The sequence below is a fragment of the Anopheles funestus genome, chromosome X (genome assembly GCF_943734845.2).
Source record: "Anopheles funestus chromosome X, idAnoFuneDA-416_04, whole genome shotgun sequence".
In the NCBI taxonomy this organism is placed as follows: domain Eukaryota; kingdom Metazoa; phylum Arthropoda; class Insecta; order Diptera; family Culicidae; genus Anopheles; species Anopheles funestus.
Window position 1 is genome coordinate 6,982,453 of NC_064597.1, and position 57,816 is coordinate 7,040,268.

A 57,816-nucleotide genomic window follows, 5' to 3' on the forward strand; every position below is an offset into this window, starting at 1 on the left:
TTGATAACATCTCAAACGAACCATATAAAAAACTATTTCTTGTTAAATTTGCTTTTTATTAGTAAGATATATTTTCCTGAAAGCAGAAAACATTTTTTTTTGTTGAGGAAATTATTTTTACAAGAAGGCAATGGTTGCTAAACCTAAGGAGCTTTTGCTTAAACGCAAATGAAACAGCCCGAAATCCTAAAAATCTTCTTATCTATTGTTTTCTCTTCTTTTTCCCCTCATTTAGAGCATTGTTATGAGCGTCAAACATTTAGCATAACGTATGTTCTCCTCCCATTAGTGAAACTATGCTCCAAGGAATTTTTATGCGTTACAAATTATGCTCGTGCTTTCCTACGCTCGTAGTTTTGGTCTTATGTCGAAGAAGTTGCCCAAGAAGTGGAGGAGAGAGTGGAGGGGCATCCTCTCCCAAGCACAAAAAAATGGAAATGAAGAAAAACATCTTCTGTGCACCCAATATCTTGCTTCCAAGTACGAAAAGGGCGCTAAAAAAAGGGAGCCAAAAAGAGACACACAACAAGCGTTTTTTTGGTGTGTTCCATTGGGTCGTAAAAATCGTTACACGAAAACATAACGCAGATCTGTGGACGAAAGTTGGAAAAAAAAATCAAAAACCCTGGACATTTTTGGGTGGCCCAAAAAACCCTTGCCCTAAAGTTAAATGACACGACAGCAACGGCATCTTTGTTTCTTCTACTCTTTGGGGGTATTTTCTTTTTGCTTTTTTAAAGTAGAACGTAGAACCAGAATAATAAGTGTCAAGAAGCTGTTAAAGTTTAACCTAAAAGATAATACTCCTCACTTATCCGTCGGTTTTGTGTTCTAGCTGCAGGGTTTTTAGCAGTAAACTGAAGTTTCGTTGCCGACTGGACTATGTCACCCAAATTAGGTGTAGCTAAGGAATTCCAATCAATGTTGGACATCTTTTGCTTGCAAGAATAAATTCAAATTATTCCCTTAAGGTGTAAAATAAATTCTTAATATGATCATTGAACGTTGTTCGAACAGTTTCTGTGGCAAATGAAAATATACGGCGTGACTTTCTATTCCACCAGACAGACATCTTCAAACAGACAAAAAAAAATATCGTCGCTTTCTAAAAGATGTCATTCTAAGGTTAGTGCGGCTGTTGACCTTAAGGATATACATATCCTTTTACAGTCTTTCTCAAAAGATGATGCGGTTAAACGCTTTGAAGTAAGACAAGACAGTACTGTTGCTAACCACAAAACTGAGAACGCCATAAGAAAGCAAGAAATGCATGGAGACGCATAGAAAACCAGTTCCTTGATGCATGCATTTGCCTTGGCCGCTTTTGCTTTCTTTTTTTCTTTTCTACAGCTTCTCAAAAGGAAGAATGGCCAACATGCGTTTGCGTACGTTATGCGTCTACACATTGGCAGGTGAAAATAGCTAGACGTATCCAACCGCATCTTACCGGGAGATATGGAGCATCAGGTATGTTTCAGTTGAGTTTTTTTTTGGTAGAATTCCTAAGACCTCCCTCGAAGTTTAACTGCGTGTGGGGTTTCTTAGACACCCAGTATGATGCGTTTTTTTTTGGTGAAAAGTACCACCAAAGTAGGTTGCTTACAAGGCTTGCTAAAACGCAGTGGAAAAAAGAAAACTTTTTGTCTGTCTTCATGTGTGGCATTGTTTCATAGAATTTTCCAGAACCAGTTCATGTTTAAAAATAACACAATATGCAAACAAAAATAAAAAACTTTCCATCCAGACAGGATATGGAAAAGCATCGTTCCAAGGCAGATGTTTGCTTGCAGCCGTTCAATTGTGCGTTATAGAAATAATGGTTATAACGAAGGCGAGTTGGCTGGTTACGTGGATAAAGTAAATATAATGAAAAATTTGTTCTAGTACTTTTGTTATCGAAAAATTACACAATTACCCTGTGGAGTGATAATCCATGCGATTAGCACATCGTAACGCTTAACGCATCCACAGCTTTTATAAAATTTTGCTAAATTTCACAAAAAAACGTAAGGCTATAGCCTTTTGAAATTTTCTCGTTTTTAGATTTTTTTTATTTTGTATTCTTTTTATATTGAAAGCATTATTTGAGTGAACAGAAACTCATTTCAACCAATTGGCTTTAAAAAAAATCAATTTAATTTTTTTAGCAAAATTACTCAAACAAACGTAAGGGGTAAGCCTTATGAAATTTTCGAGTTGAACATTTTTTTAAAATTTTTTTCTGATTTTTTATTCTTTTTTTAATTTAAAGCACTATTTAAGTGAAAAGAAACTTATTGCAACAAATTCCCATCAAAATATATCACATTTAAAATTTTTGCTACATTGCTCAAAAATGAGGAAAATTTTACATTTTCTCAAACAGGGTAAGGAACTTGGTTCCTCGAATAACTTCTGGCACAGACATCTGAGGGCATGGCTGTCCAAGAAGAAAATGTAGCCATTGGTGCCATCTATCGACCACAGGTTAAAGTTTGGCGATCCGTTGGATACCGACCGAGTTATAGGCAAAAGTTGATGCAAAAATGAGGAAAATTTTACACTTTCTCAAACAGGGTAAGGAACTTGGTTCCTCGAATAACTTCTGGCACAGACATCTGAGGTCATGGCCGTCCAAGAAGAAAATGTACCCATTCTTGTCATCTATCGACCACAGGTTAAAGATATCGGTTAAAGATTATCGGTTATCGGTTAAAGATTGGCGATTCGTTGGATACAGACCGAGTTATAGGCAAAAGTTGATGCAAAAATGAGCCTTATGAAATTTTCAAATTTTTCGATTTTGTTTATTTTTTGTAAATTTTTTAATTTTTTTTTATTTAAAACGTTATTTGAGTGAAAAGACACTTATTTGAACCAATTGGCATTAAAATAAATCAATTTAATTTTTTTTTTGCAAAATTTCTCAAAAAAACGTAAGGGCTAAGCCTTATGAAATTTTCGAGTTGAAATTTTTAATTTTTATTAATTTTATATACTTTGTTTTATTTCAAGCATTATTTGAGTAAAAAGATACTCATTTCAATCAATCCGCATTGAAAAAAATCAATTTATGAAATTTTGCAAAATTTCTCAAAAAAAAGGTAAGGCTATAGCCTTATGTAATTTTCAATATTTTTTTAATTTCCTTTTTGTTTTCTATTCTTTTTTAATTTAAAACATAATTTACTTATCACGCATGTACTCGAAACATGCTCAGTAAGTATTATTTGATTAATCAAGCAGAATTTATTTTATTTGTTCCTTAAATATCAGTTTTTTTTAGTTCGTTCTTTCTCGCTTTTGCTACGGCATTATTTAATTAACATGAATTAGCATAAGTTCCCCTATCGATTTTTTATCCTAAATACTATTGCTGTAACGAATAAATCAAAGTACACATGAACATTCCAAGGTGTTCTTTGGTACAATCATTGATATATCGTTGGGTAAAATACCTTCTTTTCCAGTTTTTTAGTTTTTGGGTATTTATCGGGTATTTACCTACTTTGTTTTTAACCTGGTAAATATGGGATATTTTTGAGCGCCTTTAGATCGACCTCATTAAGGTATTCAACAAACATCAGAACAAAAAATAGAGGCCAGTGAATTCATTCATGACACAGCCGAAAAAATGGAAATTCACGCACGTATGGTTTTATTACATTTAGCCATTTATATAAAACACGAGGATATGTACAATAGTTCTTTCACTTGGAAAGCTTTGATACGGTGGAAAATATATGCTCCCCAATTCGAAGCACCATTTTGAAAAAAAAAACAATTTACCCGGGTAAAAATCATTTTTTGTTGGGTTATTTTCTGCTAGATGTTGTTTCCCAAAATTGAAAATAACCTATTTAGTACATGTACTATTTAGTAAAGAATGAAAGCGTTACGAGACGTTACATCATCAGATCATTCTTCACAGCTACCTAAGACAACCAGTGTTTTTAGTTTTCTAAGTTTTATGGTTTCAAACATGCGCGAATGTGCTAATTTCGTGTATTTGTAGCTATAAATTTAAGATCATCTCAATATCGCGCGTTAGTACGTGGTAAGTTTCTCCAATCATTTTTTTGTAACCGTAAAAAAACTTTCCACAATTTACTCTTTGCTGATGTTGATGGATGTGCTGCAATCAAATCTCTGCTATCAAAACTATTCTATTAACCGTGGCAGTGGAAACCCTGCCAAATGGATGTTGATCATTAAACCTTTCCTTTATCCAGTACACCCATTTAAGCGCTGATGCTACTCGGCATCATTCATTCCCTTTCGCTATTTCGTTAGCTGCGGAAATTTGCATTTGCTGCATTTTCGACTCAACACGTGTCTTGCTTTGGTTTTATTGGCTTTGTTGTTTATACTGGAGCGATTACACTAATCTTCAAACCATGATTACATTTGCCCTTCGATCGAGAGATGTTCGAAATGAGAGAGAAAGGGAGAGAGAGAGAAAGAATTTTCAAAAATAGTTTAATTGTCCCCATTCGCCCTTCCATCATATGGCGTATGATTTGTGTGGCAGTAAAACGTCCCGCAGCCCAGAACGGTTCGAACAAGCACGATCGACACTTGAAAGGAATTCCGTATCCAGCTCAGGTTTTATAACACAATAATTAAAACCTGACACATAAATAAAACAACCTCCACCAGCCGACACCTTCGTGAAAGGGCCCGATACGAATGTGTTTGTGTGGGTTGGATAAACAATCTTTGCCGTACACAAAATTTCTAAAAGTGCAATGAAAGCAATCAACAGTTTAGCAAAAGTAACGTACAAGATTTAACTACATCTTTGCTAACGTAAACTCCATTACAAATATGGAAAATATGACGCACTATTGTACGATATTTCATTCAACATTTATTGCTGAACCATCAGACTATCAATCGACGCTCTAATATTTTGAGATCAATATTTGTATGTGTATTTTTGTGACTATATTTATAATTTTGGACGATGTCTTACAAAACGGAAAATTTGGTTTTCGGAACAAATTTTAAAAAACGAATTCTTGCTGTGGCGGAAAAAACTTCAAAACTTCGGTTGAAGATATCGAATACCCGCCAGCTGAGCTAAACGACGACACAAAAGTCCTACCGGGCCCCCAATGTATCAGGTAGCTAGGAACTCTATCAGAGGTTGAGAAAAAAAGAATGACATTTATGGTTGATTTGAAGATTTTGGGACCAGAAAACATTGACCTCGGGACTGAGTTCCAGCTCTTTGACCAAGCCGCCCAATCGCGGTTTTGAAAGAAAAAAAAGCCATAACCACGAATTCAATGCCAAGGTTTAAACATCTCGCTTGGCGCCTTCTGTGAATTAGCATAGCAATAAAATTATGTTTTGAAATCCTACTTTTGCACGGAACCGTTTGAGTGATTTATGGACCTCATGTAAATTATTATGTAAGTTTAGTTTTGATGACAAATATTTAGCTCAAGCATTTTATCTGACCTCATTTGGGTTAATTCTTTGTTGAGAACGAGATGAGATAAACCTTAATAATGGATCACATCATGATCATGTCCCCATTAGTGTTTGGAAGTTTGGAGTAGAATCATGAAATCACTCTAATTCCCGGGGACGAAGATTGGAGTTCCGAATCGAGTTGAATATCCCCAAGTTGGAGTTATTCTGACTTCGTTTTTTTTAACCTCAACAAAACCTTTCTCTCTTGTGTTTCTCTCTTATCTCTACTTGGACGTAACTTATCCAGTTTTGTGATATATAATGTGGGTGAAAATCCACATATCCCCATTAGTGTTTGGAACTTTGGAGTAGATCCCCGCTGAGTTGGAGTAGTCACATTCGAATTCCGAATTGAGTCGAATATCTCGGAGTCGGAGTTATTCTGACATAGTTTTTTCTTCTTCAACAAAAATTTTTACTCTTGTGGGTACTTAGACGTCTCTCTCTTTTTCTCTCTATCTATATATCTCTTTCTCTCTCTCTCTTTCTTGATGGCTTTAACGACCTCTAAGTTCACGCCGACCTTCGGGGGAAGAATCGGATGGGATTTGATCCTCGGTCCTGCCGTGTGGGACCCGCGCCTTAATCACATAAACCACCGCGCCGCCCCAAGTACTTGGACGTATTTTATCCAGTTTTGTCCGGGATTTAATGTGGGCGAATATTCGATACCTTCTCCAGCAATCTTAATGTCGCATATTGTCAAGATCTTCTTCAGTTCTCAAGCATTCAAAGCGCATGAGAGACTCGATTTTTTTTAGACAAACTCGACCCAAACACGACGAGACAGAGAGAGAGACACCGTTACCATTATGTGGTGTTATTGTTTAAAAAAAAAGGCGACGACATTTTGGACAAACTACTTTACGGCCAAAGCTGTTTGTAAACGATGTTTATGTTGTTTGTTATTTATTTTTCCGGGTTAGTAAACATTTGCTAAATCGCAAAAGTTGACCAACAACAAAAGCTATCGCCCCAGTAACTGCACTGTTCCAGCGTGAAAAGGTAACTGCTCCATACTGCTAACCCTTCTACATCATCCTACGGCAGATGATGATGGACGGTACACCGGGAGCTGAAAAACGTTTGATGTTTACGATCAGCTCGCGCTGCACTGCACTTTATGCCCCTCGCTTCTCTCCTCCTCTTCCCTCCCTTCGCTGACTTGTAGTTTTGACCATTGCAATATATAAATCAGACTGGACTGGGTTAAAACGGCCACTTAAAATTCTCCTCAAAATGTTTTGCTGTGCACATTCGCACACTATCCTTCCTGTGCTGCCAGAACCTTTCTCGCTCGGTTTTTAACGATCATTCATTTAGCGCGCGGAAGATATAAACAAACCTTCCTACCAAAGGGAGAAGAAAAGAATTGGGTTTTTGGGGGAGGATGGTTCAAGAAGAATGATAGTTTCGCACGGACACTACAGTAAAACCGTTGTTGGTAGATGTGGCAGTTCTGCTCTGGAAACTGGTTGCATGCATGCGTTAGATGGATGCACCACTGGATGCGTTGGCATTCCTGCATAAAAGATGATGTCCTGCCGGTGGTGTTACAGTTCGGTTTGTTAGTTCGTACCGTAAACAACAATTTCAAGTGGAAGAAAGGTCTTACCCTTGACCCGAGGGTGGTAAATCGATCCATATCCCGATCGCTGCGTTCCAATCAAGTGTAATTTCTAACGTTACGAAACGGTGCAGTGATAGATGTGCTCTAGTTAGTGGGGTTGTGCTGCTATTCTACTATCCAAGGTAAAGTATCCAAGCAGTCTTGCCTACCTTAACTTCAAGCAGATCGTTCAAGAGAAGCGAACTTTACTACGGGACACAAAATATTGAAGATGAGCGCGAAGGAAATATTTTGCCAAGATACAAACGTCCACTTTTAACAGGAGAAATTTATTATTTATTGTACTTTTTTGCAAAATCTTGGGTTTTTTTTCCACACATTCCTCGTCTAAGGTCGCAGCTTTTAAGTGCCTCAAATTTTGTGATTCCATGAAAGGGCTTTAAAACTTAGACCATAAAATTGTTTCTGCCAGATTGGATTTGTTTTGCTATCGTTTTTTACCATTCGTCTAACTTCTTCCGTTTTAAGGTGTGCGGTGTTGAAAAAGAGAGGGTCAGTTTCGCGCGAAAAGCACGGACCTTGGAGAAGTTTTAACTGCCCGTTCCATTATTATCTGCCGGGCCTAATTAAGCTTTATGTTTTTAAAGATTTTTTGTTTTGCTTCCCGCCATTTTACTATTCCTGGAACCTACGAAGGAACCATTTTTATAGCAATTTTTGTGGAATTTTGAAAAATAGATTAAAACATTTGTGGAGCTTCTCTTGAATATCGTTTTTATCATTTTACACCCTTCTTCTTTTTTTATTGTGGGAGCACTGCCCAACAACTTCTTTTTTAATCTCCTAATAGCTGTAAATTAAATCTATTATCTGTATCAAGCCTGTGTAGAAAATAGGAGAATGTCTATGTTTCGAAAGTACCGGCCATTCTCCTCATCCCGTATATTGCTGTGATTGTATATTAACTTCAAATCCAATCACCGTCCGCCTTTCTCTTGATAGGCCATTTTTTAGAAGCAAAACAGAAACCTCTTTTCGCCTTTCACTTTGAAGAAGGGCGGAAATTGTCAAACCCCCGGCGAAAAGCGCATCCATTTTCTTTGATCCACAGGCACAAGGCATCCTAGAAAGGATGCCATAAAAACAGCCATAATGAAATGCGCCATTCCAATCTAACGGGTTTAAACATACCCTTTCAGAAGTTCATCTCGGTGAGGGATAATTCAATTAAACTCCCCTTTTTGTTGAGACTTCTGGTACTTTCTAAGCAATAAAAAACACACATACATAAATATGATTGAAATGTGTTGCCTTTCACCGACCAAAAACAGTGGGCGTACTTTAAAACTTCGATGAACGTTTATAAACGAATAAAAGCTTCTACAGAGATTTGCAAGTTTCTTATCTTATTGGAACCATTTCTGTCACGTTTAATGAGTAACTGACGTTTACTGATGAAGGTTCGAAAGATCTGTCAGTAATGCAGGACTTGAATATTTAGCAAGAACTGGACTTATTTGGGGAAAGTAACTTTAGTGCATCTTTAGTGGAAATACAGTATTTTTAATGGTTGTTGAGATAATCCAAGCAGCGTTCAATTCTCAGAAATTCCTTTTTCCTTTAACTTAATTGATGTAAAATGTGTTTATGTGGTATTAATTAAATGATGGTCTAAATTAACGGCAATAAGAGTGTGATTTAAATTGTGTGAATATAGTTCCGCCGCGAGCAACATCAATCAAGATAAAGGTTATATTGTGCGGTGTTATTGCAGCTATTCGATGAAGGTAAAAGGTGACATAAGTGTTTGAAAAACAAAACAAAAATTGAAACAGAAAACCAAAACTCCCCCAGTCATGCGACTGCCATCGGGAAAATGGCCCGTCGAGTGAAACAATTCCTAACCGGTGACGGGTGTACGAATTGGACTGCGTGGACTTGGCACTCCCTTGTGATTGCGTACACTGCTTCTTCTACCGCAGATACTATTACCGTGGGCGCTTGTTTGGTGCCTGCTCCGGCCAAAGCACAGCGTGGTTCCGTCCGGGCAGCCGTCTGCCCGCGTTCGTTCTAGTCCACGGACAACGTGTTAAAATCGTCCGCCTAAGCCCCCCTTAATCTGGTAGGCGCTTCGTATCCTGTACGACACGAGTTGTGTACATCCCCACAGTACAAGCGGCAATCGTGTGCGACGATTTGTAGGGAAAATGATCTTCACTGGTGCTCATGGACGACGGCGCGCTGGTAATGGGCAGAGCAACAGTCAGCGGAATGTGCGTGGCTCACGCAGCAATGCGCAGGAGGTAATCGAAGAAATTGGATCGGTGTTCCAAATTTCATCAGCTAACTTTTTTTTTGCTCCTTTCCTGCTCCTTTCAATTACACAAGGCACGCGGTAGAAATCAATCTCAGCGGCCACATCTATCGCGTGATCAACAGCAGCTCTCGCTCCAGTCCGTCGTATCGTCATCCTCCTCCTCCACAAATTCGAGCTACTATTCGGCCTACAGCGAACATCAACCGCTGGTACGCACATCTTCCTCCTCGTCGGTAGCGACCGTAGCACCACTACTTCCGCTCGGTGCTAACTCTGGCTGCCATACAACACAGCAACAGCAGCAACAGCAGCAGCAACAACAGCAGCAGCAGCAGTCGCAGCAACAGTCACAGTCCGCACAGCAACAGCATCAACAGCAGTCCGCACTGCAACAGGCCCAGTTTGTACAGAAGACAAAAGCGCGTGACATTACCAAGCGTCGCGGTGCCATCAAACATCAAAGGTACGTTTTTTCTTGCGCGGCGGTGCATCTAACACGCACAGCTTTCTTTTATGTATATACACCTTCTTATCGTACCGTGCTCGCTCTAGCGCCAATGGCGGTTTTTAGCAATTGATCATTCTGTTGTTGTTTTGGTGTCGTTTCTTTTCATTAGAACAAGATATTTCTCTTGCAGAACGCACGAGATCAATGGACACAAGTTTGTCGCCAAATTTTTCCGCCAGCCAACCTTCTGTGCCTTCTGCAAGGAGTTCCTGTGGGGTTTCGGCAAACAGGGCTACCAGTGCAAGAGTAAGTATTGCTTCTATTTTGGTTGGTTTTTGCTTTGCATTATTTTTGAGCTAGAAAGAGAGGAAGAATGAGAGGATCAAAACACTTAGTAACGTGTGCATTAAAAAAAATGGATTGATTTTGAAGAGTCGATGAAGAAACAAGGCATCAACTCCAGTGATTTCTTGAAATGATAACAGCAACAATTTGTGGAAGCCATTTTGTGACCATAACTCAAATCACCACAATTTCTGAAGGACTTTTTCCATTTTACTGATAGTTAGACACAGAAGGACCTTCTTCGGGAACATGATGTTGGAGTCGTCAAACTTCTTGGAAAAGTACGTAAAGTACATGGAGCACCCACGTACTCATTGCTGCCATTTAGTAGATTTTTCTTCGGAATTTCTTCGGAAAGATGTTCTTTTCTTTGCCAGTACCTTTAGCTGTTACTTCTGTGCGATGACCCTTGCTGGTCAGATTCGCTAATGACGTCCACTGGCACTTTTACATAACAATGTCCATCTTGTCCAGGCACTTCTACACAATTTGACTAATTACTTCAAACTCCAGATGGAATGTTGAAATCACTTTGCGGTCTTCAACTTTATTTTTTTATGGCAGGAACTAGCGAGACTTGGTTTATGATGGGAACTAGCAATGTCAGTCACAAAAATCAGTCCATTTTTTAAAGTACAGATAGAAACAACTGACCACACTAACACCTTTTCTATGTTCACTTTCTCTTTTTGCAATACAATTCGTTCCAAACGTAGCGTGCCAAACCGCGGTACACAAGAAGTGTCACGATAAGCTGCTTGGAACCTGCTCTGAATCTAGTTTTAATTCCGAAAGTACAATTGTAAGTGTTGGGCAAGTCTGTACACGCGGAAACACGGCAAAAACCTTAACATCCCCCAACATTCGGTTTCATTTGTTTACTTCCACAGTATTTAAGAGAAAGATTCAAAATAGACTTACCACATCGCTTTAGAGTTTACACTTTTATGTCGCCGACCTTTTGCGACCATTGCGGTTCGCTGCTGTACGGATTCTTCCGCCAAGGATTGAAATGCGAAGGTAAGTGCTATTCCGACCGTTCCCGTCAGTTGCAGGCAGGCAACGAGCCTATCCAACTCCAGACCACCAGGCTCCCCATCGTTCGCTCCGTCTAGAGCCGTGTTCCGATCGCTCTGTACCAAATGTTCCAAACGCCGGTTTTTATTTTAAACTTTACTACCGTTTGCCACTAGATGGCACTTTCGCTTTTAATTTAAACTGTCTCTCTCTTAACGTTTTGGTCGTTTTGTTTACCGCTGGTTTGGTTGATTTCGCCGCAAACTGATCGAAGGAGAAGAGCTGATGTAGTATTCTCAATCGAATGCACCACACTCTCGTAAGGTGAGAGAAAATGTCTTGTTTCGATTCTAAAAACAAACGATCAACATATATATCGTTCCATCATGTTGCATAAGATCAATATTGGATCAACAGGGAAGGTGATTGGGGGAAAATCGAGCATATTTGCGTATTTTCCACAGTTTGACCAACAGAAAAAAAACATTGAGAATTTTTCTCATTTCCTTCAAAAAAACACACACACATTCTCTCGATTATTCTCTTTTATCTCTCGCTTTCTCTCTTACTCTCTACATCTCTCCCTCTCTTATATGTTACTTATTTACTCAGTGTTGATCACTTCCTCGATCGGCCTCAGTGCGCACTAGCGGCTGGTTAACTCGGTTGACCGCTTGGGGCGCTGACCATCATCTAGCGAGTGGACGTAAATAACTGTGGGCATATTTTTAAACACACTCTCCTGGGTAGGGGCAGCAACCACTACCCAACTTGGGAATTCTAGCACCATCATCCCATCCCCCCCCCGCTTACCCCCCCGCTCAGCCACGACTTGTGACAATTGTGACCATCCCGCTCGCTAGGTGGTCCACGTACCGTTCCCGTGCGTTTGGTGGAAAACCCATTTTGCACAATCGTAAATTTGGTGCTTGATTTATATCCTTCCGCTTTCGGTCGGAAGTGTGAGGGGGGTAGGGTGGTTAAATGTTTTGACGGCGGACCGAGGTTTTTGCGGGTTGTAGAGTGCACTAAGTGAAGAAATGCACACCGAGCGATGGTTAGCCATACATACTAATCTGGTCCTGTAGCAGACCGCAGAGTTGTCATACCAGCGCGTAAATGCGTAAACCCATCATCGAGACGCGCTATAGCACCTACGCACCCTTTGATGGGCCAATGATCTTGACATGGAAGCAGAAAACGGCACTCGTTACACGAATAAACAAACATGAGACCAAACAAAGCGACGCAGACGTGTTTCCGCCGGATATAAATATTGGCAAACTTGCACGCATCCGACGCTCTGACGGAAGCAGCGCGTGCCGCATGTGACGACGCACGAAAAGTTCGTAACCGAGTTCAATGATTACGTTACGCAGCTTACCAACCCCTTGTTGTTAATAGCGGCTGCCAAAAACACAGTGTTACAGGAAATAGCAGCTCAGTGTTTTATCTAAACCTCCTTGTCCCAGTCTCCCCGTCCCTCCGAGGGGGGGGGGGGGGAGGTTGGTCACGGCTGGAGTTGGTCGAACTCCCGACTCGCAGTATACAGCCAGGGGTGGGCTTTCCGTTTGTAACCATTATCCAAACGATTTTCCCACAACCAACCGACCCGTACCAACCGGTGTATTACAGTATTTCTATTTTGGTCCCGAATGAAATAAGACATAGATGGAAGATGTCACAGCAAATCTTGAACGAAAGCACCGGCAAAAACCGACGGTTTGTCGGCCGACTGCCTTAAATCATCTGCCAAATGTCAGCGGCTGGTGGTGACTGTGCTGCGTCTTTTGGGGGGGGGGGGGGGGGGGGGGGGCAAGGTAGACAGCAAGGGAAACGTGTGGCGATTGTACACGAGTTCGTGTCAATAGTTCATTTACATTGGGTTTTAGAGTAGGTTAAACACCAACACGAGCCCGATCGAGCAGCCCGATGGAAGTTGCAACTACAACACTCTGTCGTATGCAATACCTAAAAATTTGGTTATGATCTTTTACCTCAAATTGACGATGATCTTTCCACGGAAGATTTGAATAGTACCTACTGTGTGGTCCAGCTGAGCACGCTATACTAGATCAGATTTTCGTTTCGTCAATTGTACCACCCAGCAGCACCTGATTGGTGTGTATTTATGTACCATTTTACAAAAAGTCTTTGTCGGTACGATTCGGTCGAATTTCAAACCGCTGTCAAGCTGATGAATGATTCACGCATACATACAGTAACCGCAACGCACCGAAAAGACCTCTCCGTCAGCTGTTTTCGGGACGTCACGTCACGTTACGTCCTACCCAACGTCCCAACCACACCGCGCACACGCGATGTGTGTGTGTGCGTCTTCCCAGTGGCGCTGTGGTTGCCGCGCCGCAGCTTAACAAGTGCGGCCACTATCTCCCAACTGCAAACGGGAATGCTATTTTGAGGAATTTAGCCGAAAAATGCGCACACTCCAAGAGAGCGGCTGAGCGAATGCCGCATCTTGTTATGTCTGTACGGGGAGGGAATTATTTTTTTTTTTTGGTGCTGTTTTGTTATTTGTTGCGTTAAAACATTTTTCTTCACAAGACAGATACTGTATTTTCCTTTTGCTCACTCTCATTGCGAGAAGCCGTTTTTTTCTTTCAAAAGGGAGACTGGGAAGGGGATCGATGACATCCTCGTTCGTTTGGCCCCGGAACAGGTTATATGTGCTCTAGAGGGGTTTATTTTTTTGAGACACACGGTACCATACTCTCGTAGTGAATCTACGCGAGAATCTGGTTCAAATCCTGGCGGTTTGAAAATACGGTCAATAGACGACCGTACGCTAGTGGCTCAGTTCGCAAGTGTCCGCTGCCAGCAACGGTACTACTGGCAGCCAGTTTTGTTCCATCTGTTCTTACCGTCTCTCACCGTCTCACCGTCCGCGATACGCCGCCAGCATTCAAACGGTCAACCTGCATATATGCGGTAGTTCGTCGTGTCCACAACCCAAAAAGTGCTCTCGACTTTTTTGGCCCAGTGACTTTGGTGACTTTGGTTTTATTAGTGCGGACGTAATAATTCTTGGCAATTTTCGGAACCCTGTAGAATTATCTCTGAACCTTCTTTGACCGCAAGTAACCTTGCGAGGTTACCTGCTGCGGATACGTCAATTGACCAAAGAACCTCCTGATCTATTACTTGACGCGTGAATGAGTGTGTACGTGTGTGCCAATAAAAATTGAAGCAACATACCAAAAAAAAAGATGCCCGAGAGAGAGGGTAGTGAATGTTAGGTTATGAAAGATAGCCGAGAGAGTTAGAGATACGGAGAATGCGAATAATTTTTTTTTTGATTATTTGGTAGCATATCGCAACTCGACTCCGAACTGAAACGCAAATAAATTTCTGCCGAGAGAAAAACCTACTCCGCGCCGCGAAAATACTACCCACCCCAACAACGGATGCGAGACGGGGTTTTGTGTAAACTGCAAACGTCGATACTGATTAGTTACACTTTTATCTCAGGACCAAATATATTTCATCTCCGGCAAAAGACGGTGTTAACCGTCCAGGGCGGCAGGGTGGCATGTGCGTCAGATATTAGCCCCTTGTGTGTCCCACTGTATGTGTTTTGTGTTGTGATTAGTATCAGTTCTATTGCACACCGGCAGCAAAATGCATTGTGAGTGCGGCAGAGGCAAAAGATATCAATCGAATCTGCAGTAGAATGTTCCCGAGCACGGTATAGAAGCTGTGTTGTAATCTGTGTTTTGGATTTGTACGATCTCTCTGTCGCTCTGCTAAAAGATGCCGTTGTATTCAGAATTGTATCACAACTTTGTCGGTAACACCCCTATCATACCGACGCCGATAGTATCGGTCGGGTCCTCCACCTACAGTCCACCCACCTACGTCGGTGTGTCGCGTGCATTTCCGAATCCACTCTCATCGACCAGCTCCCGAACCGCACCGTCTTTTACGCGCGGCTATGTGCCCAAGCTGACACCGATCACCGAAACGCCACTAACGAGCACCCGCATAGCGGCACTCGGGCGTGTCAGTTCACCCAAGTTTCTGGGCGGCCATCACCATCATCATGGGCACAGTTCGCCAACCTACCAGAAACCACGGCGCACTATCAACACGGCGGATATTGATGTGTCGGCTTCGAAGTATGCGGGCAGTACGCGCACTCCACTATCCAGCCATCGTGCGTCAGCTTTGCTGGAGACGAACCTATCGTCGTCTAATTATGCCGGTGCGAGCGGTAGTTCACCCGAATCTTCGTCATCGCTAGCGACGATCGGTACAGCTTCTATCAACCATCCGGAAATCGATCGTTCCGTTGGAACATTAACCAGCGTAACGCCGCTGTCAACACGCGATCAAGAACTCAACGAACGCAGCGAACAGCGGCGCGCTCGCTCAACAATCAACCGCAACCGTACGGTGGTACGGTTGAACACTATTCGGGCACGCAGCAAATCACGGGGCAGTCGTGGGAGTACCGAAGGTCGGGACCGGCTTACCCTGCCCGATGTCGCCGGTACCGAGCCGACGTTCGACGAGGAGATGCTACTGCTGGAACCACCAGTAGTGCGTGCTGGCGGTATCACCTCCTGGCGCGATAACTTCCGCGATGAACTGTCCTTACGGCCACGGACTCGTACCGAACCGAGCAAATCGCCCGGCGAGTTGCTGCTCGAGAAGCATCTTATAAGGGACGAGGAGAGTCCGGCAGTACCAGCGGAGTCCACCTATCCGCCGACACGCTCACCAGTGCCGAAACGACGCGGTACGATCCGACGCAAGAGTGCCGTCAAGATTCCGAGCTTCCATGAGATCTGTGCCGACATCAGCTCGGACAAGCTGGACGATGATCTGAACGCGGGAGAGCTGCGCCGCCGGGCATCGCAGCTAATCGAGGACGAGTTGCTACAGTTTCAGGAAGAGCTCAAAAAAGCAGCATCCACCACTAACAACCTTGCGCCGGATTTGCTCGAGGAGCGGCTGAAGGAGGCACTGGAACAGCAAAATGCACAAGACTCAGGCGTGGAGGTGGCCGAAAAGCGCAAGTTGAAGAAAATCAAGCGTACGCGTACGAAGGTACTACCAGTCGTACCATCCTCCGAACCGGAGCAGGAGATGAAGTTGTCTGCTGAACCGGTGGTGGTGGTGGAGAATGCAGTGCCACCACGAATCGTGGCAGAGCTGGAATCGATCGAAGAGTGTACGGTGTACAAATTGCCGAAAAAGAAGAAAAAACAGCCGGAGGAAACCGTCGCTAAGAAATGTATTGCCCCTGGTGGGTTACGGAAAGAGACGGCGGAACCGGTTCGTACCGAACCCGAGCTGCAGAAGGTACAGCTGGTGATAATGGATCAGCCAAAACCACAACAAGCTGATCTAACAAACGGAATGTTAAATTCGTCGAAGCGGGCTTCGGCGGACACCAACGACACCAAACCACTTGTCGACGGGGCAGGTCCTTCCGACATTCAGGCTGGTGCAGCAGCATCGCTGTTGAAACCAATCGCACAAACAGTAGAACCGCGCAAGACAGCCAAAACGGGCATAAAGACGTACGTGCGTAAGAAAACGGTAGAGAATTTACCGGAACCAGTTCTTTCCGAGCCACTGATCGGTCCTGAGAGTGTTACGCCGAAAGCAGTAAGTTGTCCTATCGAGAAGTCAAACATTAAATCTGATGCACTAATGCAACCTAACACAGAACCAACTTTGAAAAAGAATGATTTAGAAAAGAAAATAACGTCCCAAGCAGAACCAAAAGACCCGAAAGAACAAAACAATTCTTCAACGAATGAAGGAAAAACGGTGGTAGCAGCTAATGATATAAAGAAATCGGTTCAACTAGATGATACAGTCACGCCGAACAACAAAGAAACCGTTGCCACGAAGCCTTTAGATAAGCAGACAAAGCAACCAGAAAAGTTAACTATTGAAAGTAAGCCTTCAAACGTAAGCCAAGCAGTGGAAAAACCGGCAACAGTTATCACAACACCAAACACCACCGTTGTTGAACAAAAGATGCCAAGTTTACAGCCAGTGGAAGTCAAAGTCAACGAAGCTAAGGTTGCAAAACCAATGCAAGCAGCGCAACAGCTAGCTGCTCCTAAAACCACAGTCGATGGAAAACAAGCAAAAGATCTTGTTGCTGCACAGGTGAATGAAGTTCCGAAACCTCCAGAATCTGGTGCACTAACGGCGGCAAAGAAATCAACTCTCCTAACACAATCTACAGGAACTTTAGGCGAGCAAAAAGTGTCACCTCCACCGCCCATCGAACCGACAAACAAACTGCAGACAATCAAACCGAAGCTTGACGAACCCATGAAAATAGTGCCAAACAAGCTGGCGCTCCGTAAAAAACCAAGCGATTTAAAACGCTCCTCCGACGAGGTAGATTTCTGGAGTACTATAGGAACGCGTGAAACGGTGTCCTTTGCACGGCGCAAACAACAACTGGTGTTCCTCCGGACAACGGACGAAGAAGAATCACCACCGGCTTCACCAAGCCATCCATTCCAAGGCTTACCAACGTCACCAACGCTACCGAAATCATCCGAAGCTAATACGCGATCGCTGGAGCAAATCAAACCGCCCACAGCTGAACCTGCTACCAAGCTGAAGCATGATGAAGTTGCTCCAAATAGTATGAAAACGATCAACACTCCCAAGAGCCCAGTGGAGACAAAGCCGGTAAATGCAGAAATAAAGCCACTGATAAAGCCAAATGCAGTAGACGAGGTCGTTGCAAAAGTTCCAGCAGTAATAAAAGTACCGAAGAGTAAAACCATAACTTCTGAGCCGGATGTATCAAAAGCTAAAGCAACCACAATTCCAGATGCACCATCAGCTAAAGCTAAACTTCCCGAAGTTGCAGCATTAAACGTGAAGCAAGCTGAATCAATTCAGCCCCAACTTACGTCACCTCCAGAAGCTAAGGTATTGAAAACGACCACCACAACAACAGCTCTGGAAAATGTAAAACCGAAGGCGAATGCTTCAACAACACCGGAGCCTTTAACGAAACTTACTACAGCAGCAGAACCATCCATTCTAAAAGCAAAGACCAGTGCAATTGTGGACGCCGTAACTCCAAAACCAAAACTTGCTAATGTACCGGGAACAACATCCCTGGCGAAAGAGAAACCTGACAGTCCTGTGGAGGTGCCGTTGGCGAAAGGTAAATCAGCTACTTCTTTGGAGCCAGCTGCTACGAAACCAAAACCATCTACTCCTTTGGAGTCTTCTGCTTCAAAAGCAAATGTATCCACAACCTTGGAGTCTTCTGCTTCAAAAGTAAGTCCATCCACAACGTTGGAATCTTCTGCTACTAAACCAAAACCATCTACTCCTTTGGAGTCTTCTGCTATAAAACCCAAACCATCAACTCCTTTGGAGTCTCCTGCTTCAAAAGTAAATGTATCCACAACCTTGGAGTCTTCTGCTTTGAAAACAAAACAATCCACAACGTTGGAGTCTTCTGCTTCAAAAGTAAGTCCATCTACTCCTTTGGAGTCTTCTGCTACGAAACCAAAACCATCTACTCCTTTGGAGTCTTCTGCTTCAAAAGCAAATGTATCAACACCTTTGGAGTCTTCTGCTACAAAACCAAAACCATCCACTATCGCCGATAAAGTGCAGACAAAGGCAAACATACCCAAAGTACCACCGACACCAGATACTATCACCATTGCGACACTCGATACGAAAAAGCTATCGCCGAAGGAATTGATTAAAGCCATCGCACCAAACATTGCAGCCGCAGCCGAAAAGAAGATGGCACAGGAGAAAACCAAACCGTCGGAAGTAAAACCGAACGCCGCTGCTAATGCGTCATCTGTCGCTGATGCGAATGCCCCAGTAGCTACTACTGCTGCCAACAAGCGGCAAGATGAAGAGCCGGCGAAGAAAGTGATCGTGAAGAAGGTGGTAAAGGTGGTGAAACCAAAAGTTCTTACCACAGCGAAGGCAAAGTCGGAACCGGAAATGGAAGCACAGGCCGAGAGAGAAGAGGAACAGCGCCGATTAGCACAACAGCAGCAGCAGCAGCAGCAAAATCTCGAGCGCATGAAGACGAAGCTGAACCAAATCACGCTTAACATGGGCGTGAAGGGAACCGAGGTGGAGGTGAAGGAATGCCAAAAATGTCAATCGGCGATAGTTTCCGAGGCGCTTCCGGTGGCGGTAGCCATCGTGACGGCTACGCCTGCAACGCCGAAAGCGACGAAGCAGCCGATCGCTAACGGGGCGAAGCTGACGAAGAATAAATTCGGTACGCTAGACAATCTGAGCGACTTATCAGCTGTGAACGTTCGCGATCGTAACATCACGCCAGTAGTGAAACCGATACAGAAGCAACCGGTTGCAGAAGGTACAGTGCTGCAGCAGGTGTTCCATTCGAGCAGTGAAGAGGACGGTGGCAAGGAGGAGCTGAGCGTAACACCAACGGTGGTTGCACGTGAAGTCGATAACGACAGTGCATCGGAGACATCGTTCTCGGGCGTGGAAGACGACTGGTCATCGGAGGAGGAAGACGACGACGACGATATGGCGAACGATAAGCCGGAAAAGAAGAAGCCGTTCGATCCGACCAAGCGCGTCAAGCTGAACTTTGACCAGATGCGGAAATGCTATTCCAAGGAGGAAAAGTCGCCGATCGTACTGGTGGCACGGCCGCGCCCACTCTGGAAGGTGAAGCGGCACGGTCACCGGCACAACCGGAAGGCGGACCTGACCAGCAGCAGCAGTGGTAGTAGCAGCAGTGACGACGAGAGTACCAGCACCTCCACCACCACGAGCAGTGGTGCAACGACCAGTACCAACACCACCGATCAAACGTCATCGGAGGCGGTATCGATCATGGACGGTGCCACGTCGGACATCAACACGGACAGCAGCGTCAACTCGAGCACGGGCGGCAAACAGAAGGGTCCGAAGGGCCAAACCAAGGGCAAAGGGCAGAAGGGTAAAGCGGATCCGTTCAGTGACATATACGACAATCCGATGGTGATACCGCTGCATGCGGAACCGCGCACGAGCAGTCGGAAGAGTGGCGGTTCCTTCGTACCGCCGGCACGGGATGAAAACAACAACACGCCGGCGGATCTGGACGAGGATGAACGGGCACGATCGATCGGTGCGGGGCATGAGGTACGCAGTGCCAGCACCAGCAGCCATGATTCCGGCTTCTACGGCGGTGGTACGGCACCGATCAGTCCGAAGAAGGCACTCGGTAAGTGTCAGAGTAAACACCTCCTGAATTCATCCGGTTACGATTTCACACTCCCATATTCCAGCTTCCTAGAATAAGCTATAATATCATTTCCATCTATCAATACGATATATACATATGTGTGTGTAAGTACGTCGACGACTTTCGAACCGATCGTGCATGAAACGGCTCGAACTGTGCTTCCTGCCAACAACTCGCTGTGTAGTATCCGTCTACGCCTAAAAATAGGTTCCCACGCGGTTAGCGTGTTAAGCTCGTCTTGATCAATCAATTCATCGATGTGTTCTGCACAAACCCTGCACGCCCACATGCACACGGGTCGGGCATACAACATATGCTGGGTTTCGAAAACAAGCCCATCGCCACCGGGAAAATGCAGTCCCGAGCCACGGCACTAGCGGCTGTTCGTCATGAAAGTCAAGTTCAATGTCATCGTTGACGTTGTTCGCGTTGTGTGTGCCGGTGGTCCTTTATCGTTCTTGCACTCAATCACCACTCAGGTCTATTTCCCACGAGTTCTCTGAATCTTGCGCATCTTCCTCGCCGGCGGGGTTTCGTTTCGCACGGCGGAACGCTTATGAGCAATGATGCCCTGATCGAATGGCAACAGGTGGGTGAGTCTCGGAAATGACCCTGGAGCAATTTCTTGCTAGACAGTAGTACGTGCTCTTCGCCGCACGATCGCTACAAATGGACGGAAGAGAACGACCATTTTTTTGGGGGGGAGAGATCGCGAGATGTAGAGAAAAAAAAACATCAAATCTATCGAACAACTTTCGATCCCATGTTGGGGGATCCATTACGAATGGTCTAATCTACCTTACGCTTTACTGGACGGAGGGCAGTGATGACCTTAGACATACTGGGGATGGTAGCCAAAAATAGACTACCCCCCCGTCTTGAGAAACCCCCCTGAAAGAGGAGCATTAAAACGAGTGTCAGTGTTAAAGCTACCTTCTACCACCTCGCCGGTTAGAGGGAGGGTTACGTTGTCGGGTGACTTTCGCGATTCACGCGACCACGACCTAACGAAAGGGATTAACTAATGCCCTCGTTCAGGGACATTACAAATCTTCGCACTAATAGTCCGCAGCCGGTTGTGCGGCAGCAGTAAACAATTCAATCGCACAATAAAACGATTTCTGAGACATCGTACAAACTGATAGACCGGTAGACCACCGACACCATCTGCGTGTGAGGAGACGGATCGTCTTCTTTTATTGCTAACGATGAACCGTGCGTCCACTGTTTTTGGTGGCTGTACGATCCGGGCCGAAAACGGACCGTTGTGCTTTCGGACGTCGTACCGCCAAACCTAGTGCAGTGCAGGAGCCGGTTGGGCGTTACAACGCAACGGGAAATCGGGGAGGGTATTTATGACCCTGAATATCGAGAAGTCAGCTTTATGGCCTTTACCATCAAAAACCGTCCTCAGCAGAGGTATCCCAAAAACAAAAAAAATGTCTTTTTCATCGTTTCATACCAAGCCAGGTTATTTATTATGCAACTGTAGTCGAGTTATTATCGATCTCAAAATACTTTATAGACATGTTGAGCGCATTATCAGAGTTTAACTTTTCATTTTTTTTCATTCGCCTGAAAACTTCAAGCAGTGGGATGGATGCCCGTCATTGAAATGGAGTAAAGAAAACAGCTTCAGTACAACATCTGGGAGTTGAAAAAATCTCCGTAGCTGCTGTACCAAACTGTACAAGTTATGTTTTTCTTTCCACCCAAGCAAACAGAATACCCCAGTAACTAAAACATTCACGAACGTCCAAACATTAGACTGTTCGGGGGGGGTTTTTTCTCCCTTTCCGCCTGTTTTTCCACCTGTGGTGTAATCGACAAAACGGAGGATAAGAAAAAACCAAATGTGCAAAACGCTTGCGGGTAACGTCGAATATGCGCCGCACCAAAAAAAACCCCCGGTGCTCAGCTTAGCGCGCGCGCCAGTGATTTGTTTACCCTGTCCGGGGCTGTTTTCATGTTCTCGTTTCGATCTACCTACCAGATTCTTTTTCGGCGATAAAGCGAAATGTATCTGCCGGATTCTTCCTATTTACGAGAAGGTGGGCAGCATATCACGCGATCAAAGGCAAACCGAACGAAGTCATAGATCAGGGCGATGCAAAGTCCACGTCCAGAGAAAGCGAGATGTAGGAGTAGATCATGCCGGACGAGTCCATTCATCTTGTCCCTAGCACCTACACGCCACTCCACTCCATTTTTGTGGAGCGCTGTGGACTCTGCTCCCTCAAACGCCGATGCCGTGGAAACATCAACTCCTCCAAGAATTGCATCACATTATTCCACTCAGATGTGTTTCAGATGTTGTACGCTTTATACGCCCTGCGGCAATGTTGTTACTTCTCCTGCATTGCACGGTCGTTAGAAGTCCCGAAACCTTTACATTCCATTCTTTGTACGGTGCTGCCCGGTGCAGCATACCCAAATACTCGAGGTTGTTGCACATGGTGTGCCTCTGTTTCCGTTTTCTTCCTTCGCCAGGCATTACCAGACGGTAGAGCCGCGTAAGAAACGAAGTGCAGGAACCTGTTACAGAACGGCGCGAATATACTAAACACCTTACCGAAAAGATCGCCCACCAGGGCAGGGACAGAATCGGCAAAATGCCGCTACAACGAACGCCAACTGTCTATCATGGTCGGTATGCAATTAGGCTAATTAATTCTCGATCTATTTCTATTCGAGATATTTATTCTTAGCGCACACACACAAGTGGATGGCAAAAGACGAGTACCGCAACCTGTTTTCCCTTGTCGACGAACTCGTCATCTAGGTTAGGGAACGACTCCTCCAACCATTGCGCTGAGGGTATGCTATTCGGGTGGGTGTGGGACCACTTGTGTCTGTGTTGCCTCATCAGCAAAAGGAGATGTCATAAACTTGTTGACTAGTGAATACGCCTCACTTATAATTTCTGCACCATTCACCGGGCTAATTTAATGATCCAAGTTCGTGGTAGTTGGTTATTTCTTTCTTCTGATTTTTTTTTGTTTGGTGCTGTTTTGCTTCGTAATAACAAATTACACTCTGTATTTCCGTAAGGTAAATGCGGAAACAGTCACTTTTCCAAAGATACAATCTTTTTTTTGCGAATTACAAAAAAAAAGAAAATCAAAACTGGAGAGATAGATCGTTTTGAGGAAAATCGCCGTAACAAGAGGAACATTTGATACATCGGATCGGAACACAGCGGCGCGATCGTTCTTGATAATGCTTGCTTTAAAGAGTCTTTGCTCTCTTGCATTCCCTGTACCTCGTATATGTTCATGTTTCTGCTATTGCTCTCTCCTCTCCCCCCCACCCCTCCATCCTCCTTCCATCCACCGGGATGAGGAGGATCGTCCATTATCGGCAGACTGTGACGTCAACTGTCATAAGAAGTGCGAAAAGCTGGCGGCCAACCTGTGCGGCGTCAACCAGAAATTGATCGTCGAGGCACTCTCCTCCGTCCGTCGAGGTAAACCGCTAGACATCCACCAGGCAAACTGGAAAACCGTGAAAAAAAAATGCCAACAAATATTCTGAAACCTACCAGGGAATTATAAAGAGGATCAGTTTTGGGTGTTGTCAACTTGTTGGACATTTCACTCAAGAACTTTGAGGACTCTCGCTCATATATAGAGCAAGTGATGTGTTTTGATAGCACCAGATTTCTAATCTGGATGCCTCAAAACATTGCCTTTGCGAGTTCTTCCAAACCAACTACCTTAGGAAGTCGTCCAAACTTTGACGTCAGCAGTTGGTTGGGCTTTTGGGCAAGTTTTTCTTCAATCTTTCCAATCTATTCTCGATCTGATGTGAATAGTATTTCTTGTACTATCGTTTTAGTTTTCGTTCCACCAAGTTTTCCTAAAGCAATCCTTTGCAGAAGTCTACCAAACTACCTGCAATCAAAGGTGTTTTGTGTACGGTTTAGCAATTTGATCGGAAAAGAAAACAAACCAACCGAAATGAATGTAAATGAGGTGCAAATATTTATATCACTGCAACACAAACGGAACCCTCCCCAAAGGAGCAGCAGAAGAGCAACCGGGACAGCGAAAACAACTCGCAAAATTAATGATCCTCACTTGCCCCGATGCGAAGGCAACGGAATGTTCGCCAGAATTATTTTGGCACCTCGTGGGGTTAATGGACTAACCGCTAGTACACAAAGGCTGCCTTTCTGGTCAATTATGTTGCTTTTTTACATCTTATTACCGAGAAGGAGACAAAATCTAACATAAGATCCTAATCAGCAAATGGAAGAGCTTTGTTTTGTATCGGGATTTATGACAAACCAACAAAACATTGGTCACACACGAAAGATCAACGTTAATATCGCTTCGTTTGTACCAAAGGGTACACTAGTATCCTCTTTTTTTTGTTTGGTTTTACTCTATCACGTCGCACCATCTGTGTCGTACGTCTTTGCGGCTGGTTGGTTGAAAAAAATTGTAAAAATGTGCCATCAGCCGCAAACAAAAACCAAAACGGAAACGAGTAGTAAAAATTTTGCAAACGAAAAAGAAAGCGAGCCGGTTAACATTACGCGCAGCAAAGCGCAATAAACCCAACCCTCGCCCAATATCCCCCTTTGAGCGCAGAAGGTTTTTTTTTAGGTTTTTTGTTAAGATCATCTAGTCTTCCCTCGCGCAGACATACACCTACGGGATGATAGCGGGACGGAGCAAACGGCATTCGTTGGGATCGTATAACACTTTCCTCGGTGCGAAATATTGCACTGGCGAAACAGTGCGCACACCACACGGGTATCCTCGTGGCCTTTATGCTTTCCCGAGCACTTCCGTGATCCACGCGCTCGCGTCCGTGATCGATCGTACCTTAAGGTGGGGCAAGAGTAAAAATAATGCACAGCACACAGAACAGACACAGTACACCGAGATATGGGGATGCTGCGGCGGGTAGGAGCTGTCGAGCATATATACACACACACACACACAGGAGGAAAGGTTTTGTGTGTGAATCGGTCAAATAAAAGATTAAAACCTCGTCTGAAATCGATCGAACGCCGCTAACAGGTAGCAAGCAAAAGCCAAACACGCTACACGGAAGGTGCTTTGTATAAATTATTGCAGCTGCTACGGTTGATGTTGTAATGATACGTTTGAAAATAAGCTTCCGCGCGAAACCTCCACACCGAGCCAGTGGTAAGAATAGTAAACGCTAGGGCGTTAGGCTAGGAAAAGTTAGTAAAATTACAACCAAATTCCCAACCCCGCCTCCGCACCTTTCGGTTCCGGACGACGTAACAAATTTGTGGAATATTTGCCAATAAAGTCTCGTCGTCCGGTGCCATGTGCGGCAAACGTCAGCACTAAGTCTGCGTTAACTTGAAAAAAAATGTATATATATCTCGTGCCAACACACACATACCGAGTACCGAGATACGGCAACAACAAAATCTCACCTTTGCCATCAAGATCGGTAGTATTAAGCCAACGAGACGATCGACAGAATGCGGAATGAATTTTGTGTGCCGCGCGCGCAGGGGTGTCGCACCGAGAGCGTGCCAACGAGTAAATTTTTTTCCCTAGGAACATGTGACTGCGCGAGGGTCGCCTAAGATGAAGGTGTATACAGTAGACGTTTGTAAGGTGGTCGAACGGTCATACCCCGACCCAGTCCGAGCTTTCTCAAACATTTACCGCGCACCGAACGCTTGGAACATTCAGTTCACGAAAGGGAGATGAGGGGGTCTTATCCCGATGGTGGAAGATTTTGTTGGCATTTAGTAGCGGGTTTGTTCCAGCATACACTGTAATTCTTCAAACTCCAAACAAAAACAAAACTCAATTCGTTTCCAGGAGTGCATGAGGCACGCGACTCACCATCGAAAATGCCACCAAGTGCTAATCCGGCTTACCGCATCGAGACACCGATACCGACGGTCACCCGGTTTGATCACGATTGCATCGATGGTGGCGGCATGTCAACGGCAGCATCGACGAGTTGTGCTACCGCGTCATCATCCACCGCTAAGGAGGAAGAGATAGGTAACACCGCCGGGTCAGCTAGAACGTTTCCTATCCCGAGTAACTACGGCACACTCACCCTTGTGTGGCAAACTCATTATTTAGCGCACGTGCCATTCCTGTGGCTTAACTTTCAATATGGCGTTTCGTATTTCATATTTTTAGTACCTGATGAGGATGGGGACTAGGGTGCTTTAATGCTGATCTCGCAAACTCGTGGAGAGGTCAATTATTTGCTTTTCACTCTTATCTTATATTGGTATTGGATGTAGTTTCGATCAAGCGTTAGCCGTTGACTCTAGAATAGATATTGCGTCCATTGAGGAGTTGAAGAGTTGAGGAGTTCCTCGAGATATTCGATCGTACGACTTGCGATATTTAGGAACGAACTTTTTGCGTGTCCGAAATTGGCAAGGAGAAGATTTCTTACAGGAGTTTAATTGCAGATATTGGAAAACTCCTTAATCTTCAAGAAAACATTCCAAAGGAGATAAATAATTGGAGAGGTTACGTAACTTCAATGAAAAGATCTCCAGATCTTCCAGATCCGTACGTTTTCCCAGTTGGTTTCCTTCATTGTTCTAAGGCTACAATTAGAACATGGAATTCGGGCAACATAATACGCGTTAATATCTAGCGTTGAAAGGGCCCACCCAAAAACCAGCATCTGTGTCGTAGGCAGTCGGCACAGTCGGTGTATAGGAAACGACACAAAACTATTTAGGTCGCATGCATCATTTCCCACCAGGCAAGCGTTGATCGCTCGGTCGCTCGCCGTGGTTCTGTATGAGTGGTGTGGATTTGAGGGTGATTTTGGTTTCCCCTCGTCTTTTCAATCATCCGTCACACACTCATCGTGGACTACACCCTCCCAGACCGACTCGGCGATTGCAGTCAACATTTCCCCGGTGCAAAACCTGTGCGGGAAACGGGAGGTAAACTCTCGCCGTCCAATGTTGTTTTTTTTGTTGCTTCTTCTATTTTCCACGTTTTTCCTTTCGCCAATGTAATTTTCGAGCATCGGAGTGGTGGCTTTTGAGTGGGTTGATGATGAGGGAAGAATACCTACGCCTTCGTACATTTACGCGGTACGATGCGGACCTTCATGTGACCCGAAATCGTGGCTGTGTGTAGCATGTTGTAGAGTGTGGTGAAATCAGTTAACATTTGGAACAAAACAGAAAAAAAACTAAACAAAAAAGTTTAGTACATTTTTACACAAATATTTGCATCACAATCTTTTGGGCGGTTGCGCCACTACGCAGCAAATCACCGAAACAAATGATTTGCCGCCTCTCAGTATAAGACGAGGCAGCACAGTAAACTTACGTCACAATAACACGTCCAGCTTTACGTTTCAATCACGTACTGCTTTAATCGTATAACCCTCTGGTCACATTACCTGTATTTTCAATCTCCTAAAAACGCATAGATTTCCGTCCTGGCGAAAATGATACGAATTATAACGTCAAAGCAAACACTCGAACACTGCCTGAAAAAAAAAAATCAACAGCAAAAAAACAGGTTTCAGCACAGGCACCCCAAGCAACCACCATTGTGGAGATGGGGCAATTAAAAGAGCACGCGAATCTGCGCAAAACACAGGACGCGGTTGAATTCGATGTGTGCAATGTTGGCGTCGGTCAAAACGGGCGGGGAACGGTTTTTTGTTGGTGTTTAAAAATAATCTTACCTTTAGTGCCGCCGCCGCCACACACACGTACGTGCATAAAAAAAAAGAAGGTAGCACTAAACGCGCTCCACACAACAAAAAGGTGTTCTTCAATTTTTAATGCATCTTAGGTGTGTTTGCTCCAGCCTCCAGTACGCAATGATGACTGATGACGAAGAAACCGCCGTTTAATTATGTTTTGTTATTGTTAGAACGATATTTCAAAAATGAGGTTCATTCATTTATTTACTAACATTCGCCGCTCGTAAATATTGGCATAAAAATTTTGGGATAACAAATAAAATGGTTAGAACGGAGGAAGAAAAAAAAGGCAGCCACTCCAGCGCAAAACTCCACACAAATGCAGATGGTGGCTGCCAACACCCGAAGCACGAACAGTACGAATCGACGCTACGACACCCAACCCTTTTTTTCCGGTTCTCTACCCTCCTCACCCCTACTCCCCCATCCCCCCCCCCCCCCACCACCCCACTCCCCCCTTGTCCACGAACCACCCACTACCCCAACTCATTGAGGTTTGGTCGGCGAATTGAGACGAAATATGTGTCATAAGGGAAACAAAAGGGCAACTACTTCCTCAGAACGAGAGCACGGTGTGACGTAATTTTTTTGTTGGTACGAGAAAAAGGGACAGCGAATCGTGACAGCGCGGACCAATAGTATCGATAACCATGGCAACATTAAACGTCGACCGGCTCCAGAACCTTCTCCGCTACAACCTCCTTGTCATGTCGTGTCGGCCTGCTGCGAGATCACAGTTCAAGTGTAAGCGGCATACACGAAGCGACACACAGTAAGGTACACCGGTGACAAAGCTTTAACAGCAGCCAGTAACCGTCCATACAGGTCTATCAGTCCAGTGCACAGTGCATTAACGATCTAACGTGCTTTTTTGCTGTGTGAAAGCGTGATAGAGTTGTTGGAGAAATAGCCGTAACAGCAATGGCGGATAAACCGTGCTGCTCGAAGCAGCTAGATGAACCGAACAAAATGGACGACAAGCAGCGGATGCGACGATACGTCAAGCGTCGCCGGCAGACGAAGCACCCGTACGGGTTGCAGAATTCTGCAGCGGAAACGTCGGACGACGAGGACAAGCACGATCTGATGTCTAGCGTCGGGGATGGGAACACTGCTGCTCGTAGAGGCGCACGGTGCAAGCAGCCGGTGAACCGCGGCCCAACGGTGCCATATCGTCAGGTGAAAAAAGTCACCCCAACGGCAATGGAAATATACGAGCAACGAATGCGAAAGCGGCAAAGCAAACCGTCACCGTGCAGTCTGCCGACGGTCGAAGAATTGGACGAACCGCTGGACGAGGCTGCAGCCAAGAAGAAAAGGCAACATTTTGGAGGATCGAAGTTGGGCGCTGCCCAAACCGTACAGGAGACTGAAACGATTGATGAGATAATGCTGGTGCTGCAGCTCGAAGAGGCTCCCGTTAAAGGTTCGCTGTGCAATTATCTCTTTCGGCATTGCTTCCCTTGTGTATTGTGCTACGATGGCGATAGTGATGATGAGTGAAATAATGTTCCGGTTGTTATGTAACCCCTCTTCATTTCAGACGAGTTTGGACGAGAAGAATGACTGAATGAAATTGTTTAACGCGAAGGAGGGAGGTTATTGTTACCTTGAAGTGGTGTGTCGTACAGATGATGATTAATTATTGTTCCAATCGGTCCAGTGTTGCTGTTACGTTTTTATTTGCCAATTTTATAACCCGTACGGGCGCGCATATCCGTGTGTTTATATGGCGCGCGCGCCTGATATTCGATCTTTCCAAATCATCAATTCATCTGTTACATCATTCCTGGACAGTATATGTGTGTGTGTGTGTGTGTGTTTTCCCCCTTTTTTCTGATGCCTTTTCTTTTCTTTATAAATTTGCACACGTTATAAAAAACACCTCTCGCGCACTTTGTTGTTGGGACATCAGAAACGTCCTTCACCTATGCACAGTTCCAGAAGACGGGCAAACTGACCGCTCCTGCAACAGTGATACCGCGCTTCCGGAAGTACAACGTTGAGGATTTCCATTTCCTTACCGTACTGGGTAAGGGCAGCTTCGGCAAGGTAAGTAAACACCGTTACCGGTGTTCCGCTGCGGCGTTACAATCCGAACGACGTTGTAACGTTTCGTTTTAATTTCCAGGTTTTTCTGGCGGAGCTGAAAAATACCGACTACTACTATGCAATCAAATGCTTGAAGAAGGACGTCGTGCTGGAGGATGACGATGTCGACTGTACGCTGATCGAGCGGAAGGTATTGGCCCTCGGTACCAAACATCCCTTCCTATGTCATCTGTTTTGCACCTTTCAAACGGACGTAAGTGAAAAAAAAAATCTTCCCCCCCCCCTGGGTTTGACACTCCCAACACTCCCCCTCTCCACCCTTCCCAAAAGTATATCTGTTCTCGCACCTCTAGAGGGCGGACAATCGCCTAATGCCTGCCCGGTTCATCAACCCGCCACTACGCGCGAGAACGAGGAAGTGGATCCATAGTTTTTCGGGAGGTTTGGGCCCCCTTATAGGACCGAACGTTACATTTTCCGTACCTCCTGCGGGTATATATATGGGCCAACACGCGATTGAACTATTTTTACGCCGCGCAAGAATTTGCGATTTCACGCAGCGCGCGTGAAACGTTAGTCGGTGCTGCATCTCGTTTTGCAAACGCGGTCTCCCCCGTACCTATTGACCGACTTATTTGCGATCGTAGCATTAGACAATGTAAAACGGGGAACGAAAAAACAGTGAACAATTGAAGGATTGAAACCTGTTGAAAGTTGTGTCCCTCTCTATCTCGTAAGGTTCATACAGTTTTTTTTAAATAGACATTAAATCTTTCACCTTCAAGTCATTTATTGAAGTTTGATAGAGTTAATGATTGATTGTCTTTTCCCCGCAGAGTCATCTGTTCTTCGTGATGGAGTACCTGAACGGTGGCGATCTGATGTTCCACATCCAACAGAGCGGTCGCTTTCCGGAGGCACGTGCCCGCTTCTACGCAGCCGAGATTGTATCGGGGCTCAAGTTTCTACACCGTAAGGGTATCGTCTATCGGTAAGTGATTGCAATTACTACTCCCAATTTAATGTTTGGTGTCATTTGCTACTCATAATGGTTGGAATGAAGACGTTCAATCATAAGATCTGAGTTAGAACCGTTTTGTTCAATATCTGACGCACCTCCACATTGTATCTTACAGTGATCTGAAGCTAGACAACGTGCTGCTCGATCATGACGGGCATGTCCGCATAGCGGACTTTGGTATGTGCAAGTTGGAAATCTATCTGGACAAACTTGCAGACAGTTTCTGTGGCACACCGGATTATATGGCGCCCGAAATAATCAAAGTAAGTGTTTGAAGTCAGCAATGTTAGGGTGAAACGTAGCTTACAGATGTGTGTTGCGCACTCTCTCCTCCATTGCCAGGGGCAAAAATACAACCAAGCCGTCGACTGGTGGTCGTTCGGTGTGCTGGTGTACGAGATGCTTGTCGGCCAGTCGCCGTACAGCGGCTGCGATGAGGACGAGCTGTTTTGGTCCATCTGCAACGAGATACCCTGGTTCCCGCATTATCTCTCCAAGGAAGCGTTACGATTGTTACAGTCGGTAAGTAACACCCAAGGTTTGTTTAATGTCACCGTCACCGTCTAACGGTTATATATTCGCAAAAACTTTGCCCAGCTTCTGGAAAAGGATGCCTCGATACGGCTCGGTGTGCTCAACACGATGGATGAGGAGAGCGACATCAAGTATCACCCATTCTTCAATAGTATTATCTGGGACAAATTGGAGAGACGAGCCGTCGAACCACCGTTCAAGCCCCAAGTCGTAAGTGTTTGCCCTGTTTTCTCAATGCTGCTCCCATTCAACACCGAATCCAAATCGTTTCCTCGGTTAATTCATTCGATTTTTTTCTTTCTCCCCCTTTTCCCTTGTTGTCCTTCTAGCGACATCCACTCGATACTCAGTATTTTGACAAGCAGTTCACTCGTGAGCGAGCGCGACTGACGCCCATCGATCGGAACATCCTTGCGTCGATGGACCAGGCCCAGTTCGAAGGATTCACCTACACCAACCCCAACAACACACTGACGTGAATATCCAACCTAAAACAAAATCAGCCTTTTTGTTACACTTCCCCCCCTCCCCTCTCTACCTTCCACTATTAGCGCACTAGTACTTCTTTCCCCGGCTCCCCAAGATTTCCATGTAGTTGTGCGTAGCTGCAGCCGACACGATAACGAGACACATCAACCGATGTTCTTTTATCGTAGTGTTTCCTTTCCTTTCTTTTAGTGCTCTTTCCCCATTTTCCTCTACACACATGTACTGTTTAGCATTACAGCTTAATTATTGTTAATTGGTAGTAATTAATTATCTTATTATAATGGATTTTATCGCATTGCAAAGAAACACACACACACTTCACAGCGCCGTTTCACTTAACTATTCGCTCGCGCGTTCGCGTCTTCTTCGCCCTTCTCCTCTTCCCTCCCACCCCCGCGGGGGGGTGGTTTCCCTTTACCCCCCCCCCCCCCCCCCCACCCCTAAAAACCGGTGCAAGTACTGCATGTGGAGAGGATGGTTTCATAGCTTTTCCGAGCCACCATCACTGAAGTCCTTCCACCGAACTCCTGCTCTCTCTCTCTCCCCCCCCCCCCCGTCTATGATTATCTAGCCTTTAACTGTAAATTGTTATCTAGTCTGCCAAAAGTTGTTGTGCGCCCCCCGTATTTTGCATCGCTTACCTTCTTTTTTTTTAATTATTCTTTCGTTCGTGCTCTACAATATGTTTCATTTTGTATGTTGTTGTTTTTTTTTTGTTGTTTTATTGTTGCGCCATTCGCCTCATCGCCCCCTTTCGCAGCCGTAGTATCGATCGACCATCATAAACGTCATGAATCGCGACCGGTTGCTCCATCAGTTGTATAATGCGGTCGATTTACATTTGTTTTGTATCACCCATTTACACCCATCGACAAACATAGAAACATTCACATCCGGAAGAAAAAAAAATACGTGCAAAGAGTGCAAAAATTGAATTATTTCATTCACTTGTCTTACATCTCTCATTCGCATCCATAACAGGATTTACTCATTGTTCCACCGCTCTGCACTCGGAGGATAAACGTTAATGTGTTTTTCTTTCTTTCTTTCTTTATTTTTCTTCTCTCTCTTTCTCTCTCTCTCTCTTCTTTCTCTCTATGCCCTTCATCCTTTGATCCTACCACCACAAAAAAATAAATCAACTTTAACAACACTCCCGAACCAAAAAAAAACCCCCCTCCGTTTTCCTGTTTATATCTCAACCCTACCCACCACAACAACCTGTTTTCTGTTCCTTCTCTTCGTCCATAATCTACCTTCCTTTTTTTCATCATCTTGTTCCACACAACTCTGTCTATGCTTCGTCTTCCTATTCTACTACAACCTACGGGGCCAATCCATTGCTCAACGTGCCGCGTGTTCTCCCTGCTCACCGTATGGGGTGATGCTAAATAAAAAAAAAAACCTATTTTATTTTGCGACGACAATATGCGCAACAAATACTTGAATGGCAAAATTGTACCTTTCTAAAAATGCTACAAAAAAAACACCCCTCGCATAACTTTTAATCAACAACCCCTAATCCAACCGTAACAACAATGGAAATGAAAAAAAAAACAAACAAAACTAAAACAACAAAAAACCTTGTAGCAAAATACGCGAGAAGCAGAAGAAAAAGCAGAAAAAAATGTACTTCTGTCCCCAGTGCGGTGATATCAAAGTGACGTACAATATCTTCTAAAGCCTACCGGGTGTGTGATAACTTTCCTGTTTGGACGACATGGCACAAGGGGCAGGCATGGCATGGCAAAACAAAAGAGAGAAGAACAATTCGCCCGAAAGATTAATCGCGTGCCCTAAATTTGATAAGCTGGCGTTAAGGTGTGAGGATGGAAAATGGGTTCCCTAAAGCAAACAAAAAAAACAACAACAACAAGAGCAAGCTGATAAAGGCCATTAAGCGTAGCATAAATGTTGGCATTATTAGAAGGGGAACAAAATAGGCGGAAGTGCATTGAAGGCAATTCAACCGATTGGTTCGCAACAAAACCCGCTCGTCGGAATGCGGGTTTTCGATTGGTCGGCCGCTAAAGCAACCCCTTTTTTGTTCAATCAACAATGTGTAGATGAAACACTTTGACCACCGTCCTCTCCCCCCCCGGGTTTATCCCGCTACCCCATCCCCTTACCCAACGTAACCCGTCATCAATTTGCTCGCCAAGGCGCGCGAGGGGTGGGTTGTATCGAGTCTTATGTTCGTCTTACTCACTCGCAAAACCGGTGAATATACCGCCTGGAAATGGCAACCCTTTAAAGTAAGAAAGCAAAATCTACACTGCGGCTAGAGAGATGACCTCATACGGCAATGATTCCCACACCGAAGCAAAACCCCGCGAACGTATGTGTCGTCGTAAGGCGGCACATTAATAGTGATGATTCTTAGTTTAATCTTTCTAAACGTTTTGCTTTTGATTTTTTTTTTATTTTTGTATTTTTGATTTAATAATGATGGATATCCCCGTTTTAAGAAAGCAAACAAAAGTTTCCTATTTGCAACATCTATATTTTCTTGGTGCAAAATACTTGTTTAAAATTTTTGTTGTTCCCTACTTTTCTTTCCCTCCTCTCTTTTTCTCCTCTTTTCATCTCACTTTTTTTTGTTTTAAAATGACAAAATGAAATTTAAAAAAACAACCCTCAAACAAAGACGGTGCAAAAACTTGGACAACTGAAAACGCAAAACAAACCAAGAACAGCCTGGAAGATGCACAGCGCAAAATGCCGCGCTACGCCATAAAACGAACGTACGGGCAATAGATAAGCCGAGCGACCAACGAAGTAGCTATAAACCGACTGGACGGGAACAACACAATGAAATGCCTACGCCCCCGTACTTTTACGCCGATACTCTCTACCCTCTACCCCGACTCTCTTACGTCCAACTCCAAACGCTTAACCGGTTTTTTAAACCGATCCAACCCTTTTTTCTTACACCTTGAACAAGGTGAACATCCCCAAGAAAACGGGAAATTTTTCCACGGGAGACACACAGGCCACGGACAAAGACTGCTTCTATTTTTTTGTTGCTGTTGTCGATCTGAAGGAAGATCGATACCTGCACACATCCGGACGGTTTTAGTTTCTTTCTTCTAACCGACGTTTCATGGACAATTTTCGCAAACTTACCCATTTGTATAACTCAGTCCCCTTATCAGTTTGCCCTTGCATCCCCTTCTATACATACATCCCATCCAACATTTTGACATAGTTGGTTCGACCGAGTTTACTAAACTGGATCCCATATTTTTTTTGCACCATCACCGTCTTTCCATTTCTTCCTTAGTCTTGTTCGATCGTTAGTTTCCGTTTTCTTTTCCGTCGCAGATGGTTTTGTTGTTTGTACTGTTTCCTTTTTGGGTTTTATTTGTTCATTATGTAAACTTTATTTATTTCCATTTTCTTCTTTTTTTTGCTTCTTTTTTTTCTCTTTCTCCCTCTCTTTCTCTTTCTTCTTTTCTTCTTTTTATAATGCTTTCGTTTGTTCATGTCCTTAATGATTTAATTTTTCGGTGCATTATGACAACAACGTACCTTTTGCGTTTTGTACTAAAATAAAACAGCCAAGATAATGCTCGGCTTTATATGCTGCTGCGCAGCAGATTTGATAATTAAATATGCATTACAAAACAATTGGAAAGTTTTTGCATACAAACTGTGGGCAACTTAGATAACAAAGAATAGGTAGACTTCTCTCCTTCTTATCATTATTTTCTTCCTCCCAACACCCCCCCCCCCCCCCCTCCCCTTCTCTTTCTCCTCCCTTCAAAGCCTTGTTTTTACTCCTTGCTTATCCATGTTTCGTTTCCTGACGTATCTCTCTCTCTCTCTCGCGCGCTTCCGTCTAGCTGTTGTTTATCTTGCTTTAAAGGGATATTATCCAAGTAGTTATGTGAAACGTTTTAGTAATTAAGACTTAAGGTACACACACAAGCCGAAGCGATCAATCTCTAACGTGTTACGAGGCACCCGGGGCAGGGGCCAACATTATAACACGGTGCCTTAGCGCAGAAGAGAACAATTATGAACGTCCAGTTAGAGAAGAAACGCGAACAGGGCAAACATCGATCAAAAGGGTTCCATTGGTTGGGCTTGGATAATATATATTTAGAAAAAAAACACACCTTTTTGCATTGTAATAATCTTACCTGATCCCCGTTTTCCCAAAAACCTGTCTGAAGAAGTGAGCTGAGCTGAAAAATGCACTTGTGAACGTGAGGCAGCATAAGGTGTATGCCAAGTAAAAACAAAAAAAAAAAGAACAAAAGTACAGTATAGAGAAAAGAAAATGTACAAGCATGGGAGAAGAAAAAAAAAACATTTAAAAATGCTCTTAAATGAATTGCAATTGCTACTGATTCTTTTCCATTGCAATGTTTATAGGGTGTAGGTTTGAAATGTAAGAACACTTTTGTTTTGGCGGGGGGGCCCCATTTATTACCAAGGCGGTAAAAATCACATGCCCTTCACTAGATTTTGTCCTGTCCTAAAGATGAGAAAAGGTGACGCTTTGACTTGAATTTGAATTTAATTAAACACACTCATTCACTTTCCTTCGGAACTGGTTCTCAATTTTACACCCTTAAGTGGGTGCAATTTTATATGGTGAAGTTTTTTTTTATTCGAACAGCAAAACTAAAATTTGAAGACAAACAAAAAAAAACACACACAAACCAAACAAAACTACCAATCAAATTTAGTCGCAGATATTCTATGTGAGCGTTTATCTATATGTTTTATTTAAATATTATATACTTGAGCAATTTAGCAATATTAATAGTTGCAGACAGAGCAGAGTGCGTGCCGAATGCTAGTGAGGTTTTTTTAGGATGGCTACGGCTAAGAATTAGACACTCACAATATATATACATACACAACCAGCTATATGCAGATAATTTTTATTTGATTAATAAAAAAAACAACAACCAAGAGCATCAACCCGAGGATAATGTATGCTCTAACAGAGTAAAAAAAAAACAAGTTTTCAGTGTCGAGCACGTCATGATGACATGATCAGGTCTTCGCCCCATTCCCTGGAGCGAGTTTCCAGGGTGGCCGTCCACCATTCACCGGCTGCAACAGATGTCCGACCGGTTCGACTCCACTGTCTCGACGTCGTGTTTCCTCTCCAAACTGCGGTTAGAATTTATCGTCTTAATAATCCTCGGATTGAAGAACATTTCACGGATCCTCATCATAGATCACTAGCTTTCGCATCACAGTTATGATCAGGAACTCCGTACCGCATTAATGCCTCTCAACCACCTGATCTGGTAGATCGTTGAATCACTGCAATAGGAGTGCTCCGTAACGGCTTTCCAGCCCACCTCCCGAAGTGCTACTATTTCGAAGCCGTGGGACCTCACCTCGTTCGGAAGAATACGGCAACTTCCGGGTGCTGGGAGGCATCTACAGTTCCATGTCCCGTGTTTCCAATCATCGTTCTTGTTCCATAGTAGTGTTGGCGTTGGCTTGCAAGGTCTCATCCCCAACGAAGTATTCCAAGGCGAAGTGTCGTACTCATGAAGTATTGATAAGCTTCAATTAATTCGTCCCAAGTACGTTCGTCGCTTACTCCACAACCTCTCTTGCTACTAAACAATAAATTATCTTCTCGGTTCCACGATCATATTCTTACAGGTCGCGTATGTTTTTGGCTGACAAAGTTAGGACAGGGTTTAGGACAGAGAGACGAAAAAAAAGGCAGCAGGACATGCGCATTGCATAACATGTAAAATGCTTCGGTAAATTGACCGGATGTCGTTGAGTTTGAAATAGGACCACCTAAAGTGGTCACCATGCATCAATTCTTGTGGAGGAGAAGAACACTTCAAGTAGCAGCTTTAATCGAATTGTGATATTAACACGTTGTGTGCCACGCTTACCTTGGTGATGTTTCCTAGCAGGCCACGACGTTTTTGTTTACAAATGTGACTGTCTATCATTTTTGATAGACATGGCCCCCCAGGAAATGTAAATTTCAAACTGTTATTTCTCCGCGGAGATACCACATTTTTACAAAAAACCTTCAGCAAATATGCGGATTAGACTTTCATAAACCTAATTATATAGTTGATTTTCGGAAACCCATAGTCAATCAAATTATAAAAGTATATTTTTGGTATGCCTTTTTTCGAAAAACCTGACGTTTTGTTCATATTGCTATCTCTTATGTCGCGCCGTTCCATCGTCTGTTGTTAATGCATATATTTGTCTCACTCGCACTACAGACGATCAAACGGCGCGACATAAGAGATAGCAATATGAACAAAAACGTAAGATTTTTCGGAAAAAAGTGATCCCAAATAAATACTTTTATAAATTGATGGACTGAAGATTTGCGAAAACCAACTATGTAATTAGTTTCATCAAAGGCTTATCTTAATATTTGCCGAAGGTTGTAAGTAAAAAAGCGCAGCCACAGTGGAAAGAGAACAGTTTGAAAATGACGACTACTGTCTATCAAAAATGATAGACATGGCACACAACGTGTAAAAAAACACCTCTTGAAGATTTCTTCTGCTACCTAGCATAAAATAAACCTTCAAAGGTGTCATCATGTAAAGCATCTAACAGAAAAATAAATCTGTTACTGTGATAACAGTGTATTGTTACCGATAATTCATTTCCAATACATGTTGAGCGGTGTTCAATCGTATACAGCTGAATGGATAATGATGAACAGGGTGCAGCTTACTTACAGGTGTAAGCTTTGTAGAACAACCACACGTAGAACAACAGGAAATACCACAAAAAAGTGCGCATGGCAATAATTTCTGGTGTGTATTGGACACGTTGGCGGCGCAATGAAGCAAATGCCCTGAAACGGTTTTGACGACTGGTTTCATAAGCAAATCGTGGTAAGACAGGTGGTTGTCGTTTGGATCTCTTCACCGTAACACTGCTACCCTTGTAGTGACCCAAACGAGCATTACAGCCTCTCATCTTTGCCCTCTTTGCCAGCAGCTATGCGTGTACGTAAATCAATTACTTTTATTGCCGTTTAGCAGCTTCCGAAGGTTCGCTAAAATGAGAAGAGTGTAAGAGAGAGAGAGAGAAAAAAGTGCAAGTTATACAAAACAAACATTTGACATGAATTCAATTCTATTCTAGATTGAACAAATAAATGCTTAAGGCCCTTTTAATTAAACACAACACACATGACATGAAACTCATTGCACGGGGATCACAGCACTCATCACAATCGTTCCCTTTCTGACATGCAGCAGAAACCTAACCTCAATGTTCGCATTTCGATGTGTTGGTACGCTCGGAAGGGGGGGGAGGGGGGGGGAACAGTAACTTTTGCACAAAATGCAATATGGCCTTATGGAGAAACTGAATGTTCCAAAACCAATATTGCTTTGTTAAAACTATTGAAATGTTAAAACTATATTTACCTTGGTTTATTATCCGTGCTTATTGTCGGCGCAATCGTGTCACGGCTCCGGTGGGCGTCTAATTGTAATTTTCAGCAACCACTAAAACGCACAAAAATGGGTATTAATAAAATAAAACCCATGGAAAAACGGTATAACCGTAATAAAGAAACCACAACACGACACAGAAAAGCTTCCGAATTAAAGCAATAAAATCCAGGAAGCATGACTCACCGGAATTATGTCCGCTTCGCTTGACTTCTGCTAGAGATTGAATTTACAGCCCTTGGACGACTAACACACACACACGCGCGAATTACCTTTGATGATTGACAAATTTACCCACACAGGTAAATACTCCTATGGAAGGGCGAGTGTCACTTATTCAATTATTCCAACACATCCATACAAAGTCACGTACGTGCACGTGCAGAAAAATTGAGCAATGTGAGGAAACATCGAACTACTTCTTCGTTCGGTGCAGAGCAAGAAGTTCTTCTTTCTGGTGAGAAGTCATATGAAGCAGCTGATCGTCAATATCGTGTACACAATGCGGCACACGTACACTAATGCATGTGTGGATGAGATTGCCTGATAGAAAATAGAAAATCTCCACATTTTGTTTCCATCGAGAAATGTCCATATATTTGGGCATGTGGAATAGCGACGATTTTAACCAACACATTTATGCACTTGCAGAAAAGTGTGTAGTGGTAGAAAAAAAGGAGAAAACACGACATGAAACAATTCTTTTTTTTTTTGTACCTTTTCGAACCAAAAAAAGCCAAGTAGAAATTTTAGAAAAACAATAAAGTGTCATCAAAAATCAAAACTCAGTTGTACAGTTTGGTAATTGTTTCTAGCAGCATTAAATTAGCGCATTGATTAATGGAAGATTTTTTTTTATTTTGTTGCCTATTCCTCCTTTCCTACACGCTTCGGCTTTTTGGCTTTGACGCGATACGAACTGTAGTAGTAATAAATGAATTTGCGGGGTCGCAGCTTCATGGCCCCGGAAGATTGCTCAGGCGTGGAACGCTCCTCCGCTATGGGAGTCGAAAAAGGAGCGTCATCGACACCTTCACCACGGGCCTCATCAGAGGCATCATCACAACATTGCTTCACTGTCGGCAGTGTAGATGGAGCGTCCTTTGCAGCTTCATCGTTGGCCTCATCAGAGGCATCAGGGCAAACTCCTTCCGCTATGGGAGGCGAAGGGGGAGCGTCATCAAAACCTTCAAAATGGACGTCATCAGAGGCATCATCACAACGTTGCTCCACTTCAGGAGGCGAAGGGGAAGTGTCATCGACACCTTCATCGTTAGCCTCATCAGAGGCATCAGCGCAATGTTGCTTCGCTGCAGGAGGAGGCGGTGGAGCGTCATCCACATCTTCAACATGGGCCTCATCAGAGGCATCAGCGCTATCTTGACCCACTGCAGGAGGCGAAGGAGGAGTGTCATCGACACCTTCATCGTTAGTCTCATCAGAGGCATCAGTTTGAACTTCGATTCTGAGAGGCGGAGAAGGAGCGTCTTCGACACATTCAACATAGACCTCATCAGAGGCATCATCACAACGTTGCTCCACTGCAGGAGGCGAAGGGGGGGTGTCATCCACATCTTCAACACGGGTTTCATCAGAGGCATCAGCGTTACGTACCGCCCCCAACAGAGGCGAAAGCGGAAAGAGATCGAGACCCTCAAGAATCTCGAAATCAATCTCATCATCGTAAAATCTCTCCACCAAATATGGTGAAGGGGGTGCGTCATCCAGACGGTTCTCCGACATTTTCTCTACCGCGTTGAAAGGGCTGCCCGGTCAAAGAAAAACATAACGGAACACTTGGACACCATTTGAAACACGATTCGATCACTTTATACTTACACAAGCAATGAAATCACCCGAACGATGGAGATTTAGATGGATTTTTTCAGCAAATACGCCGCTAGCCGGTACCGATGAAGCGATACGATCGAACACTTGCACACGAATGGCGATGATGAATTGAACAGAAATGATTGAAGGGTGGTTACCATGGTAACCGGTCTGTTTCCCCTAGCGCAAGTCAAGGGAGTTTGGTCTCAGTAAACTGTTTTCTGTGTACGTTCAATCATCAATGATATCTTCAATGATATTTCGATGACGTTTCAGGCTTGGGTTTTGGTTGACGGGATATATCATAAAATGATAGTTTTATTGTTATAGTCTAATGCTTGTGATTGTGAAATAAACCACTTTATTAACAAAGGTACTAGAAGACGAAACAAGAGCAAGAACGGCACGTCCGTCGTGAGCATGAGGGTACGATCGAGTGTCGCTGCGGTCTGTGCGACTGCGATACGAACGGAGGCCACTCATCTACACGATAACGCTGCATTATCGGTGAGTGCCTCTGGATTATCGGTGCATGCCTCTCAGATGCTGCAGGGGTGCACAACACAACACAGAGGAAAAAGATCGACATTTTAAATCTTTCATAACATGCAGCAATATCAGCAGGGCGTACAACACTATCATGAAGAAGTGCGCATGTAAAAAACAACGCTACCGAACGCCTCCTTTGGCTGAAGCAAGTAGCTTTCATGCCTTTGATGGAACGTCAGGCTAACGTACGTTGATCGCTTCCTCTGTAGCAAGCAGCTTTCATGCCTCCCCCCTCACTACATTTTGCCTACCGCGTCATACACCGGGCAAAATACAATCGGGATCGAATATTAGCAGTCGGATAGCACCAATTAGAAGCAGCTTCGAACATTTCGAGCATAAAAATAAAAACTTTTGTACCCGGTTAATCAAACATGTCCAGCTTTTAAATTATTTTTTATGCATTGCTTCATTTAATGCATTATTTGAGTGAAAAGAAACTCATTGCAACCCATTGGCATTAAAATAAAACAATTTAATTTTTTTTGCAAAATTTCCCAAAAAAATCGTAAGGGGTAAGCCTTATGAAATTTTCGAGTGGAAAAATTTTTTGAAATTTTTTTCTGATTTTTTATTCTTTTTTTAATTAATAGCACTATTTAAGTGAAAAGAAACTTATTGCAACAAATTCCCATCAAAATATATCACATTTAAAGTTTTTGCTACATTGCTCAAAAATGAGGAAAATTTTACATTTTCTCAAACAGGGTAAGGAACTTGGTTCCTCGAATAACTTCTGGCACAGACATCTGAGGGCATGGCTGTCCAAGAAGAAAATGTAGTCATTGGTGCCATCTATCGACCACATGTTAAAGTTTGGCGATCCGTTGGATACCGACCGAGTTATAGGCAAAAGTTGATGCAAAAATGAGGAAAATTTTACACTTTCTCAAACAGGGTAAGGAACTTGGTTCCTCGAATAACTTCTGGCACAGACATCTGAGGGCATGGCCGTCCAAGAAGAAAATGTAGCCATTGGTGCCATCTATCGACCACAGGTTAAAGATTGGCGATTCGTTGGATACCGACCGAGTTATAGGCAAAATTTGGTGCAAAAATGAGGAAAATTTTCATTTTTTTTTTTTGAATTTTTTGATTTTTTTATTATTTTTCACTCTTTTTTTTATTTCAAGCATTATTAGAGTGAAAAGAAACTCATTGCAACCCATTGGCATTAAAATAAAACAATTTATTTTTTTTTGCAAAATTTCCCAAAAAAATCGTAAGGGGTAAGCCTTATGAAATTTTCGAGTGGAAAAATTTTTTGAAATTTTTTTCTGATTTTTTATTCTTTTTTTAATTAATAGCACTATTTAAGTGAAAAGAAACTTATTGCAACAAATTCCCATCAAAATATATCACATTTAAAGTTTTTGCTACATTGCTCAAAAATGAGGAAAATTTTACATTTTCTCAAACAGGGTAAGGAACTTGGTTCCTCGAATAACTTCTGGCACAGACATCTGAGGGCATGGCCGTCCAAGAAGAAAATGTAGTCATTGGTGCCATCTATCGACCACAGGTTAAAGTTTGGCGATCCGTTGGATACCGACCGAGTTATAGGCAAAAGTTGATGCAAAAATGAGGAAAATTTTACACTTTCTGAAACAGGGTAAGGAACTTGGTTCCTCGAATAACTTCTGGCACAGACATCTGAGGGCATGGCCGTCCAAGAAGAAAATGTAGCCATTGGTGCCATCTATCGACCACAGGTTAAAGATTGGCGATTCGTTGGATACCGACCGAGTTATAGGCAAAATTTGGTGCAAAAATGAGGAAAATTTTCATTTTTTTTTTTTGAATTTTTTGATTTTTTTATTATTTTTCACTCTTTTTTTTATTTCAAGCATTATTAGAGTGAAAAGAAACTCATTGCAACCCATTGGCATTAAAATAAAACAATTTAATTTTTTTTGCAAAATTTCCCAAAAAAATCGTAAGGGGTAAGCCTTATGAAATTTTCGAGTGGAAAAATTTTTTGAAATTTTTTTCTGATTTTTTATTCTTTTTTTAATTAATAGCACTATTTAAGTGAAAAGAAACTTATTGCAACAAATTCCCATCAAAATATATCACATTTAAAGTTTTTGCTACATTGCTCAAAAATGAGGAAAATTTTACATTTTCTCAAACAGGGTAAGGAACTTGGTTCCTCGAATAACTTCTGGCACAGACATCTGAGGGCATGGCCGTCCAAGAAGAAAATGTAGTCATTGGTGCCATCTATCGACCACAGGTTAAAGTTTGGCGATCCGTTGGATACCGACCGAGTTATAGGCAAAAGTTGATGCAAAAATGAGGAAAATTTTACACTTTCTGAAACAGGGTAAGGAACTTGGTTCCTCGAATAACTTCTGGCACAGACATCTGAGGGCATGGCCGTCCAAGAAGAAAATGTAGCCATTGGTGCCATCTATCGACCACAGGTTAAAGATTGGCGATTCGTTGGATACCGACCGAGTTATAGGCAAAATTTGGTGCAAAAATGAGGAAAATTTTCATTTTTTTTTTTTGAATTTTTTGATTTTTTTATTATTTTTCACTCTTTTTTTTATTTCAAGCATTATTAGAGTGAAAAGAAACTCATTGCAACCCATTGGCATTAAAATAAAACAATTTAATTTTTTTTGCAAAATTTCCCAAAAAAATCGTAAGGGGTAAGCCTTATGAAATTTTCGAGTGGAAAATTTTTTTGAAATTTTTTTCTGATTTTTTATTCTTTTTTTAATTAATAGCACTATTTAAGTGAAAAGAAACTTATTGCAACAAATTCCCATCAAAATATATCACATTTAAAGTTTTTGCTACATTGCTCAAAAATGAGGAAAATTTTACATTTTCTCAAACAGGGTAAGGAATTTGGTTCCTCGAATAACTTCTGGCACAGACAACTGAGGGCATGGCTGTCCAAGAAGAAAATGTAGCCATTGGTGCCATCTATCGACCACAGGTTAAAGTTTGGCGATCCGTTGGATACCGACCGAGTTATAGGCAAAAGTTGATGCAAAAATGAGGAAAATTTTACACTTTCTCAAACAGGGTATGGAACTTGGTTCCTCGAATAACTTCTGGCACAGGCATCTGAGGGCATGGCTGTCCAAGAAGAAAATGTAGCCATTGGTGCCATCTATCGACCACAGGTTAAAGATTGGCGATTCGTTGGATACCGACCGAATTATAGGCAAAATTTGGTGCAAAAATGAGGAAAATTTTCATTTTTTTTTTAATTTTTTAATTTTTTTTATTATTTTTCACTCTTTTTTTATTTCAAGCATTATTAGAGTGAAAAGAAACTCATTGCAACCCATTGGCATTAAAATAAAACAATTTAATTTTTTTTGCAAAATTTCCCAAAAAAATCGTAAGGGGTAAGCCTTATGAAATTTTCGAGTGGAAAATTTTTTTGAAATTTTTTTCTGATTTTTTATTCTTTTTTTAATTAATAGCACTATTTAAGTGAAAATAAACTTATTGCAACAAATTCCCATCAAAATATATCACATTTAAAATTTTTGCTACATTGCTCAAAAATGAGGAAAATTTTACATTTTCTCAAACAGGGTAAGGAACTTGGTTCCTCGAATAACTTCTGGCACAGACATCTGAGGGCATGGCCGTCCAAGAAGAAAATGTAGCCATTGGTGCCATCTATCGACCACAGGTTAAAGTTTGGCGATCCGTTGGATACCGACCGAGTTATAGGCAAAAGTTGATGCAAAAATGAGGAAAATTTTACACTTTCTCAAACAGGGTAAGGAACTTGGTTCCTCGAATAACTTCTGGCACAGATATCTGAGGGCATGGCCGTCCAAGAAGAAAATGTAGCCATTGGTGCCATCTATCGACCACAGGTTAAAGATTGGCGATTCGTTGGATACCGACCGAGTTATAGGCAAAATTTGGTGCAAAAATGAGGAAAATTTTCATATTTTTTTTTAATTTTTTGATTTTTTTATTATTTTTCACTCTTTTTTTTATTTCAAGCATTATTAGAGTGAAAAGAAACTCATTGCAACCCATTGGCATTAAAATAAAACAATTTAATTTTTTTTGCAAAATTTCCCAAAAAAATCGTAAGGGGTAAGCCTTATGAAATTTTCGAGTGGAAAATTTTTTTGAATTTTTTTTCTGATTTTTTATTCTTTTTTTAATTAATAGCACTATTTAAGTGAAAAGAAACTTATTGCAACAAATTTCCATCAAAATATATCACATTTAAAATTTTTGCTACATTGCTCAAAAATGAGGAAAATTTTACATTTTCTCAAACAGGGTAAGGAACTTGGTTCCTCGAATAACTTCTGGCACAGACATCTGAGGGCATGGCCGTCCAAGAAGAAAATGTAGCCATTGGTGCCATCTATCGACCACAGGTTAAAGTTTGGCGATCCGTTGGATACTGACCGAGTTATAGGCAAAAGTTGATGCAAAAATGAGGAAAATTTTACACTTTCTGAAACAGGGTAAGGAACTTGGTTCCTCGAATAACTTCTGGCACAGACATCTGAGGGCATGGCCGTCCAAGAAGAAAATGTAGCCATTGGTGCCATCTATCGACCACAGGTTAAAGATTGGCGATTCGTTGGATACCGACCGAGTTATAGGCAAAATTTGGTGCAAAAATGAGGAAATTTTTCATTTTTTTTTTTAATTTTTTGATTTTTTTATTATTTTTCACTCTTTTTTTTTATTTCAAGCATTATTAGAGTGAAAAGAAACTCATTGCAACCCATTGGCATTAAAATAAAACAATTTAATTTTTTTTGCAAAATTTCCCAAAAAAATCGTAAGGGGTAAGCCTTATGAAATTTTCGAGTGGAAAATTTTTTTGAAATTTTTTTCTGATTTTTTATTCTTTTTTTAATTAATAGCACTATTTAAGTGAAAAGAAACTTATTGCAACAAATTCCCATCAAAATATATCACATTTAAAATTTTTGCTACATTGCTCAAAAATGAGGAAAATTTTACATTTTCTCAAACAGGGTAAGGAACTTGGTTCCTCGAATAACTTCTGGCACAGACATCTGAGGGCATGGCCGTCCAAGAAGAAAATGTAGCCATTGATGCCATCTATCGACCACAGGTTAAAGTTTGGCGATCCGTTGGATACCGACCGAGTTATAGGCAAAAGTTGATGCAAAAATGAGGAAAATTTTACATTTTCTCAAACAGGGTAAGGAACTTGGTTCCTCGAATAACTTCTGGCACAGACATCTGAGGGCATGGCCGTCCAAGAAGAAAATGTAGCCATTGGTGCCATCTATCGACCACACGTTAAAGTTTGGCGATCCGTTGGATACCGACCGAGTTATAGGCAAAAGTTGATGCAAAAATGAGGAAAATTTTACACTTTCTCAAACAGGGTAAGGAACTTGGTTCCTCGAATAACTTCTGGCACAGACATCTGAGGGCATGGCCGTCCAAGAAGAAAATGTAGCCATTGGTGCCATCTATCGACCACAGGTTAAAGATTGGCGGTATCGTTGGATACCGACCGAGTTATAGGCAAAATTTGGTGCAAAAATGAGGAAAATTTTCATTTTTTTTTTAATTTTTTGATTTTTTTATTATTTTTCACTCTTTTTTTTATTTCAAGCATTATTAGAGTGAAAAGAAACTCATTGCAACCCATTGGCATTAAAATAAAACAATTTAATTTTTTTTGCAAAATTTCCCAAAAAAATCGTAAGGGGTAAGCCTTATGAAATTTTCGAGTGGAAAATTTTTTTGAAATTTTTTTCTGATTTTTTATTCTTTTTTTAATTAATAGCACTATTTAAGTGAAAAGAAACTTATTGCAACAAATTCCCATCAAAATATATCACATTTAAAGTTTTTGCTACATTGCTCAAAAATGAGGAAAATTTTACATTTTCTCAAACAGGGTAAGGAACTTGGTTCCTCGAATAACTTCTGGCACAGACATCTGAGGGCATGGCTGTCCAAGAAGAAAATGTAGCCATTGGTGCCATCTATCGACCACAGGTTAAAGTTTGGCGATCCGTTGGATGCCGACCGAGTTATAGGCAAAAGTTGATGCAAAAATGAGGAAAATTTTACACTTTCTCAAACAGGGTAAGGAACTTGGTTCCTCGAATAACTTCTGGCACAGACATCTGAGGGCATGGCCGTCCAAGAAGAAAATGTAGCCATTGGTGCCATCTATCGACCACAGGATAAAGATTGGCGATTCGTTGGATACCGACCGAGTTATAGGCAAAATTTGGTGCAAAAATGAGGAAAATTTTCATTTTTTTTTTTAATTTTTTGATTTTTTTTATTATTTTTCACTCTTTTTTTTATTTCAAGCATTATTAGAGTGAAAAGAAACTCATTGCAACCCATTGGCATTAAAATAAAACAATTTAATTTTTTTTGCAAAATTTCCCAAAAAAATCGTAAGGGGTAAGCCTTATGAAATTTTCGAGTGGAAAATTTTTTTGAAATTTTTTTCTGATTTTTTATTCTTTTTTTAATTAATAGCACTATTTAAGTGAAAAGAAACTTATTGCAACAAATTCCCATCAAAATATATCACATTTAAAATTTTTGCTACATTGCTCAAAAATGAGGAAAATTTTACATTTTCTCAAACAGGGTAAGGAACTTGGTTCCTCGAATAACTTCTGGCACAGACATCTGAGGGCATGGCCGTCCAAGAAGAAAATGTAGCCATTGATGCCATCTATCGACCACAGGTTAAAGTTTGGCGATCCGTTGGATACCGACCGAGTTATAGGCAAAAGTTGATGCAAAAATGAGGAAAATTTTACATTTTCTCAAACAGGGTAAGGAACTTGGTTCCTCGAATAACTTCTGGCACAGACATCTGAGGGCATGGCCGTCCAAGAAGAAAATGTAGCCATTGGTGCCATCTATCGACCACACGTTAAAGTTTGGCGATCCGTTGGATACCGACCGAGTTATAGGCAAAAGTTGATGCAAAAATGAGGAAAATTTTACACTTTCTCAAACAGGGTAAGGAACTTGGTTCCTCGAATAACTTCTGGCACAGACATCTGAGGGCATGGCCGTCCAAGAAGAAAATGTAGCCATTGGTGCCATCTATCGACCACAGGTTAAAGATTGGCGGTATCGTTGGATACCGACCGAGTTATAGGCAAAATTTGGTGCAAAAATGAGGAAAATTTTCATTTTTTTTTTAATTTTTTGATTTTTTTATTATTTTTCACTCTTTTTTTTATTTCAAGCATTATTAGAGTGAAAAGAAACTCATTGCAACCCATTGGCATTAAAATAAAACAATTTAATTTTTTTTGCAAAATTTCCCAAAAAAATCGTAAGGGGTAAGCCTTATGAAATTTTCGAGTGGAAAATTTTTTTGAAATTTTTTTCTGATTTTTTATTCTTTTTTTAATTAATAGCACTATTTAAGTGAAAAGAAACTTATTGCAACAAATTCCCATCAAAATATATCACATTTAAAGTTTTTGCTACATTGCTCAAAAATGAGGAAAATTTTACATTTTCTCAAACAGGGTAAGGAACTTGGTTCCTCGAATAACTTCTGGCACAGACATCTGAGGGCATGGCTGTCCAAGAAGAAAATGTAGCCATTGGTGCCATCTATCGACCACAGGTTAAAGTTTGGCGATCCGTTGGATGCCGACCGAGTTATAGGCAAAAGTTGATGCAAAAATGAGGAAAATTTTACACTTTCTCAAACAGGGTAAGGAACTTGGTTCCTCGAATAACTTCTGGCACAGACATCTGAGGGCATGGCCGTCCAAGAAGAAAATGTAGCCATTGGTGCCATCTATCGACCACAGGATAAAGATTGGCGATTCGTTGGATACCGACCGAGTTATAGGCAAAATTTGGTGCAAAAATGAGGAAAATTTTCATTTTTTTTTTTAATTTTTTGATTTTTTTTATTATTTTTCACTCTTTTTTTTATTTCAAGCATTATTAGAGTGAAAAGAAACTCATTGCAACCCATTGGCATTAAAATAAAACAATTTAATTTTTTTTGCAAAATTTCCCAAAAAAATCGTAAGGGGTAAGCCTTATGAAATTTTCGAGTGGAAAATTTTTTTGAAATTTTTTTCTGATTTTTTATTCTTTTTTTAATTAATAGCACTATTTAAGTGAAAAGAAACTTATTGCAACAAATTCCCATCAAAATATATCACATTTAAAATTTTTGCTACATTGCTCAAAAATGAGGAAAATTTTACATTTTCTCAAACAGGGTAAGGAACTTGGTTCCTCGAATAACTTCTGGCACAGACATCTGAGGGCATGGCCGTCCAAGAAGAAAATGTAGCCATTGATGCCATCTATCGACCACAGGTTAAAGTTTGGCGATCCGTTGGATACCGACCGAGTTATAGGCAAAAGTTGATGCAAAAATGAGGAAAATTTTACATTTTCTCAAACAGGGTAAGGAACTTGGTTCCTCGAATAACTTCTGGCACAGACATCTGAGGGCATGGCCGTCCAAGAAGAAAATGTAGCCATTGGTGCCATCTATCGACCACACGTTAAAGTTTGGCGATCCGTTGGATACCGACCGAGTTATAGGCAAAAGTTGATGCAAAAATGAGGAAAATTTTACACTTTCTCAAACAGGGTAAGGAACTTGGTTCCTCGAATAACTTCTGGCACAGACATCTGAGGGCATGGCCGTCCAAGAAGAAAATGTAGCCATTGGTGCCATCTATCGACCACAGGTTAAAGATTGGCGGTATCGTTGGATACCGACCGAGTTATAGGCAAAATTTGGTGCAAAAATGAGGAAAATTTTCATTTTTTTTTTAATTTTTTGATTTTTTTATTATTTTTCACTCTTTTTTTTATTTCAAGCATTATTAGAGTGAAAAGAAACTCATTGCAACCCATTGGCATTAAAATAAAACAATTTAATTTTTTTTGCAAAATTTCCCAAAAAAATCGTAAGGGGTAAGCCTTATGAAATTTTCGAGTGGAAAATTTTTTTGAAATTTTTTTCTGATTTTTTATTCTTTTTTTAATTAATAGCACTATTTAAGTGAAAAGAAACTTATTGCAACAAATTCCCATCAAAATATATCACATTTAAAGTTTTTGCTACATTGCTCAAAAATGAGGAAAATTTTACATTTTCTCAAACAGGGTAAGGAACTTGGTTCCTCGAATAACTTCTGGCACAGACATCTGAGGGCATGGCCGTCCAAGAAGAAAATGTAGCCATTGGTGCCATCTATCGACCACAGGTTAAAGATTGGCGATTCGTTGGATACCGACCGAGTTATAGGCAAAAGTTGGTGCAAAATTGAGCCTAATGAAATTTTAAATTCTTCGATTTTGTCTTTTTTTATAACATAATTGTTCATTCGTTTTTTATTTAAAGCAAATTTTTTTTTTTTTTTGTTAACAGGGAGGGAACCTTCAAAAGGTACCCACCTCGAAGGGCGGCTTGCGGCTACAAACCAATCCCTCGGAGATGGGTTATGTACGATTCAGCGTGACACTAGACCCGTGAAGCGGACCTGGCAGCCGATGGGACTCTAACTAAACCACTCCTCGACCTGATCCGAACCCTGCCGATGCGCTTGATGTGCGTAGTACTCCATGCAGGAACGTTTGTGCGATGCACCCATCCTGTTGACGCGCTGCTGCTTTCCAATGCTGCTACTGCGACATCCGTCCTGGTTGTCTCAGCTGCTGCTGCTGCTTAAATCCGCCTGTCCGTAGCCGCTACTTCCGGTAGGGTCTAACTCCTGCTGCTGCTGCTTCCGTTCTCGTCGTCCTTTGATGCGGTCACGGCGGCAGCTGTTGCTGTCCCGTTTGTTCCGTGTTCCGCCGTCGATGTTGTCGTCTCCGTCTGGCCGTTGGTGGACTTTCCTCGTTCCACCTCAGTTGGAGGTTTCTGAAGATGGTCCGTGCGGCGGTCCGGACTGCTTCCCATGTGTTGCTGTTGGCACACATGTTGGCTACTCGAAAAACTCCTGTGCGGTGCGTCCTCTGAACCGTGGTCCGGTGAATATCTTTCTGAAGAAGCGTCCGTCCCCACGATGGTGCCGCGTAACGGACAATGCTATTCCCAACGTTAACCAAGGATCTCCTTCTGCTGCTTTTTGGGCCACACTTGTTCGGCATCAGAGCGGTCAGGGCATTCGTGCTACGTGATGATACCTGGTGCGAAACCTTTTCCACATGTCGGCCGTAGTTCTGTTTGCGGCAGAGCACGACCCCAAGGTACTTGAGCGTCTCCGTGGATACGATCATATGTTCCCCAGCTGGTAGCTCGTAGATGAGTGCAGAAGATCATGTAGCCGGTCTTTTCATGAGTCAGCTTCAGACCTACACCATCCATCCAACGTTCAATCGTCTCCAGGTTCCTCGTAGCAAGGGCGCTGATTTCCTGAGGGTCTCTCTTGATAAAGGTGAATGTGATCGGCAAACCCTATAATGTCCGGACGCGGACGCCTTCGAGAACAGCACTAGCCGTTGCCTCTTCCATTCGCCGCGGAAGTGGCCGGAATCGATGTAATGCTGGAACGGTCTCATGAAGACGCGTGGAAATGCCGTCATTGCCGCAATCAAGGCCACGTTCGGAATGCTGTCGTCTCCTGGGGCACGCTGGGGATTGAGCGATTTTGCGATGCTCACCAGCTCACCCTCGGTAACGGGATCTCGTGCCGTGTCCTCGTCCGTCAATCCTGTTGCTATGGACCATTCCATAGGCGGTTGCACCGAAAAAAGTTCGCCAACGATGTGCTGCAGCTTAGCTGGATCCCGTTCCATCAGTACGCGGGCGTACGCTCCGTGGGGCCCCAGTTGTTCCGGAAGTTGATCGCCATGCTCCTTTTTGCACTGCTTGACCGCTTGCTCTCGCTGCTGTGTACACTGGTCGCCGATCCTGTCGCTGCTCCTCCGCTCGGGCTCGCTTGAGCCTTCTCCGCATCACGATGTAAGTGCGTTTAATGCATTATTTGAGTGAAAAGAAACTCATTTCAACCAATTCGCATTGAAAAAAATCAATTTTTAAAATTTTGCAAAATTTCACAAAAAAAACCTAAGGCTCCTTATTAGAATTTCAATTTTTTACAATTTTTTTTGATATATTTATTGTTTTTCATTCTTTTATTTGCCGATAGAAATCGATTGAGGATCAATGCGACGAAGACAAAGTACTTGCTTGCCGGAGGCTCTAACCGTGATAGAGCCCGAATCGGGAGCAGAGTATCAGTTGACGGCGACGATCTCGAGGTGGTAGAGGAGTTCTGCTACCTTGGTACGATCGTAACTTCGGACAACAACATGAGCAGCGAAATCCGATGGCGCATTGTTCAGGGAAATCGTGCCTACTACGGGCTCCACAAACTCCTGCGATCCAGAAGGCTCCAGCAACACACGAAATGCACGATATATCGCACACTGATACGTCCGGTAGTCCTCTACGGGTACGAGTCCTGGACTATCTAAGTGCTAAGGACTATCTTTGGCGGTGTGTGCGAGCAGGGCGTGTGGAGAAGGACAATGAACCACGAGCTAGCTGAGCTGTTTGGCGGTGCAGATATCCTGACGGTGGTCAAAGCCGGAAGGATACGATGGCTGGGGCACGTGATGAGGATGCCGGACTCATGCCCCACCAGGAAGGTGCTCGTCAGCGATCCGTTCGTCACGGGGCGGAGAGGAGCACAGCGAGTTCGTTGGCTCGATCAGGTGGAGTCAAACCTGTCGGAGATCGGATGCAGCCGTGTATGGAGGACTGCAGCCCCGGACCGAGTTTCCTGGAAACGGATTGGCGACCAGGCCATGTCTACGCGACGTGCTCGACCGTGAGCAGGCCAGAAAAGAAGATTCTGTTATTTATTCAGAGCATTATTGAGTGAAAAGAAGGGCGCGAAAGAGTAAAAATGAAATATTTCATTTCCGTTTCTTGGTTATAACTTTAGTACTAATGATCGGACAACTATGGGGAAAATATGCAACGACGAAGAATCGAATTCTACACAAATCATTTAGACATTATGTGTGTCTATCTCTTCAGGTTTTCAAGTAAATCGCGATATGAAGGAATTTTTGAAATATTTCAATTCCGTTTTTTGTTTATAACTTTAATACTAATGATCGGATAATCATGCAAAACACATGCAAAGATGCAGATTTAAATTCTACACAAATCATCCCAACATTGTTGATGTCTATCTCTTCACGTTTTCAAGTAATTCGCAAAGAAAGAAAATTTTGAAATATTTCACTTTGGTTTATTGGTCATAACTTTAGTACTAATGATCGGACAATCATGTAAAACACATACAAAGATGCAAAATCGAATTCTACACAAATCATGTGAACATTTCTGATGTCTATCTCTTCAGGATTTCAAGTAATTCGCAAATAAAGAAAATTTTGAAATATTTCAATTCCGTTTTTTGTTAATAACTTTAGTACTGATGATCCGAAAAGTATGCAAAAAATATGCAAAGATGCAGATTTAAATTCTGTACAAATCATCCGAGCATTGTAGTTGGCTATCTCTTCAGGATTTCAAGTAATTCGCAAATAAAGAAAATTTTGAAATATTTCACTTCGGTTTTTTGGTAATAACTTTAGTACTAATGATCGGACAGGTAAGTAAAACACATACAAAGATGCAGAATTGAATTCTACACAAATCATCTGAACATTGATGATGTCTATCTTCTCAGGATTTCAAGTAATTCGCAAAAAACCAAAATTTTGAAATATTTCATGAAATATTTCAAAAAAGCCAAAAGTGTCAGAGAAAAAATGAAACTTTTCATGAAATATTTCAAAGATGAAAAGTTTCACAGAAAAAATGAAACATTTCATGAAATATTTCATGAAATTTTTCATGAAATATTTCATCAATTTTCATGCCAACTTATTAACGAGGAGTCAAGGAGTCTAAAACAGTTGAAGTTGGGGGTCTAGGGGGCCTCAAACAGGTGCAGGAGGAGGTGCGACGGTGAAAAACCAAAAAAAAAAAAATTTAAAAAAAATTGGGCCCACGAACCGACGAAAATGTGAAAAATCAAAGTGAAAAAATACGCTCCAAAATTTCAAAATCTGGTACCGTCGATTAGAAAAAAGCAAAAAAAAAATTGGGCCCACGAACCGACGAAAATCTGAAAATCCAAAGTGTAAAAATACGTTTTGGTTTTTGAAGTGCTACCTCCTCGCCTGGTATGCTCTCCTGTTACTTCAAACCATTTCGCCTGGTAGTTTTCGAAATCCAAAAGTACCCAAAAGTATCGAAAAAGTACCAGTTGCAGCAACCAAGTAACAGGAGAGCATACCAGGCGAGGAGGTAGCACTTCAAAAACCAAAACGTATTTTTACACTTTGGATTTTCAGATTTTCGTCGGTTCGTGAGCCCAATTTTTTTTTTGCTTTTTTCTAATCGATGGTACCAGATTTTGAAATTTTGAAGCGTATTTTTTCACTTTGATTTTTGACATTTTCTTCGGTTCGTGGGCCCAATTTTTTTTGCTTTTTTTTTTTTGGTTTTTCGCCCCAACTTCAACTGTTTTAGACTCCTTGACTCCTCGTTAATAAGTTGGCATGAAAATTGATGAAATATTTCATGAAATTTTTCATGAAATATTTCATGAAATGTTTCATTTTTTCTGTGAAACTTTTCATCTTTGAAATATTTCATGAAAAGTTTCATTTTTTCTCTGACACTTTTGACTTTTTGAAATATTTCATGAAATATTTCAAATTTTTCTTTATTTGTGAATTACTTGAAATCCTGAAGAGATAGCCAACTACAATGTTCGGATGATTTGTGTAGAATTTTATTCTGCATCTTTGTATGTGTTTTACTTACCCGTCCGATCATTATTACTAAAGTTATTACCAAAAAACCGAAGTGAAATATTTCAAACTTTTCTTTATTTGCGAATTACTTAAAATCCTGAAGAGATAGCCAACTACAATGTTCGGATGATTTGTGTAGAATTTCATTCTGCATCTTTGCATGTGTTTTACATGATTGTCCGATCATTAGTACTAAAGTTATTACCAAAAAACCGAAGTGAAATATTTCAAAACTTTCTTTCTTTGCGAATTACTTGAAATCCTGAAGAGATAGACATTATCAATGTTCGGATGATTTGTACAGAATTTGAATCTGCATCTTTGCATATTTTTTGCATACTTTTCGGATCATCAGTACTAAAGTTATTAACAAAAAACGGAATTGAAATATTTCAAAATTTTAGTTTTTTGTGAATTACTTGAAATCCTGAGGAGATAGACATCAACAATGTTCAGATGATTTGTGTAGAATTCAATTCTGCATCTTTGTATGTGTTTTACTTACCCATCCGACCATTAGTACTAAAGTTATTACCAAAAAACCGAAGTGAAATATTTCAAACTTTTCTTTATTTGCGAATTACTTGAAATCCTGAAGAGATAGCCAACTACAATGTTCGGATGATTTGTGTAGAATTTTATTCTGCATCTTTGTTTGTGTTTTACTTACCCGTCCGATCATTATTACTAAAGTTATTACCAAAAAACCGAAGTGAAATATTTCAAACTTTTCTTTATTTGCGAATTACTTGAAATCCTGAAGAGATAGCCAACTACAATGTTCGGATGATTTGTGTAGAATTTTATTCTGCATCTTTGTATGTGTTTTACTTACCCGTCCGATCATTATTACTAAAGTTATTACCAAAAAACCGAAGTGAAATATTTCAAACTTTTCTTTATTTGCGAATTACTTAAAATCCTGAAGAGATAGCCAACTACAATGTTCGGATGATTTGTGTAGAATTTCATTCTGCATCTTTGCATGTGTTTGGCATACTTGTCCGACCATTAGTACTAAAGTTATTACCAAAAAAACGAAGTGAAATATTTCAAAATTTTCTTTATTTGCGAATTACTCGAAATCCTGAAGAGATAGCCAACTACAATGTTGGGATGATTTGTGTAGAATTCAATTTTGCATCTTTGTATGTGTTTTACTTACCCGTCCGACCATTAGTACTAAAGTTATTACCAAAAAACCGAAGTGAAATATTTCAAACTTTTCTTTATTTGCGAATTACTTAAAATCCTGAAGAGATAGCCAACTACAATGTTCGGATGATTTGTGTAGAATTTCATTCTGCATCTTTGCATGTGTTTTACATGATTGTCCGATCATTAGTACTAAAGTTATTACCAAAAAACCGAAGTGAAATATTTCAAAACTTTCTTTCTTTGCGAATTACTTGAAATCCTGAAGAGATAGACATTATCAATGTTCGGATGATTTGTACAGAATTTGAATCTGCATCTTTGCATATTTTTTGCATACTTTTCGGATCATCAGTACTAAAGTTATTAACAAAAAACGGAATTGAAATATTTCAAAATTTTAGTTTTTTGTGAATTACTTGAAATCCTGAGGAGATAGACATCAACAATGTTCAGATGATTTGTGTAGAATTCAATTCTGCATCTTTGTATGTGTTTTACTTACCCATCCGACCATTAGTACTAAAGTTATTACCAAAAAACCGAAGTGAAATATTTCAAACTTTTCTTTATTTGCGAATTACTTGAAATCCTGAAGAGATAGCCAACTACAATGCTCGGATGATTTGTACAGAATTTAAATCTGCATCTTTGCATATTTTTTGCATACTTTTCGGATCATCAGTACTAAAGTTATTAACAAAAAACGGAATTGAAATATTTCAAAATTTTCTTTATTTGCGAATTACTTGAAATCCTGAAGAGATAGACATCAGAAATGTTCACATGATTTGTGTAGAATTCGATTTTGCATCTTTGTATGTGTTTTACATGATTGTCCGATCATTAGTACTAAAGTTATGACC

The 57,816-nt window shown here is 41.9% G+C and overlaps 2 protein-coding genes and 3 long non-coding RNA genes across 11 annotated transcripts; 3 read left to right on the plus strand and 2 right to left on the minus strand.

The window, feature by feature from the left end:
* Positions 1 to 2,173: 2,173 nt before the first annotated feature.
* LOC125774576 (uncharacterized) lies at positions 2,174 to 43,944 on the plus strand. The gene is made up of 2 exons (XR_007421065.1): positions 2,174 to 2,466; positions 43,711 to 43,944. It is a non-coding gene; the product is annotated as an uncharacterized LOC125774576 (long non-coding RNA).
* On the plus strand, positions 8,417 to 37,130 carry LOC125773822 (putative protein kinase C delta type homolog). Of its 3 annotated transcripts, XM_049444449.1 has the most exons (15): positions 8,417 to 9,333; positions 9,419 to 9,810; positions 9,986 to 10,101; positions 10,857 to 10,942; positions 11,031 to 11,160; positions 23,766 to 23,867; positions 26,218 to 26,406; positions 30,015 to 30,151; positions 30,231 to 30,404; positions 30,988 to 31,142; positions 31,288 to 31,435; positions 31,515 to 31,694; positions 31,770 to 31,916; positions 32,036 to 32,181; positions 33,786 to 37,130. In XM_049444449.1, the coding sequence occupies exons 1-15, from the start codon at positions 9,238 to 9,240 to the stop codon at positions 33,874 to 33,876; spliced, it is 2,289 nt and encodes a 762-aa protein (XP_049300406.1). In that variant the 5' UTR covers positions 8,417 to 9,237; the 3' UTR covers positions 33,877 to 37,130. The 3 variants fall into 3 exon arrangements, with proteins under 3 accessions (XP_049300406.1, XP_049300387.1, XP_049300399.1); XM_049444430.1 differs by lacking the exons at positions 8,417 to 9,333; positions 9,419 to 9,810; positions 9,986 to 10,101; ... (2 more) ...; positions 23,766 to 23,867; positions 26,218 to 26,406 and adding an exon at positions 13,946 to 20,380; XM_049444442.1 differs by lacking the exons at positions 8,417 to 9,333; positions 9,419 to 9,810; positions 9,986 to 10,101; ... (2 more) ...; positions 23,766 to 23,867; positions 26,218 to 26,406 and adding an exon at positions 13,946 to 20,380 and having other exon boundaries at positions 35,756 to 37,130.
* Positions 38,780 to 39,674, minus strand: LOC125774586 (uncharacterized). The gene is made up of 2 exons (XR_007421075.1): positions 39,593 to 39,674; positions 38,780 to 39,216 (listed from the first exon to the last, which is right to left on the minus strand). It is a non-coding gene; the product is annotated as an uncharacterized LOC125774586 (long non-coding RNA).
* LOC125774420 (uncharacterized) lies at positions 40,354 to 41,795 on the minus strand. Its single transcript, XM_049444649.1, has 3 exons — positions 41,459 to 41,795; positions 41,041 to 41,384; positions 40,354 to 40,884 (listed from the first exon to the last, which is right to left on the minus strand). The coding sequence occupies exons 2-3, from the start codon at positions 41,360 to 41,362 to the stop codon at positions 40,487 to 40,489; spliced, it is 720 nt and encodes a 239-aa protein (XP_049300606.1). The 5' UTR covers positions 41,363 to 41,384; positions 41,459 to 41,795; the 3' UTR covers positions 40,354 to 40,486.
* A 2,436-nt stretch (positions 43,945 to 46,380) lies between the features above and the next one.
* On the plus strand, positions 46,381 to 52,017 carry LOC125774525 (uncharacterized). Of its 5 annotated transcripts, none has more exons than XR_007421021.1 (3): positions 46,384 to 47,084; positions 48,177 to 48,699; positions 49,792 to 50,926. It is a non-coding gene; the product is annotated as an uncharacterized LOC125774525 (long non-coding RNA). The 5 variants fall into 5 exon arrangements; XR_007421031.1 differs by lacking the exons at positions 48,177 to 48,699; positions 49,792 to 50,926 and adding exons at positions 48,700 to 49,601; positions 51,217 to 52,017 and having other exon boundaries at positions 46,388 to 47,986; XR_007421013.1 differs by lacking the exon at positions 48,177 to 48,699 and adding an exon at positions 48,700 to 49,601 and having other exon boundaries at positions 46,388 to 47,986; positions 50,315 to 50,926.
* The last annotated feature ends 5,799 nt before the right edge of the window (positions 52,018 to 57,816 follow it).

Coding starts and splice junctions, on each gene's coding strand:
- LOC125774420 (XM_049444649.1), bottom strand. CDS start 41,362: ATGTCGGAGAACCGTCTGGATGACGCACCCCCTTCACCATATTTGGTG. Junction 40,885..41,040: donor TGATGAGACTAACGATGAAG/GTGTCGATGACA, acceptor CTAACGATGAAG/GTGTCGATGACACTTCCCCT.
- LOC125773822 (XM_049444430.1), top strand. CDS start 14,929: ATGCCGTTGTATTCAGAATTGTATCACAACTTTGTCGGTAACACCCCT. Junction 30,152..30,230: donor GTAAGGGCAGCTTCGGCAAG/GTAAGTAAACAC, acceptor TTTAATTTCCAG/GTTTTTCTGGCGGAGCTGAA. Junction 30,405..30,987: donor TTTGCACCTTTCAAACGGAC/GTAAGTGAAAAA, acceptor TTTTCCCCGCAG/AGTCATCTGTTCTTCGTGAT.